The sequence below is a fragment of the Neovison vison genome, chromosome 7 (assembly GCF_020171115.1).
Source record: "Neovison vison isolate M4711 chromosome 7, ASM_NN_V1, whole genome shotgun sequence".
Taxonomy (NCBI): Eukaryota; Metazoa; Chordata; class Mammalia; order Carnivora; family Mustelidae; genus Neogale; species Neogale vison.
The window spans coordinates 152030414-152102502 of record NC_058097.1 but is presented as its reverse complement, the minus strand read 5'-3'; the positions used below and the strand labels follow the sequence as shown (position 1 = coordinate 152102502).

Genomic DNA, 72089 nt, shown 5'->3' with positions numbered 1-72089 from the left:
AAAAGGTTCAACCTCCTGTCCCTTCCTCCTTTCCCTGAAGGTCAGGATGGAAGTAAAAGTTCCAACTCTCTAATCCACGGTTGGTTCCTCTGACAACCCAAGGTTGTCTTGTTAACATAACAAAGCACTGGGTTTGCTACATAAACAATGAATTTTGGAACACTGAAAAAAAAATACTAGAAATTTTTAAAAAGAAGTTAACAAGGTACCAATACATTCACCAGAAAAACTAAAACAAACAAGAAGACACAGCAATCCCACCTATAGAGAAAAAATGTGAATTAACTTAACTACCTTACCCTGCTACTGAAGATGCAAATGGCTGTAACTGGAAAACTTCTTAGTCATGTCTACTAGCGCTTAAACCAAAAATTTATCTGTCAGGCTTGTAACCATGGGCAGTGCATGTATATGTTTCCTGAATGCCAAGAAAAATGATGCATGCAGCAGAATTATCAACAATAGAAAACAAAACCAGGAAAACCACCAAATAGCCAGTAACAACCAAATGGATAAATTAATTGAGGTGACGTATAGTCATGGGGTAGAACATCATACAGCAATGAAAATGAAAGACTATAATTAGACATAACTACATAGATGAATTGCACAAACCTAATGAAAAGTATAAAATAGCAATAAAAAGTTAAAAATCCAGATATAAAGATTACATTTAAATATAGCACTAACCCATTTATTTATGCTGCAGAAACAGGCAAAATTAACGTGTTTTGATAGAAGTCAGGACAGGGCTGCCTCTGAGGAGAGAGGAAGAAAGATTAAATGATCTGGAAAGGTGGCTTTGGTTGCTAGTAATGTTCTGTTTCTTTAACTAGGTTGTGGTCACACCAGTGGGTTCGAATGTGAAAATCGAAGCTGGACAGTTATGAGTGGTGCACTGCAATGTATGTTACACTTCCGCAAAATGTTTACTTAATAATAAAACCTTGCCATTCACTTTTCAACCTGGGCAAACATTTTAGAATCTTTAGACAAATCTATGTTTCAATTTTACCTCTGATACTATCTACATAAAATTTGACAGGAACCTTACCTTTTTGATTCTTGATCTCTTAGCATTGGAAGTGAAGATACTGCTGCTTACTTGCAGGCAGCTATGGGAATCGCTGAGAGAATTCAGCACGTCAGTGCTCAGTAAACGCAATTACTATACCCTCCCTTCACTTAAGAATGGGGGAGCAAGAGGGCGCCTGGGTGGCTCAGTGGGTTAAGCCGCTGCCTTCCTCAGGGTCCTGGGATCAAGTCCCGCATCGGGCTCTTTGCTCAGCAGGAAGCCTGCTTCCCTCTACGTCTCCCTCTGCCTGCCTCTCTGTCTACTTGTGATCTCTCTGTCAAATAAATAAATAAAATCTTAAAAAAAAAAAAAAAAAGAAGAATGGGGGAGCAAGAGAGGTTTATCAAGTTTTCAGGAATTCCTAATAAGGAATTCTAAATCCTGATTTTTTTCTTTTTTGAAAAATCAGAATGGGATGTCCCTAGAATTCTATCCTAGAACTGCTACCTTCAAGAGGAATTGGCTATCCTTCCTCTACATCAAAATCACGTAGAGCTCAAGCCCAAAAGTCCCAGCCTCCCAGTGGATGCTAATGTGCAGTGAGGAATGAAGATGACTGCATCTGCAAGTGTCAGCGCAGTTATTATCGAATTTAGATAAAGGATCATTTCTTCATTTGCAACCAAAGAAGAATATCTTTATTTCTAAAATGTTCACCTGAATTTGCTTTTACATTTAAAGTGTATGAATTAAGAATGTATTTTGAGGCGCCTGGGTGGCTCAGTGGGTTAAGCCGCTGCCTTCGGCTCGGGTCATGATCTCAGGGTCCTGGGATCGAGTCCCGCCTCGGGCTCTCTGCTCGGCAGGGAGCCTGCTTCCTCCTCCTCTCTCTCTCTCTGCCTGCCTCTCTGCCTACTTGTGATCTCTCTCTCTCTGTCAAATAAATAAATAAATAATCTTTAAAAAAATGTATTTCATAATCAACATATATAACCATTGTATGATTTTTCTTTTCATAAAACATATTAATAAATCAATGTGTTTCTTATAACTCATCACATTAAAATCAAGTACCAATGGCATTGAAATAAACACAAACAATAAGTAGAAAAATGGTATGATAACTTTTTCCATTTAAAAAATTTTTAAATATATCTCTAAGAATCATGAACTTTTGCTTTATCCCCCTCCTAGAAAAGAGGAGAGATTTATGGTTGCCAGATTATATGAGGTATGGGGAGGAGGGACTGGGGGAAGGTCGTCAAAAGCACAAACTTCCAATTATAAGATAAGGAACTACTAGGATGTCATACACGACATGATGATGATGACTATAGCTAACATTGCCATATGCTATGTAAGAAAGTTCTGAAAGAGTCAATCCTAAGAGTTCTCACCCAAAGGAGCATATGTGCTTCTTTTTATTGTATCTATATGAGATGATGGATGTTAACAAAACCCATTATAGTCATTTCACAATGTATGTAAGTCAAACCATCATGCTATATACCCTAAACTTGTGCAGTGACAGGTGTCAAGCATTTCTCCAACAACCCTGAAAAAATTAATAGTAACCTGAGCTTCAATTTGTGCTATAAGAAAGTGGTGAGAGAGATATGCCATGCTTAACCCTCTGCGTTCTCATTTGTTATCCAAAAAACAACAATGAGCATTTTAGCTTGCAGTTTCGTTCATGATCTTTGTGATTAAATCCCTCTGCTGTTCTCTATTGTTGTAGAATAAAGATGAAATGCGTGCTTTCCTAGGCTCCAGCCACAAGCCTTCTTTCAGTTCCTTCGCCTTCAGAGTCTTGACCAAGCACACCTTTTGCTTGCATCTCCTCTCTTCCTCTAACTCTCTCATTTATTTCCTGTTTACTTTCAGGTCCAAGACCAAGTACATTTAAGTATATTTAGGGTATCTGTTGGCCTCATTATTAAGCCTCATTGTCAGAACAGGGTAGCACAGAGTAAACATCGAACATAATTCTTTAAAATTAATTTGTTATTAAAACAGGCACAAGTGGAAGAATTAAGCTGTAAAATACAGCATACAGTAAGTGCTCAAAAAAATAAAAAATATAACAATAATAGTTCTTTGACCAATGCCAAAAAATTCTATTTATTGATGACTTGCTTTCATGCTTTCTTTTGGTCTTTGATTTTTTTTCCTTCCTTAATTTATGGAAAAATATTTACTATGTGCTTACTTCCTTCTGTTTACTGAGTCCTCCTTTTAATACAGAACAAAAGGAACAAGGTGCTAAATTAAGAATATTAGATAATGTGTGTAACAAATCTGTCCCTGTGCTGGCCTTTGTTTCACTCAGTTACACTGCTTCCTTTCCCCGTCAGTAGGCTTCGTCCCCAGGAGGGAAGATGTGGCTAATGTCCTAGCAAGAATGTTCCTGTGTCATGGCAGGGATGTCCATTATCACCACTGTTATTCAACATAGTACTAGAAGTCCTAGCCTCAGCAATCAGACAACAGAAAGAAATCAAAGGCATTCAAATCAGGAAAGAAGAAATCAAACTATCACTCTTTGCAGATGATATGATACTATATGTGGTAAACCCAAAGGACTCCACTCTAAATCTGCTAGAACTTGTACAGGAATTCAGTAAAGTTTCAGGATATAAAATCAATGCACAGAAATCAGTTGCATTTCTTTATACTAACAACAAGATAGAAGAAAGAGAATTTAAGGAGTCAACCCCATTTACAATTGCACCCAAAACTATAAGATACCTAGGAATAAACCTAACCAAAGAGGCAAAGAATCTGTACTCAGAAAACTATAAAGTACTCATGAAAGAAATTGAGGAAGACATAAAGAAATGGAAAAATGTTCCTTGCTCATGGATTGGAAGAGAAAATATTGTGAACATGTCTATGTTACCTAAAGCAATCTACACATTTAATGCAATCCTTATTAAAACCCAATCCATTTTTTTTTTCAAAGAAATGGAACAAATAATCCTAAAATTTGTATGGAACCAGAAAAGACCTCAAATAGCCAGAGGAATATTGAAAAAGAAAGCCAAACTTGGTGGCATCACAGTTCCAGACTTCAAACTCTATTACAAAGCTGTAATCATCAAAACAGTATGGAACTGGCACAAAACCAGACACATAGATCAGTAGAACAGAATAGAGAGCCCATAAATAGACCCTCAACTTTATAGTCAGTTAATCTTTAACAAAGTAGGAAAGAATGTCCAATGGTATAAAGACAGTCTCTTCAACAAATGCTGTTGGGAAAATTGGACAGCCACATGCAGAAAAATGACACTGGACCAATTCCTTACACCACACATGAAAATATACTCAAAATGGATGAAGGACCTTGATGTGAGAAATGAATCCATCAAAATCCTTGAGGAGAACACAGGCAGCAACCTCTTCGACCTCAGCCGCAGCTACTTCTTCCTAGGAACATCACCAAAGGCAAGGGAAACAAGGGCAAAAATGAACTACTGGGACTTCATCAAGATCAAAAGCTTTTGCACAGCAAAGGAAACAGTTAACAAAACCAAAAGACGACTGACAGAATGGGAGAAGATATTTGCAAACGACATATCAGATAAAGGGCTAGTATCCAAAATCTATAAAGAATTTGTCAAACTCACACCCAGAAAACAAATAATCCAATCAAGAAATGGGCAGAGGGGGCACCTGGTGGGTCAGTGGGTTAAAGCCTCTGCCTTCAGCTCAGGTCAGGATCCCAGGGTCCTGGGATCGAGCCCCGCATTGGGCTCTCTGCTCAGTGGGGAACCTGCTTCCTCCTCTCTCTCTCTCTCTGCCTGCCTCTCTGCCTACTTCTGTCAAATAAATAAATAAAAATCTTAAAAAAAAAAAAAGAAATGGGCAGAAGACATGAACAGAAGTTTCTGCAAAGAAGACATCCAGATGGCCAACAGACACATGAAAAATTGCTCCACTTCACTTGGCATCAGGGAAATACAAATCAAAACCACAATGAGATATCTCCTCACACCAGTCAGAATTGCTAAAATTAACAAGTCAGGAAATGACAGATGCTGATGAGGATGTGGAGAAAGGGGAACCCACCTACACTGTTGGTGGGAATGCAAGCTGGTGCAACCGCTCTGGAAAACAACATGAAGGTTCCTCAGAAAGTTGAAAATAGAGATACCCTATGACCCAGCAATTGCATTACTGGGTATTTACCCTAAAGATACAAATGTAGTGATCTGAAGGGGCATGTGCACCCAAATGTCTATAGCAGCAATGTCCATAATAGCTAAACTATGGAAAGAACCTAGATGTCCATCAACAGATGAGTGGATAAAGAAGAGGTGGTATATATACACAATGGAATACTATGCAGCCATCAAGAGAAATGAAATCTTGCCGTTTGCAATGATGTGGATGGAACTAGAGGGTATCATGCTTAGCGAAATAAGTCAATCAGAGAAAGACAACTGTCATATGATCTCCCTGATGTGAGGAAGTGGAGATGCAATGTGAGGGGTTTGGGGGAAATGAATAAATGAAACAAGATCGGGATCGGGAGGGAGACAAACCATAAGAGACTCTTAATCTCACAAACTAACCTGAGGGTTCGGGGTGGGGGGAGGGGAACAGGGAGAGGGTGGTGGGGTTATGGACATTAGGGAGGGTATGTGCTATGGTGAGTGCTGTGAAGTGTGTAAACCTGGCGATTCACAGACCTGTACCCCTGGGGCTAATAATACATTATATGTTAATTTAAAAATTTAAAAAAAAAAAAGAATGTTCCTGTAGTAAGGTTTTCCTCAAGTGCACGCATGGGCTGCCTGAGCAAATCACACATTTTTCTCTGTGATGGATTAGGAGGCCCCACTGGGGCCAGTGATCATGCTCTTGATAACTCAATCATCTGGGAACAGCCGGGCTCCTACCAGAAGAGGCTGAAATTCTCCCCCACCCAGGGTCTCAGAAACAGTTCAGGTGCTCTCACTTCTCTCCTCTCTGATAGGGTCCTCAGAAGACAAAGTAACATCCTCTCCTGAATAGAAGGTAAGGATCCACAAACCAAAAGAAAAGAAGCAGGAAGACAGAGAAGAGGGGAAAACTGGAGTAGAAAGGTGAAAGAGAAAGAGGGAGTACTATCTCTTTCCTTCCTCTCCAGACATGGTGGAATAGTGGGTAGGGAGGTGGAAAGGGGAGTGAGTGAGGGGGAAAACATCCTGCAGACCCTCTCTAGAAGTCCAAAATAAACATGAGTATCCAATCTTGTCCCTGAAACAGAATCATGAAAATTTCCCTGGCCTCATTCATGTTGAGATGCAGAGATGCACGGCAAGGACAGCAACTGCTAAGGGCCAACACTGACCTTGAGGAGAGTGCAAAATTGAGAGGGACATCAAAAATTCAGTAATGGTGATTCTAAAGTTTTCATGCAATATTCTTAAAATTCAAATTATTTTTAACCCATGATTAATAAAGTAAAAGTTTAAATAAAGACCAGAGCCACACCAAGGCATATTAGAGACTAAGGCAAAAGGGAAAATGTGCTCTAGATATTTTTATGGAAGCAAGCTCATCGATAATAGTTTGAATATGTACGTCTTTGCTTATCTCATTTTCAGCTGATAAAACTGTCATATTAGAAGTATTCTTCTGCATGAGTGAGGATTCTAAATGATCTTAACAGATTTTAGGTGAAATAATATTTTAAATTTAAAATAATAGTGTGGTATTTAACACAATTCTTTTTGATTTTTCAAGAATTTTATTTCTTTTTTTCTTTATTTTTTAATGAGAAAGACAAAGATAGTGAGAGAGAGCAGAGTAGGGAGGAGAGGGAAAAGCAGGCTCTCTGCTGAGCAAGGAGCCCTATGCAGGACTTGATCCCAGGACCCCAGGATCATGATCTGAGCTGAAGGCAGACACTTAACCAACTGAGCCACCCAGGCACCCCTCAATTTTTCAAGCATTTTAATGTTTCAGAAAAGATTAAGTACTAAAAAATACATACACACATGTACTTAGGGGTGCATATTTTTCATTTTGCCACAGATTCCACTGTGGCTTAGCACGGCTCTACTCTTTATTCAGAATTTGGTGTTCTTTTCATCATGGATTTTTGTGTTAATTTTGATTTCTTTAAATGTTGCACAAAATATCATTTATCTGATTGTTTAACTTTTTATAGCACCCTTCTTAAATCATGCCCAAGACAAATGTCTTATGTACCTCACCCCAGTTTCAGCCCTGATGCTCCTAGCATGTGCTAAGCATGGTAGCATAGAAAAAGTGACAGCTTTGTGTCAGACAGACTTGTCCTTTATGTGTATTCAATGAATTAACTTAGCCTGGCTGAACCTCTCTGTCTGCTTATCTGTAAAATGAAGATGATAGATAAGAGCAAACTCTAAAGTAGCTGTAAGGATTACATGATGTAGAATAATTAAAACAAGTATTAAGAGGCTTGACAGATAATAGCTTTGACTCAGTGAAACGTGTCATTGCAGGAACGTACTGAAGGCGAGTGCCACCTCATGCAGTCCAGCAAGTTGTCCATTGATAACCCCTTTCTTCCTTTCTGCAACATTTTATTAAATAATATTGGGCTTTCCTTAGTTGTGGTAACACAAGGACACCTAAGAAACACCTTTGACCTCTCAATTAGTTTATATAGTCTAGTGGCCAAAACATGAAACTAAACAAAATAACAATAATGAATAAGAAGTAGTATCACAGGGGCACCTGGGTGGCTCAGTCAGTTAGGCATCCAACTCCTGCCTTCTGCTCAGGTGATGATCTCAGGGTGGTGAGACTAGGACCCTCATGGGGCTCTTTCCTCAGCATGCTGGAGATTCTCTTCTTCTCCCTCTGCCCTTTCTCACTCATTCTCCCTCTCTCTCTCTCTCTCAAATAAATAAATAAATAAAATTAAAGAAAAATAAATAAGTAGTATCACAGAACTATACGGACAGTGAAGAAAATATCCAGATCATAGTGGAGACTCAAAGTATCCTTAGAGGAAGTGACTACTTGGACTAAAAAGCGTGTGAAACAAATAAGGATGGAATGAGCTGTCCAGGCCCCCAGATCATGGCACTCTGAGGACAAGAAAATATGACAGCGCCTGAGACACCAAGAAATTGTATGTGATCAGTAGAGCTAGAGTAAAGGGGCTGTGTTATGTGGGCAGAAGGAGGGAGGTTATTAATGAGAGTATAAAATAATATTTTTGTTAGATAAAGTAAAATGTGTAAATAGAAAAAAAAGAAAGGATAATCAACTGAATTGGGAAGCTGTCTTAGATTCCCTCTTAAGGAACATCCATTGTGTTCTGGAGAAAAACCTTCTTCCTTTAGACTCCTGATTTAAGACAATCATTATGAAACCTTATAGTCTTCTCTTACCTTTCCAGAGTAAATTTGGACTACCTCATAATAACCTTCACTCCCTTAATGCCATCTCATAAGTTTTCCTCCATTTGTCATGGTTTATATGTATGAGTTACTTCCAGTATTATGATCTACTATTTCTAGACTTGAAACAGATTCTGATTTCTTATACAAGCTCAGATCCTTAAGTCTTCCAAGGCAGATTACTAAAATCATAAGATTGCAAGAGGTTCAAGAAAACAGAACTGAAGCAAAGTTTAATGACTAGTCTTCCCTCCAAACAATATAATTTCCAAATACCCTCCATCTTCTCCCCAGACAAAATCCTCTAAGATACAAAATATATAAAGGGATGGTCAAACTGGAAAGAGGATAAGAAATATTTAACTAAGGAAAGATAGTTTTGTGTCCTACATTGTATCTTTTAGGAAAATTGACATCATCAAGTGATGAGTAGCTCATTGGGTTTAAGAGGATTGCAGCATTTCTGAGCTTCCTGTAAATACTATTGATTTTCTTTTCCTTAGTTAAATTTCCTCAAAAGCAACAATGAACTGAAACTAACAATGGAAGACAGAAAAATGATAAATTAGTAGAATTGTAATACTAATTATCTACATGCAACTGAGCTTCTGGTACTCTCTAGTACCAGGAGGTTTTATTATACCCATCTGTAGACACACTGATTTATCACTTCACATGATCCACTTTGGAGCTCAGCATAGCCTTCACACATGTGTGCTGTGCCCTTGTATTCCAAGAGCCAAGTTATCATATTAAATATATACACTGAATGCAAATGGTTACTCACGCCTGTACAAACACACAAGGTTATGCACATATACTCGTGTTCACATGCAAACCCAGTCCTTATACACATTAACATAGCTCTCAAATACACACTAACAAACATATTAACACACTTCCACATTATATAAAATATCTCTTGACTTGTAAATACCCTTGACTAACAAAAAATACATACATACAGATAAGCTCAGAACTGATTATTCTCAACAGTTCACATTCCTGCCCAGGCACTCAATTCCTCAGCCTTTCCCTTTGTATACACAGAGTGAGGGTAGTTAGGGGTTAATGCTTCCAGCTGTAGGCTCTAATATAGTCTCAGAGGAAACCAGAGATTGAGATAGGGTAGGCAGCCTAAGAGGAGGGGGAAAACTAATGCTTGGGGAAGGAAAAGGCTAGGCTTAAGCAGGTCTTTAAATAGGACCTAATCTACAGGCTCTCCTAAAAGCAGAATCACAGGAGCCAGTTAGAATTTCTCATGGTCAGAGACGAAGCAGGGCTCAAGGTGAATGGTTTCCAGCTCCCAGTCACCTCTGCCCTTCTCAGAGAACAGCAGGACTCACAGAAACTCCAGGAAGCTACAAAACAATGCAATAAACTGTATAGAATGACTTGACTTACTGGGGGCTCCACATCCAGAGATCCCTGATGGCTGGATTTCCTTCTGTGATGCAGAGAAGTTTCACAGCTCACACTCTGTCCTCCAGGGAAATTCTAGAGAAATACAAAGGTTGTCTCTACACATAATCCCTCCATGAAGGACACTGGATCTGAACCCTCCTCTGCTCCAGCATGATTGCTCTATCCCTTGGTTTTAGATAACCCAACGTGAGAAAACGGTAAATATACCTGAAATAATTCTTTAGCAAGATCTCAGCCCATTTTATCCGTTCCAATTTCAGGCTTAAACAACACAGTTAAACTGACAGACATAACAATCTCCACATAATGATTGGTGATTGAAGTAATTGGTGATTAGTGATAGAAGGCCAAAAAAGCCAGTGGTAACCAGCACTGGACTCAAGCTACGCTCTCACAGATGAAAGCTGAGCCACATCAGTGTGAGAACATTGTTCTTGGAAACATATTTTTTGCAACAAAACTATGCCTTGTCCTCACAAGTAGATTATACTTTGGAGAACAGAAAAATTGACTCTGACGTTCACTGTATGATCACCCTACCTACAAGGTTGAAAAAGATGATTTAATTTCTTCTTTCAGTACCTAGTACTCACACAAGAAGTCTAGGCCACAGACAGCAGGGATAGGACATGTTTAAAGTCAGGGAGAGGGGGAAGGAATGTCGGGCAAGAAGGGAAATTACTCTTTATTTCCTACTCTTGTGCTCGCTTCGGCAGCACATATACTAAAATCCTACTCTTGAGGGAATGCACATATACTCTATCCACCCAGGAACTAGTTAATAACCTGTGCCTCCCTCAGAAATATTACAGAAGACCTCACACACTTCACAAAATGATAGATGATTAACTCCCCGTCCTCTCCACATGTTTTGTAACCTTCACTCTGCACAGGGTGAGTGCATAAGTCTAAGTGGAAAAGAGTCAAGGGAATTGCTGAGAGTGAGGACACCAGATTCTATGGGGTTGTAGGTATAAAGAATAAAGAAAGGCGCCTGTCAAGAGCTCCCATTCCCTACTTCAGACTTGGGCCCTTAGTCGCCACCTGAGATAAATCACATCTCCAAAAGGAAAATGCCGAACAGGTGACTTCCCCATTAAGGCTCATGGGAAGAAACTTAATGAATGTTAAAAACAATACAGTGGAAATGCTTCTGGTGTTATATATACAGAAATAGCAATGTCTTCCACAATTGCTCAAAGAGATTATTGTGCACTTTGAGAAATTGTATGTTTAGCCGGCACCTTCACCAGTGTTCAGTGCAAGAATAAGGATGATCTAAGGATGTTTTCCAGGTGCCCATGAGCCTCAGTGACCATGTCCTCACAAATGGAGAGTGACATTCAGGAGGCAGAAGGGAGAGGGAAAGGAAGATTCTTGTTCAAAGAACACATATAAGTGGAAGAACAACCCAGGCAGGAAGGGATAAAACTAGAGCCTGGGACTCCAGATAATGTGTTTGTCTGAATTTTCACCTGGATAAAATTTTCTCCTGGATAGGAGTATTAGTTTTGAGCAAACCTACACCTATTATCAAGAGGTAAGTTAGTTAATTTTATAATGCAGAGCAAAATTTATAAAGTCTGAGCCCCATTTCTCTCATAATGTTATAAAGCTAGGGAAAATCAGGAAGAGGTTAGGTTTCTTTGGGATCTCAAGGAAACCCTTTATAGGAACCATTAGGTCTGGTGGAATGAAACATTTGTCAGTCCCAACAGCTGATTTGTTATGGGATATTTGAAAAGATACTCTTCTTGTCTCTGTGTTTCTGTTAAGGCAGAGACTCAAAGGCTCCGTCAACTGAGATGAAATAGTGAAAAGGTGCCTAGCAAGAACCAGGTAAGCATTTGTGTCATCAATCCTGGGTAGATGTTAGTCACCAGAGGGATCAAACAAGATCTCCATGTAAAACCAAGTAGAGGCAGAGGGGGACATTCAGGTCTTTCACTGTCCAGCACAGCAGACCCTAGTATGAGAACTCTGTATAACACTCTTGTAACCATGGAGCCAAAGTAGTGTTTAAAAGGTTCCTCCAGGGACTCCTGAGTAGCTTGGTCAATTATGCTGCTGCCTTTGGCTCAGGTCATGATATCTGGGTCTTGTGATAGAGCTACATTGGGCTCCATGCTCAGTGGGGAGCCTCCTTCTTCCTCTCCCACTGCAGCTCCCTCTTCTTGTTCTCTCTCTCTCTCACAATTTCTCTCAAATAAATAAATAAAATCTTTAAAATAAATTTAAAAAATGAAAGTTTTCTCCAAGGATTTTAAGATATGGCAAATTGGTTGAAAAGTCCATTGTTACTGAACAATTTATTTGTTATTTGATCCAGCAAATATTTATTAAACCCCTATTCTGTGTTAAGCACAGAGGTGTTAGGATGTTGCACTATTCAGGGCTCATCTCAGGAAAATCTATCATCAGGACAGGATTTAGAAAACCATAGCCTGCAGACAAAATCCAGCTTGCAGACTCTTTTTACCAGTAAAATTGTATTGTGATGGAGTCACACACATATTCCTGTACTGACTGGCTGCTCTCAGGCTACAGGGGCTAAACTGACTAGTTTATGTGCTGTACACAGACTGTACAGCACATAAAACCTAAAATATGTATAATCTGACCTTTCCAGAAATGAGTTTGCTGGCCTCTAAATCTAGGAGGACATACGCCATAGATAATAGAATTAATTACAGGTATACAATCGGCAGTCAACTGCCCAGATTCTCCGGGTAACTCCTAGACTCAAATCTAACTCAACATCACTATCAGCCTTTAAGCCAAAATGTTTTCCAATCTGTCTTTCTACTCTGAAAATTTGCCTAAGTGGCTTAAACAAAAGCTTGAAAGAACATATGGGAAAAGCTAAACAAGTCAGTTAATTCTGAAGAATAGAAGGGCAAGAAGGACTACTACCTACATTATTTGTCAGGACAGTTTCTCTTAGCAGACTCTACTTTCAAGGAAAATTTGATTCTTTGACAAAAATCACACTTGCAGTTAGTATGCTTCTTTGGTATTTTTTGGTTTTTTATTAAATTTCTTTTCAGCGTAACAGTAGTCATTGTTTTTGCACCACACCCAGTGCTCCATGCAATCCGTGCCCTTCCTAATACCCACCACCTTGTTCCCCCAACCTCCCTCCCCCTGCCCCTTCAAGACCCTCAGGTTGTTTTTCAGAGCCCATAGTCTCTCATGGTTCACCTTCCCTTCCAATTTCCCTCAACTCCCTTCTCCTCTCTATCTCCCCATGCCCTCCATGTTATTTGTTATGCTCCACAAATAAATGAAACTGTATGTTTTGATCCCATTTTGAATGACATAAACATGAATGAGGAATAAAGAGGAGCATCACTTTATGTTGCAAAAATTTTTTATTAAAGCAGCTGAAATTCTTCCAGTTTACCATTAAGCCCTACTGCCCTATGATTCGGTTGAAACTTTCAAAATATTTAAAATATTAATAATTACTTCTTGATTCCTATCAACTAGAGAGTAGATTACCTTCACAATGGAGAATAAGTTAACCATCCCGTGATGCTGGCCTCAGGGAACAACACTTTGCATCCTGTGTCCTTCATCCTACTTGGGATCCCAGGACTTGAGAATTACCAATTTTGGATTGCCTTCCCTCTCTGTGCCATGTATCTTGTGGCTGTAGTTGGCAATACCATTGTCCTTCATGTAATCCGAACTGACCACACTCTGCATGAGCCCATGTACCTGTTCCTAGCCATGCTGGCTGTCACTGACCTGGCCCTGTCCTCTTCCACCCAACCTAAAATGCTGGCTATACTCTGGTTTCATGCTCATGAGATTGAATACCATGCCTGCCTCATCCAGGTGTTCTTCATCCATGCCTTTTCTTCTGTGGAGTCTGGGTTGCTCATGGCTATGGCCTTGGACCGTTATGTGGCTATCTGCTTCCCACTGCACCACTCTACTGTCCTGACCCCAGCTGTGGTGGGTAAACTGGGGGCAGCTGTGATGATGAGAGGGTTGCTGTGGGTGAGTCCCTTCTGCTTCATGGTGTCCAGGATGCCCTTCTGCACCAACCATGTCATTCCCCAGTCATACTGTGAGCACATGGCTGTGCTAAAGCTGGTGTGTGCAGATACCAGAGTTAATCGTGCATATGGGCTCTTTGTGGCCTTCTCTGTGGCTGTCTTTGACATAATTGTTATCAGTATATCCTATGTGATGATTCTGAGAACTGTTCTGAGGTTGCCCTCTGAGGAGGCCCGACTCAAGGCTTTTGGCACGTGTGCTTCCCATATCTGTGTCATCTTGGCTCTTTATATCCCAGCCCTCTTTACCTTCCTCACCCACCGCTTTGGACATCATGTGCCCCGAGTGGTACATGTCATGTTCGCTAATCTCTACCTCCTTGTACCTCCCATGCTCAACCCCATCATCTATGGAGTTAGAACCAAGCAGATCAGAGACAGGGTTATTCAAGGATGTTGTGGGAAAGATCCCTGAGCCAAGAGTCACGACATCACAACCAACTCCACTGCCCCACTGATCTGGGATCATCGCATATTACCAAAATGTCATCTCTGTGAGACAAATGGATAAAGATTTGGCACATATATAAAATATAAAATTCCTCAGCCATCAAAAAGGATTAACAGCAACCACTTGCACTGACATGGATGGATCCGGAAGAGATTGTGCTACATGAAATAAATCAAGCAATGAAACACAATTATCATATGGTTTCACTCATATATGGAACATAAGGAATGGAGTGGAGGACCACAGGGCAAGAGAGGGAAAACTGAATGGGAAGAAATCAGAGGGAGACAAACCATGAAAGATTCTCCAGGAAATTAACTGAGGGATTAAAGGGGAGGTAGGTGGGAGAATGGGGTAACCAGGTGATGAGTTTTAAGGACAGTACCTGCTGGGATGAACACTGGGATTTATATGAGACTAATACAACGTTGAACATTACAACAAATTACAATGAACTATATGCTGGCTAACTGCATGTAATAATAAAAAAAAAGTCATCTCTGTGAACAAAAGGCCCAAAGGTTAGCAACCCTCTAGAACAAAAGGAACAATTTTCAAAATGCCCAGAACATGAGCCCTCTGAGAGATGATTGATCATAAATACCAAGTTGATTAATCTTCACAATAAAACAGAAAAAAATATGTCCACCATTCAAATCAGTGAAGATTTGTACAGAATGCAATCTTCCGCAGACCACCATGGTGAAAATGATTTTTTACCCTGCCAGGAGAAGTCTAAGTTCCTATGCTTTGTTAAAAGCAGATAGAACTTTTCACCAAAACAGTTATAAAGTACATGTATTTTTCCCATCTTTGAAAGTCTTATAAAATATAATTTATGGGAATAGATTCACTATTTATAAAAACAAAAACAAGAAAATACATATATTAATCTATATGAAGAATGATTAAATATCACGTATCATTTAAGTAATGTATTTGCAAAGACCGTGTAAAGATGTGGAAAATGATCAGATATAATATTGAAGAACAAAAAAAATTGCATTTGCCCATGGGGCTGAAGTCAATTCTAAACAGAAATGCATATGCATAAAAAAAAGATTTGGAATACCTCTAAATGCCAACAATAACAACTGAGAGTAGTGAGATTTATGCTATTTTCATTTTCTTTTTGCACTTTCACTTATTTGTAAAAATTACCCTTGATTGAGCTTGTCATTTTAATATGAGAAAAAAATAACTCAGACAAGAACAGAAGTGTACAGAAAAGGTTAATTCAGTGCCAAAGCCTAGGGGAATGGAGTAGGAAATCTAAGAAGATCAAAGACTCCAGAATACAGCAAGTTCCAGAAAATCTTGAAATTCTCCATGAAAATTGCTACCAGAATCGCGTTTTGAGGCTGGTAACAGGGAGCAGTTGATATGCTGAATGTTGTTCTCTCCTTCAAGAAATTGCCTATTCCCTGATGACAATGGATTGCAGAGTGAAGAAGTTTTGGCAAACAAATGGAAAAGGAGATTCTCTTCTGAACATAGCTATATTGTGTGGTTAAAGGTAGTGAGAAAGTCATTAGAAGTTTGAGTACTTGTTAATATTTAATTTCCTTTTCAAAAGTAAAATATCCCTGGCGATTCACAGACCTGTGCCCCTTGGCCTAATAATACATTATATGTCAATAAAAATATTAAAAATTAATTTTAAAAAAGTAAAATGTTAACTGTTTTAGAAAACCACATTTTTTTCTGACTTTTCCAACTTTATTTTAGTGTGCTTATACAAAAAGGTGCATATATTTAACATACTCATTTTGATGAGTTTGGGCATATGCCGATACATATGATAGCATCACCACAAACATGATAAAATCATCCATCAATTATTGCATTTGTATATTCATTCTCCTTCACCACTCTCCTCTCAATACTAATAGTGAGAAGGTTGTAGAAATCGGGCTTTAATGTTACTAAAACCAACATCAGAACATGGTGCTTGAAGAGGAATTGGGAACATGTTTGTGTCTCCCAGCAGAAACAGCTAAAGGAGCCTAAAAGTTTCCCCAGAAATGAATGGGTATTCTGAAGGAACATTTTCAGGATTCCCAAATATTAGAGACTTAAAGGGGCAGTGATCTGTTATCAGCAAATCAGTTAATGATTATAAGTCCCTTTTTCTTTTTTAAAATCAGCTTTGTTGCTGTTTAATTGGTGACAATAAAATGTAAATAGTTTCAGGGTGCCTGGGTGGCTCAGTGGGTTAAAGCCTCTGCCTTTGGCTCAGGTCATGATCCCAGGGCCCTGGAATCCAGTCCAGCTTCAGGCTCTCTGCTCAGCAGGGAGGCTGTTTCCTCCCTCTCTCTCTGCCTGACTTTCTGCCCACTTGTGATCTCTGTCTGCCAAATAAATAAATAAAATATTTTTTTAAAATGTAAGTATTTTCACACACACTCTGAAGAGTTCTGACACATGTGTGCCTCTGTAGCTACCAGCCTGATTAAGACATAGGACATTGCCTTCACTTCATAAAAGGTTCTCTTGTCTCCCTGGAGTCAATCATCCCCCTCTCCATCCCAACCAGGCAAACCTTGTTCTGACATCTTTCACTATAGACTAACTTTTGTCTCACTAGCACATTTATAAATGAAGGAATAAGTAATACATTGAGTCTGGTGTCTTTCACTCAGTATAGTTTTTCAGATTGAGCCCTGCTGTTGCATGTAAGGTAAGGATCTCTGGGTGGCTCAGCTGGTAAGGCAGCTGTCTGGGTCCTGGGTCCTGGGACCTGGGTCCTGGGTCCTGGGACCAAGCCCCACACTGGGCTCCCTTCTCAGCAGGGAGCCTGCTTCTCCCTCCCCCTCTGTCTACTGCTCTCCCTGCTTGTGCTCACTGCTCTTTCTATCTCTCTCTGACAAATAAATAAATCTTGAAAAAAGATAAGAAGGTCATTTCCTATTATTGTTGAGTAGTATATTCTATTCAATTTTCTCGACATACCCATTGAGGTATTATTACCATACCAAATGTTATCTTTTTCCTTTGCTTCAGTGCTTCTAACATTCTTCCAAACATATCCACTTCTTACCTATCTAGAGCTTTGCTTTAAATCTTCCCACATCCCCCAGTTGTTATTTTCTAGAACATTCTATGTTCCTCTCGACATCCTTTACATCTCAACTAATACCCCTCTTTTCAGCGAGGTGTTTCTTAACTTATGTAGATCAACCAGTTCTTGCTCCCTGTAATTTTCTTTCTTTCAAATATTTTATTTCCTCCCTCTTTAAACACAATGTGTAATTATTTAAATTACTTATTTTATCATCTGTTTCTCTATTTGGAATATGACTTCCATAAAAGTATAGCACAGGTGCTCACCGTTATATACCCCTACGAGGATTCCTACAAAAAACTACTTACAGAAATGAAAGATTAAATGTTTACAGTGAGCCTGGTACCATCACAAAAAACCCCTGCTGACCAAAAGATGGCATGAGCAGGTCCATTTCAGCCTCATTCCTCCCAAATGGGATGCCAGACTTTTCTATCCTAAAGCCTTATTTCATTATTCCCATTTGAACTCTGGAGGACGTTGTTTGTCAAAGAAGATAAATTTGATATATAAGAAAACAAACAAACAAACAAAACTCATCCCTCATTCACTCCTTTTTATTAACAAATACAAAATATTTGGACATTTTTTTAAAGATTTTTATTTATTTATTTGACAGAGAGAGATCACAAGTAGGCAGAGAGGCAGGCAGAGAGAGAGGAAGGGAAGCAGGCTCCCTGCTGAGCAGAAAGCCCCATGTGGGACTTGATCCCAGGACCCTGAGATTATGACCTGAGATGAAGGCAGCGACTTAACCCACTGAGCCACCCAGGTGCCTGACATTTTAAATATCTATTCAAGAAATATCTATTGGGCAACTATGTTGTTCCAAATATTCTCTAAGAGGATGGGAATAGCATAGAGAATAAGACAGACTGGCAATCAGAGAACCTAGTTAGAAACAAATGAACTCCTCAAACTCAACCCACACGAAACAGACAAACACATCAAAAAATGGGCAGAAGATATGAACAGACACTTCTCCAATCAAGACATACAAATGGCTATCAGACACATGAAAAAATGCTCATCATCATTAGCCCTCAGGGAGATTCAAATTAAAACCACATTGAGATATCACCTTACACCAGTTAGAATGGCCAAAATTAACAAAACAGGAAACAACATGTGTTGGAGAGGATGTGGAGAAAGGGGAACCCTCTTACACTGTTGGTGGGAATGCAAGTTGGTGCAGCCTCTTTGGAGAACAGTGTGGAGATTCCTCAAGAAATTAAAAATAGAGCTTCCCTACGACCCTGCAATTGCACTCCTGGGTATTTACCCCAAAGATACAGATGTTGTGAAAAGAAGGGCCATCTGTACCCCAATGTTTATAGCAGCAAGGCCACAGTCGCCAAACTATGGAAAGAACCAAGATGCCCTTCAACGGATGAATGGATAAGGAAGATGTGGTCCATATACACTATGGAGTATTATGCCTCCATCAGAAAGGATGAATACCCAACTTTTGTAGCAACATGGACGGGACTGGAAGAGATTATGCTGAGTGAAATCAGTCAAGCAGAGAGAGTCAGTTATCATATGGTTTCACTTATTTGTGGAGCATAACCAATAGCATGGAGGACAAGGGGCATTAGAGAGGAGTAGGGAATTTGGGTAAATTGGAAGGGGAGGTGAACCATGAGAGACTATGGACTCTGAAAAACAGTCTGAGGGGTTTGAAGTGGCGGGGGGGTGGGAGGTTGGGGTACCAGGTGGTGGGTATTATGGAGGGCACGGCTTGCATGGAGCACTGGGTGTGGTGAAAAAGTAATGAATACTGTTTTTCTGAAAATAAATTGGAAAATAAATAAATAAATAAATAAATAAAAAGAAACAAATGAGCAAAAGAAGTACTGGATACCTACAATCCCAGCTCCAAAAGGAAAACTGGTTCCTTAAGCTGAGCAGCTCAGTCATGATTAGAAGTATCCTTCAGTATTCTGAATCACTGAAAACAGATGATTGCTTTCATTACAGCCTGTGGGCAATGGCACCAGTAGGCTGTGGGTCTGGGACATCACATCTGTAAGTAACTGCAGCATGACTCTACTCATTTCCCAAAATTATCAAGGGACTACTTGGAGTGAGGAATTGGATTTCCCACTTGTGAGATAGGCTGTCATCACAAGGCCTCACTTCTCGTGGGGAGCATACACCTCTAGGTGACCTATTGACAAGGAGAGGCCAGGCAGAACTGAACAAAAACAGGTCAGCTTCTCCGGGGTTTTAAACATTACTCAGAGCCAAGCTATGGTGTCTGGGGTCAGTTCTAGAGTAGTTAGTTAAGCTTTAAAAGGATACCTAGAGGCCAGCAAAGGACAAATCATGGCCACTATGGGAAAAGTCAGAGGCCTGCCACCGCAGCACTCCACAACAAGTCAGATCAAACCAGGCAGGCCCAAGAAAAGAAGGCCAGAGACCCTGACAAACTAAGGGAAAAAAGGCACTAACCTCCTCCCCAAGAAATAAATATTCCACCCCCTAGTCAATAACTGTCAATAAAAGACAGAAACCAAAACCCTGAGTTGCACACCTGTCCCTTAAAATTCCCACTCTCACAGCTCCAGAGTGTGCTCTGTCTTTTATAAACTCTTCACTTAAACACCAAACAACCACTGTGTGTGGTCAGCCCTTGAATTCTATTCTTGCAATGAAACTAAGCCTCCTTCACTCCTCCAACTCCCTGACTCCCACCAGCTCTGCAGTGTCCTTGTGATGGGTTGGGCAGAGGCCTCCCCAGTCTACCATGCAACACACAGAGAAGGATGGGCAAGACTCTGATGAACTAGGTCTCTCTCCTTCTTTGTCTGTCTCTCTCCCTCCAAATGGGTATACTGAGACAAAATTCTGGTGTGTATAGGGAAAACTCCACACCAAAGAGCAATTCTTGGGACCCAATCTGGTATAACCTACAGTTCCCTTCAGGAGCTAGCATCAGATTCCACAATTTAAGGGTTCAATCCTACAAGAGTAGACCTCCCACCCCACTTCAGACACCTGTCACAAGAACAGGTCCTTGTCTCCTGCTCCTAAGCAACTGGCTATAAATCAGAGGTTCCCATGACCTACTCCTTGGGCTTGATTAATTTACTAGGGCAACTCACAGAACTCAGAGAAACATTTTACTTCTTACATTATCAGTTTATTATAAGGATATAAGGCAGTAACAGCCAGGTGGAAGAAATACCTAGGGCAAGGGATTGGGAAAGGCATGGAACTTCTATGGCCTCTCCATTATGCTATGCTCCACAGTCTCCATATGTTGTTCACCAACACAGAATCTCTGGGAACCTTGTCCTCCTGGGATTTTTATGGAGGCTCCATTACATATCCATGATTGATTGCTTAAGTCATTGGCCCCTGGCAACAGGTTCAACCTCCTACCACTCACTCCACTTGCTTCCTGGAGGTCTGGGTGAAACTAAAATTTCCAATTCTCTAATCCAAGGTTGGTTCTTCTGACAACCAGCCTCTGTCCTTGGGTGCAGACCTAAAATCATCTCATTAACATCACAAAAAACATCTAATGGCTGTCATCACCTAGAAAATTCCAAGAGTTTTAGGAACTCTGAGTCAGAAAAAGGGTCAAAAACCAAATACATATTTATTACTCAATATAAATCAAAACCTCACAAACTCATTCCTTTTCCACATTCTCTTCATTTTTCAAAGTTATCTTAATTAAATCTGTAAAGGTCAGAGTTTCAGATACACCAATAAGGATTATGAAAAAATAATTTCTTTCTTTAGATGCAATTGACTTTTCTGAGCAGAAAAGGATGAGGATCAACACAGCATTTATTGTTACTCCCTTCCATTTGGAATCTTAATGTTTGCAATGTTTATTCTTCATTCTATAAATCTGGGCCTGTGATTTATAAACACTACCATCAGGAGAAACTGGCTATAACTCAATGTTTTTTAACAGGTATATTTATCACATACAACATATGGGTTCTTATTAAGGTATATTTATCACATATGATATATGGGTTCTTATTAAGACAATTTCTGATCACTTGGCTCTGACAGTGCCCAGACTTCTCAAAAAGCGACTTGCTCAGTCCTTTCAGAGGGTAGGTCCCTTCCCCAACAGCAGTCACCTTCAGGAGCCACCACTAGGCTGGCTCCCACCTACTTCCTGCGACTTTCCAAGGCATTCTCAGTTCTGGATCTCTTTCCTGATCTCTATCAGCTATGCTGTTGCTGTTGTGAAAAACAACTCTTTTCTTTGATATGGCCTGCACATCATGTATTGCTAGCCTCCATGATAGAGGTCCTCTTACTTCCACCTCACCTAAGAGGTTTTCTCTTTTATTGGTTGCAAGCCCATAAAATGAACTACTGTAACTGCTTCTACTATGCTGGTCTGCATAGTCATATTTTCGTGCTAGCCATATTTTCTTTCTGTTGGTCAGAGGCAGCCATGTGCATTTACCTATTAGATGTGCCAATCTGCTTTCCACCCCACCATGTTCATTTTGTTCCAATCATTGATAGCTAAGCTGGGAAAAACTATGATACCACAAAGCATACTGTGCAAGAGCCTTCATTTCTTCATGATGTCCTGGTTGCCCTTCTGCCTCAGCCACATCATCCCCTAAGACCTACTGTGAGCATGTGGCTTTACTAAAACTGGTAAATGCTGACACCATACCATACTTATGGACTCTTATGGCCTCTGTGGTTGGATTGGAGATCAGTTGTTACTATTCTGTGTGTTATGATACTGAAGGCCATGCTGTAGCTTCCCTGGGGAGAAGCCCTGCCCAAAGTAGTTGGCACACATGCCTCTCACATTTGTGTCATTCTGTCCCTGGAATCTCAGTGCTCTGCTTCTTCTCCCATTGCTTTCACACCATATACCCAGAATGGCTTCACTCTCATTGCTCAGTACCCCTACTGGTGCCTTCCATTTCAAAACCATTCCATGTTATCAGTTGAATGGTGAACCCCACGCCCCAGATAAAGATATGTTAGAGTACCTCAGAATGTGATTTCATTTGCAGATACTGTTTTTACAGAGATAGTCCACTTTAAATGAGGTCATTCTGGTGAGCCCTAATCCAAAATGACTAGTAAAGGAATATAAAACATGGAAATCTGAACACAGAGATATGCATACACACAGAGAACAGATGAACACTAAGGCAGAGATTTAAATGAGGGCTCTAGAGTGAGAGAAGAAAGAACATTTCCTAAATTTTGTGAGGCCCAAAACCTTAAAAGGGTACTGCAAAACAAGAAAAAATGAAATCAAATCTCTCATTAACATAGGAGCCAAATTAACAAATAAAATATTATTTAAAATAATCCACCAAGAATATAGAATAATCATTTAATGTATTTCACCCATTAATAGAATAGAAACAACTGTGAATCTTAGTAAATTTGAATAAAAGTGATGAATTCCAATAGATATTCATGTTAACTGGGTAAACTGGACAGAAACTTCCTCAGCAAAAACCATGATTCATGTTAAAATGATGAAAATATTCTCTCTGAGTTTGGGTACAGGATGATGATGCCCACTGTTGCTATTTTACTTAACCTAGCATCAAAGTAATTAGTATAAGAAGGCAAGAAAAGTAAAGGACTGTAGCATTGTGAAGGAATCAAAACAAAACGAATTATTTACAGATGACATGATTGTGCATTTACATAATCAGACAGAACAAACAGGCATAGCATTAGATAAAATAACTGATGTCCATACGTGATTATTAGTGATTAGTCATATTAAGCAATATAATAATATAAGGACAATATTAAAATACCAAGTGAATTTCTTTTTTCAAAAGTTTACATTTTTATTTATTTGAGAGAGAGAGAGAGAGAGAGAGCACACAAGTGTGAACATGAGGGGAAGTACAGAAGGAGAAGCAGAAGCCCAGTTTGGGCTCCCTCCCAGGACCCTGGGATCATGACCCGAGCCAAAGGCAGGTGTTGAACTGAATGAGCTACCCAGGTGCCACATCAATTGTATTTCTATGTATTAACCATTCATTAGAAAATGAAGTTCTCACATGATATCATGTAATAAAGTAACATCAAAAGTCATACAACTTGGAATACATCAAAAAACTTTGTGAGAAGTATCACTAGGAAAATAAACCCAGCTGGAAGAATTACAAAGACATACAAATACAGGGATTTATCACTTTCAGGAATTATACGGTTCTATGTTTTAAATAGAAAGGTTCTTCCAAAAATGGTCAACAGATCTTATTCAATCTCAATCAACTCCTAGGAGATTTTCCTGTGGAAGTTATGCTCACATTTACATGGAAACATGACAGATCTGGAATGCCAAGACACTATTACAGAAGAAGAAAACCAAAGAACGTATGCTACCAGGCATAGGACACAACAGCAAACCTCAAATCAAGCATAGTCATTTGACAAGTACTCAAAGGGATTCCATGGTGATGGCAAAAGAATGCTTACTTCAGTAACTGCTGATGATCTATGGACAGCCATATGGAAATGAGTCATGAGAACGAAAGAACACCACTGGACAGAAAATAAAAGACTTGGGAAGGTCAGACTTTGGTCAACAACCACAGAAACAAGGAACTTTCTGTTGTGGGAGTAAGTTACAGGTAGCACCTATCTCTTTGCTTTGCCCACCCTTCTAATGGTGTCATTTGTATTGTTTGCAAGTATTTCTTACAGAAAATTAAGCTTTCCATTACAGAAACAAAGTTTGGAAAGGCATTTCCTAAAAGGAGGTATCCCAACAAGATATAATATATCAGAGCTTCTACCTGATTACTCCCAAAGAAGAGGCAAATTAATGGGGGATTGGGTGAGCCTGGTGGTATTATTAAGGAGGGCATGTTTGTCATGGACCACTGGGTGTGGTGCATAAACAATGACTCTTGGAACACTGAAAAAGTAAAATAAAATTTAACTTAAAAAAAAAGAAAGAAAAGGAAAGAAAGAAAAAAGAAAAGAAAAAAAACGTGCTGGTCTCTATTTCATATCATTGCCTGGGCTGCAATCCTATGTGATAAATCATTGAGCAGTACACTCACATGCTCAGTCTGCTGAATATATGTTATTCTCTTTACGTTAGACTTATTTCCAATTCACAAGACATTATTTGCTTCCTATGATGTATCCAGATGTGTTCTGGGTACTTTATATAATGCATAAACTGTAAAAAGCTTAATCTGTTTCCTCAATAACCTAAAACCTCCAGGAAGAGTCATGACATAGCATAAGTAAATGTCACCCTATATGTTAGTGCTTTAGTGCTCATAAGGAAACCCAAGACAGCAGAGCAGTGAATAGCATTGAAACAGATTCTTTAGACCTTATACAGAAATCATCTATTGCTGCATTACAAATTACCACAAATGTCCCATCTTCAAAGAACTCAAAATCTTTATCTCGCAGTTTCAGTAAGGCAGGAGTCTGGGTACAGCTTAGCTGAGTTTCAAGACCATAATCAATGTATGGTCAGGGCCAAGGTCTCACATGAGGCTCAACTGGGAAATAGATACATTTAAGATCACCAGGCTGTCAGTAGGATTCAATTAGTTCCTTGGGGCTTGTTAGACTAAGGACCCCAGTTTCCTGCTGGCTATCAGCTGGAGGAAGCCACACTTAGTTCCTAGTTGGCTGTTGGCTACAGATGACCCTCAGTTCTTTGCCCTATGGCAAAGCAACATGTTGACATTTCATTAGAGCCAATCCTAAGTAATATAGGAATCAAAGTAATATCCTATCACCTCTGCCATTATACCATTGGTTAAAAGCATGTCACAGGCCCTACTCATATTCAAGAGCAAAGGATTGCACAAGGGTTCAAAGAAGCAGGGATTATCAAGGACTATTTATTATTTTATAATCAGACCATCACAGAAAGATTTGGATGGAAACCTAGTTATGTTATAAGCTCTTTGAAGGCAACAGTGGTAAACTTTAAATTATTTTATACCGACTTATAAAATGTGGTGTAATGATTTGCTCATAGCTCATTTTTTGTTGTTGAAGAATCAGCCAGACACTTGATAGGGGTTCCAGGTAGAGTTATAATACTTAAATTGAACCTCTTACATTTTCTGGCATTAGGAGTCTCATCCAGGGGGCACCTGGGCTGCTCAGTTCATTAAGCATCTGCCTTCAGCTCAGGTCATGATCCATGGTCCTGGGATTGAGCCCTACCTCAGGCTCCTTCCTCAGTGAGGAATCTGCTTCTCCCTGTCTCTCTGCCTGTCACTCCCCCTGCTTGTGCTCTCTCTCTGTCACATAAATAAATAAAATCTTAAAAAAACAAAAAGAGTCTCAGCCAGGAACCACAGGAAAAATAGAAAAAGAGAAATTTAAGAAAAATAGCCAAATGGGTAAGAAATCATTTGTTTTATTGATATCTAGGTAAACACAAGACTGTCTTCACCAATGTGAGACTTCTCAATAAAGGAGAAACATAATTTTCAAATCTGGGTCTTCTTTTTTCCCATAAATCTAGAATTGCTAGGTCTGAAAAGCAACCTTCCTCTGTTATGCAACCGTCCACATTGACAACAATGACCAAAATTCCCCAAGAATCTTAGGTCTTTGAACTTACTAGTTCAAGAGAATAGCAATTATGAGAGCAAGAACACATATACACAAGCACTCATCATTCACCCACAGTGACCTGGCCACCAGCTAAATGGGGCCCAATTAACAACTAAGGAGCTGACCCATTTCTTGGGGAAAAGCTAGTGAGTGGCTGGACAGAGATGGACTGAGGAATGGATATATCATCCTCCCCATGTGTCAGTGTGATAATGTAGGACTAGGGGCCTGGAAGCTGGAGTGCATAATTTCTCTCTTCATTGTCACTATAATTATTATATCAGTGAATATTGGTTACTATCTTGCCAGTGTACTGATAAAACATAGCCCATAACATGCATCTCTCTATTCTACAATGCCCAGAACATGTGTAAACTTTGCATTTATATGGATAATTAAGGTTCTTTGCTTTGCATTTAATGCCTATGGATCACTAGTCATTTGGGTTAGTATCTAAAATCCTTCTGTGATTATATAGCATTGTCCTGTATTTAGAGATGGAGAAAGAGAGATTTCAGTTTTCCTCTGAATATGGCCCCAGGGAGATGCACATTTTAACAATGGCCCCACAGCTCAATTTCACTTTGCTATAAAGTCCATGGCTCCAGAACTGTAACTTATTCTCTCTCCAGTGGTAAAGACAAGGAAGGCTCCTCTTTCCACATAGACCTGGTAAGAAGGTAGAGAAAGGTGTTCATTGTGTTGACTTTATGCTTTGCTACCTGTTCACAAATATTCATATGAACTTCCAGAAAATATGGTAACATTAGGATTCACCTTGTCTTCAGGGATCCACATAACACACAGATATCTGACCCTGACTAGATTATAGAAAATATTGTAATAGTTTTTCTCAGATTTAATGAGAACCTGAGAACTGGAGTTTAAAAAGGTACTATAGAAAACCACCCTAAAGGGAATGATGATATATATGCTAATTACAGGTATGTACTCTCGGGTGATAAACATACCTAGTATTTTTAAAAGCTTGATTAAAATCATTAATACTACAATAACTAATATTGCTATTATTTAAGTCTTCCTAGATTGATTTTACCAATTTAACAATTTAAATGTTTTGCTTTCAAGATTATTTTTAACTTTTTAATTAAGCAACTTAATAACATTTATAACATTTCTGTGTATATTTGGCTGCCTCTTTTATTCCTTATAATGTTTACTGAGAACCTCTATCATGCTCTCAAACCAGCATCCATCACTTCATACTCCTTGAACAGCAGTAAATTTCCCACTCTTAATTCATAAGGAAGAGAAGAAAGAAAGAAAGAAAGAAAGAAAGAAAGGAAGGAAGAAAGAGAGAGAGAGGGAGGGGGAAGGGAGGAAGGGAAGGGAGGAAGGGAAGGGAGGAAGGGAAGGGAGGAAATGAAGTGAAGAGGAAAGGAAAGAGAAAGAGAGAGAGAAGGAGGGAGGGGGAGAGAGGGAGGAAGGAAGAAAGAAAGAAAGGAAGGGAGGAGGAAAGAAGGGTGGGAGGGAGGGAGGGAGAAAGGAAGGAAAAAGGATGGAAGGAAGGAATTAAAAGAGGGAGGGAGGGCAGATAATCAGGAGAAAGGGAGAGAAAAGGAAAGGAAGAAAGGGCGAGAGGGAGGAAGAAAGAAAGAAAGGAAATTATGACATATGATATGACATGGATGACTTTGGGGATATTACACCAAGTGAAGTAAGCTAGTCACAAAAGGACAAATACTGCGTGATTCCACTTATGTGGCATATTAGGAGTAGTCAGAACTCTATAAAGAGATAACTGAGGAATGAGGAGTGAATGTTTAATGGTGTACAGTTTCAGTTTTTCAAGATGAAAAGAATTATGAAGATGTGGGGGGGATGGTTGCTCAACATTATGAATGTGTTTAATACCACTGAACTAGACACAGAAAAGTGCTTACAATGGTACACTTTATATTAGGTGTATTTTACCACAATTTTTAAAAAGGAAAAAAGGAACACTAAGTACGTACTGCTTTATAATTTTCTCACTTAAGCTTCCACCAATCTACCCATTTGCCAGTTACCCTCAAGGGTCAGTGGAATGATGATCCTCCTTTTTTGATAGCTAATTACCATCATATTCATATTCATCATATTCATATTCAAATACTATCTATATTCAATCACCTACTACTTTCTGTATCAATTAATCACTAGTGTTCTATATTTTCAATCTCTCACTATCTTCTCTAACTTTACATTTCTCTAAGTCTGTCCAATCTTGTAAAAATCCTCCATCCACCTATGGTCTTCTTAGTGATGGCCTATTTCTCTCCTTGCCTTCACAGATGAGTTTCCAGAAATGATATGCATTGTGCCTCTACCACTTCTTTGTCCTTTCATCCTGAAGACACTGTAGGAGGTTCTCAGCTTTCATTGCTGGACTTCAGATGTTTTTTCTAGGGCCACCATGCTCTTGGCTGCATTTGAAATTTTTTTTTAAATTGAGAATATTTTTTATTGAGACATAATATATACACCATAAAATTAACCCTAACCCTTAAAAATATACAACTCACTTTTTATAGTTTTAATATATTTACAAAGTTGTGCAGCACCACGATCTAATTACAAAATGTTTCTATCACTCTGGATAAGAAGTTTGTTTAACAATCACTCCGCTTTCCCCTCTATCTCTAGACCCTGGCAACCACTACTCTTTCTTTTTTTTTTTTCTTTTGAAATACCTTTATTGAGGTGTAATTGACATAAAATAAATTACACATTTAAAGTGTATAACTTAACAACCTTTGACATATGTACATACCTGTGAAACTACCACCATAGTCATTATAATGAAAATAAAGATTTCTTTATGTCCTTTTATAAACCCTCCCTCTCTGAACCTTGCTCGAAACTTTCCCTTGGGTAGACCAGGATCTTCTTTCTGTAACTTTAGATTATTTTACATTCTCTAGACTTTCTTTTTAATTTAAATTCAATTAATTAACATATAATGTACTATTTGTTTCAAGGGTACAGATCTGTGATTCAGCAGCCTTATATAATACACAGTGTTCATTACAACACATACTTCCCCAATGTCCATCAGCCAGTTACCCCATCCTCCACCCCTCCAGCAACGCTCAGTTTCTTTCCTAAGATTAAAAGCTTCTTATGGTTTGTCTCCCTCTCTGGTTTTGTCTTATTTCATTTTTTCCTCTCTTCCTCATTGATCCTCTGCCTTGTTCCTCAAATTCCACATATCAGTGAGACAATATAACTGTCTTTCTCTGCTTGACTTATTTTGCTTAGCATAATACCCTCCAGTTCCATCCACATCATTGCAAATGGCAAGATTTCATTTTTTGATGACTGCATAATATTCAATTGTAAATATATACCACATCTTCTTTATCCATTCATCTGTCAATGGACATCTTGGCTCTTTCAATAGTTTGGCTATTGTGGAAACTGATGCTATAAACATGGAGGTACAGTTGCCCCTTCAGATCACTACATTTGTATCTTCAGGATAAATACCCAGTAGTGCCATTGCTGGGTCATAGGGTAGCTCTACTTTCAACTTTTTGAGGAATGTCCATACTGTTTTCCAGAGTGACTGCACCAGCTTGCCTTCCCACCAACAATGTAGGAAGATTCCCCTTTCTCCACATACTCATCAACATCTGTTGTTTCTAACTTGCAAATTTTAGCCATTCTGACTGGTATGAGGTGGTATCTCATTGTGGTTTTTATTTGTATTTCTCCTACTAATGTTGAGTACATTTTCATGTGTCTGTTGGCCATTTGGATGTCTTCATTGCAGAAATGCCTGTTCATGTCTTCTGCCCATTTCTTGATTGAATTATTTATTCTTTGGGTGTTGAGTTTGATAAGTTCTTTATAGATTTTAGATACTAGCCCTTTAACTGATTTGTCATTTGCAAATATCTTCTCTCATTCTGTAGGTTGTCTCTTGGTTTTGTTGACTATTTCCTTTGCTGTGCAAAAGCTTTTTATTTTGATGGAGTCCCAATTGTTCATTTTTACTTTTGCTCCCCCTGCCTTTGGAGACATGTCTAGCAAGAAGTTGCTGCAACTGAGGTCAAAGAGGTTGCTGCCTGTGTTCTCCTCAAGGATTTTGATGGATTCCTGTTTCACACTGAGGTCTTTCATCCATTTTGAGTCTATTTTTGTGTGTGGTGTAAGGAAATGGTCCAGTTTCATTCTTCTGCATGTGGCTGTCCAATTTCCCCAACGACAATTGTTGAAGGGACTGTCTTTTTCCCATTGGATAGTCTTTCCTGCTTTGTTGAAGATTAGTTGGCCATAGAGTTAAGAGTCCACTTCTAGGTTCTCTCTTCTGTTAAGTTGATCTAAGTGTCTGTTTTTTGTGTCAGTACCATACTGTTTTGATGATTATAGCTTTGTAATAGAGCTTGAAGTCTGGAATTGTGATGCCACCAGCATCTCCCTCAATTTCTTTCATGACTATTCTACAGTTTTCTGAGTACAGACCCTTTCCCTCCTTGGTTAGATTTATTCCAAGGTATCTTTGGTTTGGTGTACAATTGTAAATGGGATCTACCCCTTAATTTCTCTTTCTTCTATCTGTTGGTGTATAGAAATGCAACTGATTTCTGTGCATTAATTTTATATCCAGCCACTTTACTGAATTCCTGCATGAGTTCTAGCAGTTTTGGGGTGGAGTCTTTGGGTTTTCCACATAGAGTATAACCTAACCACTTAAGCAATTCCATACTGTTGTTCATGTAATACCCAATCATAACACCATCTCTCCTGGCTTTAACATTTCCTGTAAAGCTGTCTAGCCTCATCTTGCTTTAGCATATATAATCCTTTCCAATAACTTCTGTGGAGTTTGTCTTCATTGGTTTTCTCTTGTAAATGTACTCTCTGAGGGTGGTTCACCCAAACTGTTTGATTAAATTGGCATGTATTCAGTGATAACTCTGAAATGTTCTGGAGATTTTTGCCTGGAAATTCGCACCTTTGTGGACACTGAAGATCCATGGAAATCTTTAGGTGGGTTTCCCATAGTCATTTTATATATAACATATTCAAAATTGAATGCACTGATTTTTATTATTTATTATATATTAATAATCTATTCATAAAATCTTATGATCTAATGGCACTTAAAATTCTATCAATATAGGAAATAATTATCATCAAAATGTATAAGATTATTTAGACATATTTTCCTTGAATTTAAGAGTAAAAATATTTATATATATTGAGTATTATATACATATAATTTATAATTAAAATAGTTTAGAGTTTTCTCAATGATAAAGTACTAATCCATGACCTAGACAGCTCTCCTAACCAAAAGAAAATTTATCTATATATTTTTGTTATTTCTATAGGATGTGATAATTGTGAGGACAAATGCTACAAATCCAGAAAAACATGGAGATCTTAAGCAACCTGACATCTAAATTTCCAACCTTCTTGCTGACTGGCATTCCTGGTCTAGAGTCTGTCCATGTGTGGATCTCTATCCCTTTTTGTTGTCTCTATGCCATTGCCCTCTCTGGGAACAGCATGATCCTATTTGTCATCATTACCCAGCAGAGTCTCCATGAGCCCATGTACTATTTCCTCTCCATGCTTTCAGCTGCTGACTTGGGCTTGACTGTTTCTACAATGTCAACAACATTAGGTATCCTCTGGTTTGATACAGTTGAAATAAATCTAAATACCTGCATTATTCAGATGTTTTTTCTACATGGATTTACCTTCATAGAATCTGGGGTACTGGTGGCTATGGCCTTTGACCGCTATGCGGCCATCTGTGATCCTCTGAGATATGCTACCATTCTCACTAACTCTAGAATCATTCAGATGGGCCTGTTAATGATAATACGCACTGTAGTATTAATAGTACCACTACTCTTGCTTCTTAAGCCCCTCAATTTCTGTAAAGCTAATGTCCTTTCCCACTCCTACTGCTACCACCCAGATGTGATTAAATTAGCATGTTCAGATACTCGGGCCAATAGCATCTGTGGATTAATTGATCTCATCCTGACTACAGGAGTAGATACACCATGCATTGTCCTGTCTTATATCTTGATCATTTACTCTGTTTTCAGTATTGCCTCCCCTAAAGAACGACATAAGGTTTTTAACACCTGTGTCTCCCACATTGGAGCAGTGGCTGTTTTCTATATCCCCATGATGAGCCTGTCCTTGGTGCATCGTTATGGTCCATCAGCCCCCAAAGTTGTCCATTCGATGATGGCAAATATCTATCTGCTTTTGCCTCCAGTGCTCAACCCAATCATCTATAGTGTGAAAACAAAACAGATTCGCAAGGCTATATACGCAGTCTTCTCCTTACAAAATAAACAGAGATAACTGCTTAAGAAAAACCTAAAAAAGTGGCTTTCACTGTAAAAGGCAACACTGGTAGGTTACTGTCTATCAGATATATTTTTTGTCATTTTATTCCTTTATTCAACACATATTTGGAGATCATTTTTGTGTCTTCAGTCATAAACTATGCTACACCCCAAGAATTTTATAGTCAAATAAGGGAAACATGGAAACATTAATAATGAAAATACTCAAAGAAATTAACTTAATACCTTATATTATGTGTTCTACTAACAACTTTTAAGTCATATTCCATTTATTCTTCAAACAGCTCAGTGAAATATATAATAATATTAGTTACATTTTAGAGATGAAGAAACTGAGGCCTAAAGACATGTAAGCCATCAACCAGACAACTAACATGGCTCAGGGTTGAGATTTGAATCTAGACTCTCTGCATGTTAGATGTCACAGTATTCACTAGTGTCTTAATACTCTGCCAAAAGCATCTAGGAAAAATATTACAAGATCAAAAGTAACAACTGAGTCTTCTAGTTCATGCATTATACCTTTAGAAAAGTTGTGTTGTTTTTCCTAGAGTATACTTTAGCTTGTTTTCTTCACTCACAGTTAATAGTCCAAAAGGTAGGAATAGATATGTCATGCCATGTAAGCCATAGATCGGTATCTAGTACTGGACAGTTAGTAACCCAGCTTCAAGGATTAAGGGCATTTGCTAATTCATTATAGGAAATGGGAACTTTAGAGAACTGGATAAAGTCTGAAGCAGGGTTTCTTAACCTTTTTAAAAGCATAATTATCCCTATGGAATCTAATGAAATCTATGAACCCTTCTCCACAGAAAAACCACATATAAGCACATTAATATTTTCCATAAAAGTTCAGAGGCTTCACAAGTGACACAAAGGAGCTACTATAGCTATATTAACCAAACAAAGAATGAAAGGCAAATAATTCATGATGCTCAGCCTATAAGTGGTTATATGCAGCCATACCTAAGATATGGTTCTTACAAAAAGAATTTTTCGGTAAACATACCAATTTAGGGGACAGGCAGAAACTTAAAACTCAGTTGTATAAAATGGTAGAAAAATGCAGAGGAAAGTGGAGGTGGAAACCTGATGTGTGTCACATCAATTTAATTGAAGTTGGAAAAGTAACAAATAGGAGGGATGTTTTATATATCTCACAAACACTGGAGGCAGCAATGTGCTGGAGCCAGCACACATCAGCTTGCAAGCGGCCATATTGTGCAATTCATCTCAACTCTTGTGTTCAACAATGTCATATTTGCGGTTTCAAATCATCATTTATACCTAGGAACTGACAAATACTACAAATGAGGACTTTTTATTTTTCAGAGATTCAGTTTACCAGCATACCAGTGACTGGGAGCCAACTTTATGCTTGGCTTTGTAAGAAGCAATAAAAATTAAAAGTTGGAAGAAACATATTCCCTGCACTCAAGAAGCTTAAAGTCTAGTGTGTGAAGCAGTAACATAGACAAAAAAAATTATAAAGTAATTAAAGTAATGTACTAAATCTTGTGAAAGTTGATAATGCAAAATGATACCTGTTGTGTTGCCATCTAAGTTGAAAATGTTTCCAAAGGTTAATAGAGAAAAGTGTATTTTGGAAGCAAGTCTGTCAAACAATGTGAGAAGTACTCTGTCACCATTTTACTCTTCGTGAAAGAATACTCTCCTGAGTTTTAAATTCACAGGTCTGATCTGGATATAGCACTGAAGAATATAAAAACCTAAAACTTTACTTCCTTTTTTCTTCACTTTTCTCTATCCATCAGATTCTTTTAAGTGAATTTAGATGGTAAGGTTTGTATTAGTTGCTTAAAGAACATCTTTTGCTTGAACAATACTATTGTATAAAGGAATTGATTTGTAGATTTGGTTTAGAAATTTGGGTGTGTTTCTTTCAGGAAACAAAAGGGGACTTTTGTTTTGGTAATTCTACATGCCTGTTAGCTGCATAGAGCTTCAGAGAGAGAGAACACTTGAGAATATTAAAGTTGAGGGACTTATATATTGAGAGGCTCAAAGGGCTATAATATTACAAAGCTTACTCCTAATAGCCTACCCAAGAAAAGACTATCGAGACCTAGCTGAAATTAAGCAAGAGAACATGGTAATGGCAAAAGGGAATTTTTTTTTTAATGTATTTTGAAGACTTTATATGCTGCAAGCAAAATCTTGGATAACCTCACTTAGTTTGAGTTGTACTGTTGATTTACAAAATGTCTAGGATATTACCTATACATGATACTTAGTATAATTCATTAATGGGAATTCCATGGCTTAGTGTATAGAGTGGGCTTGGGGTAAATTTATTAAATTAACATTCTAATAAAGTTCAGTACTTCAAGAGGGAACCATTAAGAAGATTCTCATAGTATGAGGGGTCTTGGTGGCACAGTTGGGTGAGCATCCAACTCTTGGTTTCAGCTCAGGGTCATGAGATCAAGCCCCACCTCAGGCTCAGCACCTACACTGCTTGGGCTTTTTTTTTTTTCTTCCCCTCTTTCTCTCTGTATCTCCCCTCCCCCACTCAAATAAATAAAAAAATCTCTTTTTAAAAAGGTACTCATAAGAGAGTCTTGAAGATCTGCCTATTGGTTACATGTAGAAATAAAAGAAAATGTAAAGACAGGAAAAAATACAGTTCTATGCATGTGAAGGCATTTGAATATTTCCATTATGTTTTTCCATACACTGTATATGTCCTGATTCTTTCTTTCATGTACAGCTGTTGTGTTTCTTGCCAATTTTTCTCTCTTCAATTGATCCATCCAATAAGCTTTCATCTGATCAATTATGGAAAAAATGGATTCAAAATGTTTCCTTCAGAAGGATGGATCAAGTTCTGTCAACCTTAATGCTTGCTTATCTACTTCATTATCCATGTGTTCCAAGTAGATCTGTGTTCTTACCATTTGTTGAATGCAACAGATTAATTTCAAATTGAATCATGCTTCTTCCCACCCTAAAGTACCACATTCCTTCCACATTTTCTTTTAATACACATTGTATTCATGATTCTGCTTCTTTTATGAAAAATTTTTAACCAATAAAATAAAGTGGCTGAGGGAAGTGAGCACACTGGGGTGAATAGATTATACAAGTTCAGAAGACCTACCCTAGATTGTGTTCCAGGAGAAGCCTAGAGGACACAGCATCCACTGAGTACATTAGGAATCAGCTGCAAAAATGATATCGGCATCACTGAGAAGAGGTTCTTCTCTGCTGACCAGGGATAATATGAGATGCAGTCACTGAGCCAGGCTTATTAATAACCCTGTATATAATAAGGTCTGAACAAAACAGAGTCTAGGTAATCACCAAAAAACCAGAGGGTAGCAGTTATTATAAGAACTGACAAGGTCCAAAAGCAAGCAAGAGAGCTTAAAGTGCAAGCAGCTGGGGCGCGTGGATGGCTCAGTGGGTTAAGCCTCTGACTTCAGCTCAGGTCATGATCTCAGGGTTCTGGGATCAAGACACACATCATCAGGCTCTCTGCTCAGCAGGGAGCCTGCTTCCTCCTCTCCCTCTGCCTGCCTCTCTGCCTACTTGTGATCTCTCTCTCTCTCTGTCAAATAAATAAATAAATAAAATCTTTTTAAAAAAAGTGCAAGCAGTTGTGGAGATGTTTAATAGAGCATGACATCTCTGGGGCAAAACAGACAAATAGCCAATGAGGGGCTAGGTAACATTATAAAAAGGAGACAAGAATGGATAAAAAGGAGATGAGAAGAACTGTCATATTTTGAGGTAAGATTGACCTTGAGTTGAGGAGAAAGATAAAAAAAATCTTCTGGTAGAAGAATCATCTGAGGCTATTAGGCAGTTCTAAACAGAATTAGTCAAGGTCATTGGGTATCCCCAAGTCAACGTCATCTGTTAGAGGAATTCTGTATCTTCTAGGAATGGGCCTGCCTTAGTTTCCCTGCCATATTCAGTTACTGGCTGAAAACAGCTCATGGAAATGTAACCTCTGTGGAATGTGATGATGGATTAAGAGCTCCAAACTGGGACCAAGAGATAATGAGAGAGTGAAGGGCACATTTAATAATAAGCATATCTATCAAATTAAGAGGAAAGTATGTAGGCAGTACAAGGAGGAGCCAAACAACCTAACCTTGTGACAGAGAAGCCAGAGCAGCTCTGGGATGCTCAGGAGAAGCTCAACAGCCTGCCATGTCTTCAGGTTCATGGGCTTCCCTTAAGGTTTCAAACACTCAAGAAATGGAGTATCAAGGTGAAGGATATGAAAATTTTGGTATTGTTTTTGTAGCTTTTCTATAATATAAATTATTTTGAAAAACAGTGTTAAGAATTCTCATGAGAGAGGACTGGGTACCTCAGTCAGTTAAGCATCTTACTCTTGATTTCAACTCAGATCATGATCTCACGGTCCTAAGATCAAGCCCCACATCAGGCCCTGTGCTGGGCACAGAGGTGCTTAAAATTCTCTCTCTATCCCTCTGCCTCTTACTCACCCCTAATTTGTGTGCACTCTCTCTCTAAAAAATAAAAATATAGGGGTGTCTGGGTGGCTCAGTCATTAAATGTCTGCCTTCAGCTCAGGTCATGATCCCAGGGTCATGGGATCAAGTCCCATATTGGGCTCTCTGCTCAGCATGAAGCCCACTTCTCCCTCTCCCACTCCCCCTGCTTGTGTTCCATCTCTCACTGTCTCTCTCTCTCTCTATGTCAAATAAATTAAATCTTTAAAAATAAAAAATATAAAGATAAAAAATTCTCATGAGAAAAATATCTGATTGACCCTTCTTGGGCCAGCATCTAAGTTTCTGGTATTGCTCAATCAAGTTCATGTGTACAAGACTAGTATATTGAGCTCACTTCTATGTTTGAGTCTATCAGGAAAGGGGAAATATTTTACCAAAGAACCACCCAACACCACTCATGTATCCGCTCCTTATCCAAAAGAGTGTATTAAGAACATTTGATTAATGACAAATATCTTTAACACAATGGCCAGTATCCTAATAAATAAATGATTGACTAAATAGAAGAATATTTTCAATTTGAAAATTTCCCTTTAGCAAAACTCATCAAGGCAAAAGTACAAGGAATACAAAATCACTGATTAGATAAATAACAAGACAGTTATGTAAATTTATAAAATGTAAACACATATATTAGCATGTCATATCTTTCCTGCAGGCGAGCAGAAACAGATTCAGGTATTTTGAAGAAGTGATTAAAAAATAATCAAGATTAAAAATCTACTTTGTTAGACACAGAAACAGTAAAATGTTCCTCATGTCTACATTAAGATTCTCCATGAAATTTTCATGTTTACTATATTAAAGAATTACTTATTCTGACAATTACTATTTCATGAATTCAATATAATGCTAATTGCTTTGCTACTAATAACAAATAATGCTATACACCATTAAGTCTTAAGAAAACATAATTCTTAGTCTGAGACAGTTTATGAGAATTGAAAAAAATGTGCAAAAACTACAAAATGTCCATAGCAACTTAACTCTGTATTTTTGTACTCATTGCTCTATGTTATATTAAGTAAATAGAAAAGTCCATTATAAAAAACTAATTTCTCCAAAATTATAATTTCTTCATTAGTCATTCAGCAAATATTTATCAAGAACTACTAGGTCTAAAAATAGATGACATGAGCATATACTATCATGAAACATTTATAACCATATCTTCCTATCAAAATAATCCATAAATCCCACCAGTACCTCAAATTCAGCAACTCCAAAGACAAATTTATTGTGTTTCTTTTACAATCTGTTCCTTCTATGGATGGATGGAATCATCTTTGATAGTGAAGAGCGTAAAGTGATTAAGAGTTTTACTTTGAAAAAACAGCACCAGCCTCCTCCAACCCCTGACAACTTGTCTTTCCACACTGAAACTGGTAACATATAACACAATGCAACTTCTCTGATGCTGCACTTACTATAACTTTCTCATTTCCGACTCCACTATTCTGTACCTTCAGAGTCTGCCTGTACTATAGGCACACTCTACCAGGTATCCCTACCTTCAATCTCTCTTGCATTCTAATTTACCTCCTATGCAAAAATCAGATTGATCTTATAATAGAATCACACCATTGCTTAAAATAATCTGCAATAGCTTCTCTTGTTGTTCAAGTTGTACCTAAATTCCACCAGCCAAGAAAACATTATGTTCTAACCCTGGGTAGCAGGGCAGTAGACCTCAAAGTGAGATTTGCTCTATCATAGCTATTCACAGAAATCTTTGTTTTCATAATTTTTTGTACATTTTTCAAAAAGTGGAAAAGCAGGGAAAAAAACTCATCAAAGATGGCAGGCAAATGGCTGAAGCATTTGAGAGAAGCAAGTAGTAGAGTTTTAAGAGTAAGTCTCACTTTGAGATCCTGATTTCAATTCGTTTGGATAAATACCCAGAAATGAAATTGCTGGATCATATGCTAGTTCTTTTTTAAAATTTTTTGAGAAATCGCCATACTGTTTTCTACAATGTACCAATTTAAATTCCCACCAATGGTGTACCAGTGTTCCCTTTTCTCCACAAACTGACCAACATTAGTTATCTTTTGGTTTTTGCTGCTGTTTTTTTTTCCATAAAGTAGGCATCCTAATAAGTGTGAAGTGATATCTCATTGTGATTTAGATTTCCATTTCCTTGATGATTATTAATGTTGAGCATCTTTTCACATACCTGTTAACCTATATATAATAATACAGTATTGTATACTTAAAATTTGCTAAGAGAGGAGGTATTATGATACCTTTAACACTTACACACACATAATAATACTAAAGAGGGTGAGAGAAAACGTTGGAGGTGACACATATTTATATGGCCTTTATGATGATGATGGTTTCATGGTTGTATGCTTACTCCCAAATCCATCAAATTATAAACATTAAATATATTTAGCTTTTTATATGTCAATCAAACCTCAATAAAATGGTTCAAAAAAATTTCCATGAAAGTTCTACTGAATAAACTTGCTAAATTTCACAGTAATATATATTCCCTCTGTAAAACATATTGACTGATGCTAGCAGCCAGTTGAACACTCAGCTCTTTCTCCAATTAGCAAGTCTTCATTTCCCCTTAACAAGTGCCCTGTGGGCTACTTGTTTTTCCTTCACTATCATAGTTATTATAATGGAAATTTTATACAGTGTATTAAACATACAGTTCACAGGGGCGCCTGGGTGGCTCAGTGGATTAAAGCCTCTGCCTTCGGCTCAGGTCATGATCCTGGGGTCCTAGGACCAAGCCCCGCATCAGGCTCTCTCTCAGCAGGGAGACTGCCTCCCCACCCCGCCCCCCTCCAGCCTGCTTCTCTGCCTACTTGTGATTTCTGTCTGTCAAATAAATAAATAAAATCTTTAGGAAAAAAAATACAGGTTAATATATAATTGCAGGATAATACAAAATTGCAATTTGCGAACTACATTGAAAGATCCTAACTCCACATAAAACAATGATGAATAAATTATACACACAAGTGTCAGGTTAAAATAAAATGTTCGATGTAGGTTAAAATTACTTTTATGACTCCTATATTTAACCAACTTTATTAGCTAATTAGCCTAATCATCAACTAAACTAGAGTTTAATAAAATGGCTTCTATTTTGCTTATTTATGATTCCTTTTTCTAGACTGTGAAATAGATCTGAAAGAGTAAGGGATAAATTAATTTGATAAACACTATTGACCACTGATTTTGTGTCAAGTACTTTGTTTATCAGTATATGTCAGGTAAATTGAAAATATTTGTTTTAGCCTGAACAACTAAGACCAAATAAGATAGTATACCTGAAATTACTTGGAAAACAGACATTAATTAACATAATCCCTGAAGAAGAGCCAATCTCCTTCTTTTCCTCAAATGGAGTTGCTTCCATCTGATGGGCTATGCTGACAAATCTTCCTTCTACTAAAAGAGTAATCTTCATGGAACCCCTTGGCTTTGTCATTTTATTTTACTGTTTGATTCTGAATTGTAGCAATCAGTTTAACAAATATTTGCTCGTTTTAACAAATATTTCATTCATATGTTCTGAGTACTTGGCACTATGTTACTACCTGAGATACTTTCAAAGTATTTATTTCATTTAGTTGTGCACAAAAATCTATATAATAGATTATTTACAAGAAACACATAGAATAAATAATGAATAATGTTTTTCTGAAAATAAATAAATTGAAAAAAAAAGAAACACATAGAATAAAAATCAAGAATATTGAAATAAGTCAAGCAGAGAGAGTCAATTATCATATGGTTTCACTTATTTGTGGAGCATAACAAATAGCATGGAGGACAAGGGGCGTCAGAGAGGAGTAGGGAATTTGGGTAAATTGGAAGGAGAGGTGAACCATGAGAGACTATGGACTCTGAGAAACAATCTGAGGGGTTTGAAGTGGCGGGGGGTGGGGGAGGTTGGGGTACCAGGTGGTGGGTATTAGAGAGGGCACGGCTTGCATGGAGCACTGGGTGTGGTGAAAAAATAATGAATAATGTTTTTCTGAAAACAAATAAATTGGAAAAAAAAAGTTAAAGTAAAAAGACTTAAAAATCAGATTTGGAGACAAACACAGCATTAGATTAAAAATGCAGTATTTATTCTTTAAAAGCTTGAAATATAAACATTATAATTAGAGTGTTTTTATGTTAATTTGTCTAATTGTCTTAGTAAAATGTCTTTTTTGTGTGTTAGAGTGAAAATAAAGGGTGGTTATATTAAATCACAAAAAAAAAGAAAAGAATATTGGATCCTCATCTTAAATGTTGTATCCATGTTCAAAGTAATGATTCAATTTCTTTTTTTTTAAGATTTTATTCATTCATTTGACAGAGAGAGATATCACAAGTAGGTGGAGAGGCAGGCAGAGAGAGAGGAGGAAGCAGGCTCCCTGCTGAGCAGACAACCTGATTAGGGGCTCGATTCCAGGACCCTGGGATCATGACCTGAGCTGAAGGCAGAGGCTTTAACCCACTGAGCCACCCAGGCACCCCTCAATTTCATTTTTAATTAAAACACATAAACACAGAGTTACCATGTCAACATTTTTTTTTAATTCTCCACCTTGACATTTCCTGGCGCCAGAGAGGTAAAGCATAATAGAATGGCACTGAAATTCCCCAAGGGTGTATTTATCCCAAATGGGTAAATGACTACACCATCACCGTTCTTTATAAAAATTTTCCATAAATAGAGGTAAGTAGGTGACCTTCATATAGTCCACTCTAAATAAGTTCTCTTCCCTGTCTATAGGCCAATCAAGCAGCTGCTCAGATCAGAACCAGTCCTTGATTGTGTCTATAATAAAATGCATCCGATGATAAAATTCTAATCCATCATGAGTAATTTAGCTTAGATAAACACAAGGAAGAATTTCTTGAAAGTGAAGTTAAAGACAATAATTCACTTAGTCTCTGGCATTACTCCTTCAACATCTTATTTGTATCCTCTCTATTCTCCACATCTTGAAAGGTAAGATTCTCCCTACCTACTCTCCCCATCTCCAGTCTCTGATCTCCAAACCCTCAGAGCCACTGATTATACTTAGTCTCCACTGTATGGATCATTTCCAAGAACCTGATCCATAATCAGAAATTCCAAATTCTGTAAAGACACTGTGTTCTCATTTGTTTAGCTAATCATAGAAAAATTGTGCTTCTTCTATGTCTATATTTCCTGACACATATAATGACCAAAACCCCAAATCACTGGTACATCCTCTCTATTATTTTACTTATATTTCTAATTGGGTTTACACTTACTGCAGCACTCTTACTCCATTCAGTTTCTTAAGACTGCAGCAATCTGACTTGTTTCTTTTTAATTTTTTCTGAACACCAGGAGCAATGTGGTACAGTGAAATGAGCATACCTAGAGAGTCAGACAGACCTGGCTTCACACACTGGTCCTCTTATGTCAGTCTAAGGGAACCTTCACTCTGTACCAAAGCCTTCTCACCAAAAAGTGAGAATGTTAGTCATAGCCTATTAATGGTGCTATTCAGTTAAAGCAATAACAGGTAGAGATATGTGGCAAAGACCCTGGCTCAATATTAATTCTTCTTCTCACCAAGAATACTAGGGCAATCCTTTCACTGGTCTTCTGATCTTTCACCTAGTGCATATTTCAGCCCAGGCCCCAGACATGGAAATGGAAGTGCCTCCCAGGTCAGCATGTTCAGAGCGTGCAGCAACTGTTTCCCCTCCATGAGGTGGTTAACTTTGTAACATACCACGGATGTTCCTAAATTCAGAAAGATATAATAAAGGACTCTCTCAAATTGTTCTCTGTGAATGGATAAATAAAGTAATTAATTGAACCCATGACATTTCCAATCATGGGAATAGCATTTTGCCTTTCTAGAAAGATTGTGTTGTTATTCATCATTTTGACAGACCATCATGTGATGGTAACTGATTTTCCTCAGCAGCAGGATATAATTCTAGACCTTTCTTTATATGAAATGCCTAGTAATCTAGAAAATAAGACTTTCAATTCTCCTTCCTGAAAGAATAGAGTTGTTTTACTTTCTTGATTACTCAAGTGCTGTCGTATATTTTGACTTAGTTGATCTCCATATTCCTTAGTTAGGAGTTAATCACCCTCCAGATATCTTTGATGTAGGCTATCAGTTTTAGCATTAGTACTTCTTTGGTCTGTTCCTTCTATCCTTTAGCTTTTTGGAAAATGTAATAGAAAGTTAGGAGAAACTGTCTCAGGTAATACTAGCTAGAGTTACTTTAAAAATGGAAGCCTATTTAAATCTTAGAACATTCTGAGAGAAATATGCTATATGAATTATGAACAGTTGCAGTACAAACAGAAATTAATGATCAACAAATGGGATGTGGAAGTACATTCAAATTTCTGGATCAGGCAACCTGATACATCAAGTCACCACAGATCTCCAGAGTTACTATCAAAATGAGGAAAACAGAACATACAAGTTGTGGGGGCTCCGAGGACTAATTCAGAAGCAATCATGTTGTGCTCGAGTTGACGCTGAGATATTTAAGCAGAAAAATCAGGATTAAATACGTGGATCTAATATATAGGGGATTTAGCCTAGGATAAAGGAAAGTATGCTAAATTAAGAAAATAAATGAATAAAAACATTGTTTATAGGATGCCTATGGAATTAAAATGGAGAAATAGACATTTTGTTCATTGAAATAATCAAACTAGTTTTTATCTATATCTATAAGTAAGTTATGAAATCAATTAGATCATAAAATTATATTTAAATAAGCATAATAGAATTTATAGAATTTAATAGAAATTATCAGGAATGGCTTCCAAAGGAACAACGGATATCCTAGTCCTTTTTTTTTTTTTAAGATATATTTATTTATTTTAGAAAGAAAGAGAGAGCATGAATGTGGGGGGTAGAGGGAGAGAGAAACTCCATGCTGAGCCCAGAGCTGGATGCAGGGCTTGATCACATGACCCTGAGATCATGACCTGAGCTGAAACCAAGAGTTGGACATCTAACCAACTGAGCCACCCAGGAACTCCACCATGGGTTAATTTAAATTATAACATGCAACGGATTAACTTAAATTATAGCCTCTGATAATATGCTTAAGAACTTACAATTTGCTAAAATTAAGTCTCATTAGTTTATTTACATATCATACAATACATATGTAGTCTGACATAAAATTGTTTTGACTCTGAACCATAGAAACATTAAATAAGTGGGAGATTTGCAAACATAGATATCTCTAACACATTTGCCTTATTAATTGATAGGGTATTATATTATTATTGAACTAGAATTATATCATTATTATTATCACTGAAAATTGCAGTGTAGTTGTTAATAACACAGGTTCTAAAGTCTTTTCTCTGATTGCCAACATCAATTCTTTCATATTTTATGACCTTCAGCTATTAATCCAAACTTCTGAACTTCACCTTCTGCATCTATAACAAATAAAAATACTTCTCCTTAGGTTTGTCCAAGGTTCAAATGAAGTAAGCTATGTAAAACACTTAGATAATTGTATGGAACATCTTCTTATTATTCATATAATATATATCCAAATAATTCTATAAGAAATCAAAAGACAGATTAAAGACCAGGGCATACATGCTATAAAAGAAGATTATCATTTCTCTCATTGACATGGGCAGGTTCCATAATGGTAAACAAGGCAGTATTTTAGTTTACAAATTAAGAAGAGTACCAAGCTTCAGATCCCTGGCACTGAAGCATCTTCACTCATTTCCCTCTAGAAAACATATGTCATGAGACAGTATGAACTGGCATTATCTATGGTGGATTCTTAGGATACCCTGAAAAAAGATGCTTCTCTGCTAAGCTAAAGTAAATTTTCACTTACAATATGAGTTTAATAATTCTAAAATTGCAAGGCAAAATTATTTCCTGGGGCTTATTCCTACTCATCATTAGAGTATTTTAAGGAGGGCAAATAAAATAGAAATTAGCAAAAACATATTGAATATCTTCTATGAGGAAAGAATTATACTAAGCAAAGTTTAGCTGAAAATAAACTCTTATTCTCATGAGACCATATTAATAAGTATAAACTTATAGTCTAGCTGAAGGATAAAAAAAAGTAACAAAAATATTGATGAGTCCAAATTAGTAAGCGATAAACAACAAGACAATTTACCTGAGTATGAAATTAAATTGAACTTAATTAAATATCTTATTTCAATGATGAATCCCACAGACATAATATTGAATGAAAGGAGCCAGATGCAAGGAGAACATACTGCATGATTCTATTTATATCAAGATCAAGAACAGAAAAAAGTCATTATGGTAACAGAAGTCAGAATAATGGTTACAATAGGAGAGGCTATTGCTGAGGATGAGGCATTGGGAAGCCTTCTGGGTTGCTAGTAATGTTCTACCAGTTATCCTGAAAGTAGTTTTATGAGTGCATAGAGATGCATTAAGCTGTACTCATTAAGCTGTACTCTAAAGTTTTGAGCAATTTACTAAATGTGTATTAAACTTTAAACATAATTTTAAAATTCTAAATTTAGAAAATCAAGATTTGACAAGAGAATTCAGTTCCTGCAGATCATAATGCAAATTTTCCATAATTCTACTTTCCCTACTTTCCTCTTGACTGGGGTTCCTGGACTTGAATGGGCCCATGCCTGGATCTCAATCCCCTTCTGTTGCCTCTATTTAACTGCTCTTTCTGGGAATACCCTGATCCTGTTCGTGGTCTTCACTGAGCCAAGCCTCCATGAGCCCATGTACTATTTCCTTTCCATGCTGTCCACCACTGACATTGGCTTATGCATCTCTACACTGGTGACAGTACTAGGAATATTCTGGCTCAATGCCCGGGAGATCAGCTTTAATGCCTGCTTATCACAAATGTTCTTCATTCACCTCTTCACTTTCATGGAATCTTCAGTGCTCCTGGCTATGACTTTTGATCGTTTTGTGGCCATTTCCAACCCATTGAGATATGCCACCATTCTAACTCATGCAAGGATTGCACAGATTGGTTTGGCAGTCATTACCAGGGGAACTGTCATTCTGACACCACTGGTCTTGCTTCTCAAGCGTCTATCGTTCTGCCGAAGCCATGTGCTCCGTCATTCCTATTGCTTCCACCCTGACGTAATGAAGCTCTCGTGTTCAGACACAAAGATCAACAGTGCATTTGGACTAACTGCAATCATCTCTACTGCTGGAGTGGACTCTATTTTTATCCTGCTTTCCTATGTCCTGATCATTCGCTCAGTTCTCAACATTGCATCCCCAGAGGAGAGAAAAAAGGCTTTCAGCACCTGCATTTCTCATATCACGGCTGTGGCCATATTCTACATCCCTTTAATCAGCCTGTCTTTTGTTCACAGGTTTGGAAAACATTCTCCACCATATGTGCCCACACTGATTGCTAATATTTACTTGCTCATTCCCCCTGTGATGAATCCCATCATCTATAGTGTGAAAACAAAGCAGATTCAAAGAGCTGTGCTCAAACTTGTGTGTTCTAAGCGAACTCATATTTAACAATTACTGACCCATGAAGACCTATTTCAAAGTCAGTAAAATCTGATCATAAATTGGAGTTATAATCCATGCAGTTTTAAAGTTGGGTGGAACTATGTGTCATATAATTCAAATGTCTCCACAATGCTGTTAGTCTTATCTAGGGCAATCTTACCTTTTCTACCACCAAAATACTAAGTCAGATTCTCAGTGTCTCTCGGTTACCCTATTCCTATAGATGGCTAACTCACTTCCTATCTCTCTACTCTTTCTATCAAAACTACACATCATTCACTTTGAATTAATTTTCCAAATATCCAGCACAAATAAAATTTAATAAGAAATCAATAAGCATCTTTTCCATGTTTATTTCTCATATACCATTCCTATCTCTAACAAAGTCCCTTCCACCCCTCTCCCTTCCAGCAACCCTCAGTTTGTATCTCAAGAAACATCTGAACAATTTAAGTGCCATTTAATTCATTTTGTATGTGTAAGACATTTTCTTACAAATTACCCCCCCTTTTTTTTTACTTATATTATCCAGCACTTGATCAAAATTCTGGCTTTCCAAACTACATAGGCAAAGGACTATTTTAGATCTTGAGATCACAGTCTCTGGAATTTATCCCAGTTTGCATATGGCCCAATTTGACTAAGAGTAATTAAAGCCATTTTTTTCATGAATGGTTTCACAAAACCAACTGCTATACATAATTTAAAATTAAAATTTCCCAGGTGCCAAAGATAAGTTCATTGATTGTGACAAATGCACCACTTTGATCAGAGATATTGATGATAGAGAAGGCTGTGCATAAGCTGGGGTGAGGGATATACAGGAACTGTGTAATTTTCACTGAATTTTGTTGCTATGAACCTAAAACTGCTCTTGAAAACCCCAAATTTATGAAAGTGCAGATTCCTGAGCCCCATCCCCAAATATTTTATTTTACTAGTTCTAGGATGAGGCCTATGAATCTGAATTTATAACAAGATCCCAGGGTATGTCTAATATCCAGCCAGTTTGAGAAGCCACTGAACTAAACACGGTATAACTTGTATCTCTCTGCTGTTTGTTTATTATCATCAACATAACATGTATTTACTTTGATCTCTGTGGGAGAATGGTGGGGGTAGAGAATAATCTTTAAATCTTTCTCTCTGTGGAAAACCTGGATCTAAAATACCAGAGTATATCAAGTGATTTCAGAGGTCTCCTTCCCAAAGCAGGTGTGAAAACTATATTCATACAGTTTCCATGTTTTTTCAATATTTATATTTTCCTGGCATATATTTCAATATTATTCATAGCAAGTTAAAAACAAAACCACTTTAGCAATTGCACATGGGACAGCAAGCAGATTTAGGCATGCAGAGTGTTTTTGAAGCACAAAGACAAAACAAGAAAATACAGTTGACCAGAAATATCCCTTAGGAATAGATTTTTCTAAGGGGCGAATGATTCTCCTGAGAATGGGTTTCTCATAGATACCCTCCACTCAGAGGAGAATGATACCGCAGATCCTTGTCTCTTCCTCATCGTCTTCACTTGATGTAAGTACAGGGGCATCAGAAAGACAGTGGATATGCACTAATGTTAGATTTATGTGGGCTCATCTTGCAACAAGAAATTTGGCTTTATTAGAGAAAGTATTTCTAAGATGCAACCATGCAAACATAAGATGCTGTGGAACTGCCTTAGATTTAAGAACTTACTACTGTAAGTATCCTAGTATTGTAGAGTTGTCAACAAACCTTAGAAATAAAAAATAGAGATTCTTTCCAATGTACTGAATCTCAATTCTGAAAAAGCTCATAAACAGTAAAGTTCTGAAAATAAAAACATCCAATGCATGTATTCAATTTAAAATCTAGCTAGGATTCCTTAGATAAGATAAAATACCTAAAGTGTATTATCTATGGTACTAGAAATGGGGAGTCTGAATAGCCCCAAAACTGAATCTGAGTCATAAATGTAGAATTCTGCCATAAAAAGAACAATATAGGGGTGTCTGCGTGGCTCAGTGGGTTAAAGCCTCTGCCTTCAGCTCAGGTCATGATCCCAGGATTCTGGGATCAAACCCTACCTCTGGCTCTCTGCTCAGCAGGGAGCCTGCTTCCTCCTCTCTCTCTGCCTGCCTCTCTGCCTACTTGTGATCTCTGCCTGTCAAATAAATAAATAAAATCTTTTAAAAAATTATTTTTAAAAGAACAATATAATTTCTTTAAGCAAAAACATGAAATATGAGATATCTAGGGTCAAATGCCCAAATCCCAATGCTGAATTTCAGAGATAAATAATTCATCCAAAAATAGAGAATTGTTATTGGTAAGGCATAAGATTTTAGTTCTTTTTGTTATAGTGGGGATGATGCTGGCCCATTAAGAATAAGAGACTATAATATTCTTTTTTTATTATTATGTTCAGTTAGCCAGCATATAGCACGTCATAAGTTTTTGATGTAGTGTTACTATAATATTCTTAGAGATCAAGACGCTCAAGCCAAACTGATAATTAAGAGATTCATTTGAAGTCAATTAACTTAGGTTAAATATGTCAGCAGTAGCTATGAAAATGTGCAGCCCTAATAGAAGTATCAACAGCTCAAATCCCTGACTCCAGGAGACATTATTTAACATACACAATTAATTTTACCAGTGGTCTTAATTTAGCATGTAAGGAAATAATACCTTTCCATCTCTTCTCAACTGGCAAGGAAATAAGTTTTAAATAAACCAACAAAAATCAGGAGGTGAAAAATAAATCTATCAAATATCAAGTGTTTGAAACCCTAATACATATGCATTTATATGAGTATGTGTAGCCAAAGAACAATGATAATGCATGACTGTTGTAGAAAAAAAAATCACATGAATACTTGACATTTTAGTAATTCACATACATATGCAGCATAAAAGTTTATTTTTTTAAAGATTTTATTTATTTATTTATTTGAGAGAGAGAGAGCATGAACAGAGGGGAGGGGCAGAAGAAGAGAGAGCAGACTCTCCACTGATCAGGGAGGCTGATGAAGGACTGGATCCCAGGATCCTGGGATCATGACCTGAGCCAAAGGCAGATGATTAACTGAATGACTGAGCCACCCAGATGCCCAAAAGTTTATTTTTTTAAAGTTATGCTACAAATTTCACCACATCAAGAGGTATTGATATGCAGCACAGCAGAGTTTTAATCAATTTTAAATTTACATAAATGGAATTCAAATCCTAGCTTTCCCATTGTATGAAAATATTGCAGTTTGTTTATCTCTCTAATTTTTACCTTTCTGGGATAAAAAATTGGATTCTTATACACAACATGATTTTCAAAATAATTAAGATATTCCACCTAAAACACAAAATTCATGTAAAGCTTGACACATTGTGGGAGTTCATAAATGATAGCTCCTTTCCAAGAAGCTATATTATTATCTCCAATTTACCAATGAGGAAGATAGATAGATGATAGATAGATAGATAGATAGATGATAGATAGATAGATGATAGATAGATAGATAGATAGAGATTTATTATTGATTCACACAATTATGGAGAATGAGAAGTCCCACAGGCTGTCATCTATAAGCTGAAGATCCAGGAAAGTCACAGTTATAGTACCAATCCAAGTATGAAGGCCTGAAAACTAGGAGCACTGATGGTGTAAGTCCATGCCCAAGGGCAGAAGACTCATGTCCCAGCTCAGCAGTCAGGCAGAGTGAGAGAGAACTCTTCATTCCTCTGCTTGGTTCTATGCAGGCCCTCAATTAACTGAATGGGGCCCACCCACAGTGGGGAGGGTAATCTGCTTTGCTCAGATTACTACTGACTCAAATGCTAATCCCTTCACAAACATATCCAGAAATAACATTTGATGTGGCTCAGTCAAGTTGACACATAACTGTCACACATACACACACCTAAATCCATTTCATGCCAACTCTACTTAGAATCCAGATCTCAATCTAGACAGCATTATTTACTGGAAACCATTCCTTATCCCTCACAATGAGCTTGCTGTTTTCTTTATGTGCTCTCATAGCAGTCTAGATTTATTCTTTACATTATGTAATTCCATGTTACTTGTCTGTGTCTCTTGTTAACTAAAAATTTTCAGGGTCATAGACATCATTGTGCTTAACGTTTAATTTCCTGCTTCTGATCCACAGTAGATGTGCAGTACATATTTTCCTAATGAATGAGTGTATTTTCAGTATTTATGTTTAAAGTGACAGTTTTGACATGTAGTACTGGAAGCTCAACTCCTCCACTGTTTCTGGATCATTCCCTGTGTTAAAGCACTTCTTAGTGTTTTATAAGTTCCCTCCTTCTGGCTCTAGGTTTGCCTTCTCTTTGACACATAGATCAAATGTAGCTCTTCTCAAATGTAGTTAACATTTGAACCATTTGACACAACCATGTGTTTGTTCGTAATTTTCTCTTCTCCTTGTTGATTCTAAACTTTATCATTTCCATCTTTTCTTTTTTTTTTCTTTATAAATCCATCGCTTCAATTCAGCTTGGTGAGAATAAGATTAATAAAATTTAGCAGTTGCTTTTATCACAAGAAGACCATGTAATAAAATTAATGTAATTCTATGAAAGAAATTAAAATATCTCTCAGCTACATTCCAATTTAAAAATTCTAGGATTCTACATTACTCGAAAATGTTATAAATTAAAGCCAATGTCCTATGTTGTTTTAGAAGAGACTTTGAAAACTAAAATAGTATATTTTCTTGAACTCTACTGCTGTTACTGTCCTGTCAATGGACACTGGTTTTATTTTTTTTAATTTTTTTAATTTTCAGCATAACAGTATTCATTATTTTTGCACCATAACCAGTGCTCCATGCAATCCGTGCCCTCTATAATACCCACCACCTGGTACCCCGACCTCCCACCCTCTGCCCCTTCAAAACCCTCAGATTGTTTTTCAGAGTCCATAGTCTCTCATGGTTCACCTACCCTTCCAATTTCCCCCAACTCCCTTCTTCTCTCTAACTCCCCATGTCCTCCATGCTATTTGTTATGCTCCACAAATAAGTGAAACCATATGATAATTGACTCTCTCTGTTTGACTGATTTCACTCAGCATAATCTCTTCCAGTCCCGTCCATGTTGCTACAAAAGTTGGGTATTCGTCCTTTCTGAGGGAGGCATAATACTCCATAGTGTATATAAACCACATCTTGCTTATCTATTCGTCCACTGAAGGGCATCTTGGTTCTTTCCACAGTTTGGCAACTGTGGCCGTTGCTGCTATAAACATTGGGGTACAGATGGCCCTTCTTTTCACGACATCTGTATCTTTGGGGTAAATACCCAGTAGTGCAATGGCAGGGTCCTAAGAAAGTTCTATTTTTAATTTCTTGAGGAATCTCCACACTGTTCTCCAAAGAGGCTGCACCAACTTGCATTCCCACCAACAGTGTAAGAGGGTTCCCCTTTCTCCACATCCCCTCCAACACATGCTGTTTCCTGTCTTGCTAATTTTGGCCATTCTAACTGGTGTAAGGTGATATCTCAATGTGGTTTTAATTTGAATCTCCCTGAGGGCTAGTGATGATGAACATTTTTTTCATGTGTCTGATAGCCATTTGTATGTCTTCATTGGAGAAGTGTCTGTTCATATCTTCTGCCCATTTTTTGATATGATTATCTGTTTTTTACGTGTTGAGTTTGAGGAGTTTATTATAGATCCTGGATATCAACCTTTTGTCTGTACTGTCATTTGCAAATATCTTCTCTCATTCCGTGGGTTGCCTCTTTGTTTTGTTGACTGTTTCCTTTGCTGTGCAGAAGCTTTTGATTTTGATGAAGTCCCAAAAGTTTATTTTTGCTTTTGTTTCCTTTGCCTTTGGAGACATATCTTGAAAGAAGTTGCTGTGGCTGATATCGAAGAGATTACTGCCTATGTTCCCCTCTAGGATTCTGATGGATTCCTGTCTCACATTGAGGTCTTTTATCCATTTTGAGTTTATCTTTGTGTACGGTGTAAGAGAATGGCCAAGTTTCATTCTTCTACATATAGATGCCCAGTTTTCCCAGCACCATTTCTTGAAGAGACTGTCTTTTTTCTACTGTATATTTTTTCCTGTTTTGTCGAAGATTATTTGCCCATAGAGTTGAGGGTCCATATCTGGGCTCTCTACTCTGTTCCACTGGTCTATGTGTCTGTTTTTATGCCAGTACCATGCTGTCTTGGTGATCACAGCTTTGTAGTAAAGCTTGAAATCCGGTAACGTGATTCCCCCAGTTTTATTTTTGTTTTTCAACATTTCCTTAGTTATTTGGGGTCTCTTCTGATTCCATACAAATTTTTGGATTATTTGCTCCAGCTCTTTGAAGAATACTGGTGGAGTTTTGATTGGAATGGCATTAAAAGTATAGATTGCTCTAGGCAGTATAGACATTTTAACAATGCTTATTCTTCCAATCCAAGAACATGGAATGGTCTTCCATCTTCTTGTGTCTTCTTCAATTCTTCTCAAGTGCACTGGGTCACAAATTAGGTCTCAACCAATACCAAAAGACTGAGATTATTCCCTGCATATTCTCAGATCACAATACTTTGAAACTGGAGCTCAATCACAAGGAAAAGTCCAGAAGGAACTCAAACACTTGGAAGCTAAGAACACCTTGCTTAAGAATGCTTGGATCAACCAGGAGATCAAAGAAGAACTGAAACAATTCATGGAAACCAATGCAAATGAAGACACTTCAGTCCAAAACCTATGGGATACAGCCAAGGTGGTCCTAAGGGGGAAATACATAGCCATCCAAGCCTCTCTCAAAAAAATTGAAAAATCCAGAACACAGCAGCTGTCTCTACACCTCAAAGAACTGGAGAATCAACAACAAATCAAACCAACTCCACACATAAGAAGGGAAATCATCAAGATTAGAGCTGAGATCAATGAGGTAGAAACCAGAGATACAGGAGAACGTATCAATGAAACTGGGAGCTGGTTTTTTGAAAAAATCAATAAGATCGATAAACTATTGGCCACACTAATCCAAAAGAAAAGGGAGAAAGCCCAAATTCATAAGATTATGAATGAAAAGGGAGAGATCACAATGAACACCAAGGAAGTCGAAACAATCATCAGAAGTTATTATCAACAGTTATATGCCAATAAGCTTAGCAACCTAGATGAAATGGATGCATTCCTGGAAAACTATAAACTCCCAAAATTGAACCAGGAAGAAATCGACAACCTGAATAGACTGATATCTAGTAACGAGATTGAAGCAGTGATCAAAAACCTTTCAAAAACCAAGAGCTCAGGACCTGATGGATTCCCTGGTGAATTCTACCAAACTTTCAAAGAAGAAATAACACCTATTCTCCTGAAGCTGTTTCAAAAAATTGAAGCAGAAGGAAAACTTCCAGACTCTTTCTATGAAGCCAGCATTACCCTGATCCCCAAACCAGGCAAGGACCCTACCAAAAAGGACCAATATCATTGTTCTATTGGATTTTGGATATCAGACCAATATCATTGATGAATATGGACGTGAAGATTCTCAACAAGATGCTAGCAAACAGGATCCAACAGCACATTAAAAAGATTATCCCCCATGACCAGGAGGGATTCATCCCTGGGCTACAAGGATGGTTCAACATTTGCAAATCAATCAATGTGATAGAACAAATTAATATGAGAAGAGAGAAGTACCATATGGTCCTCTCAATTGATGCAGAAAAAGCATTTGACAAAATCCAACATCCGTTCCTGATTAAAATGCTTCAAAGTATAGGGATAGAGGGAACATTCCTGAACTTCATCAAATCTATCTATGAAAGACCCACAGCAAATATCATCCTCAATGGGAAAAAGCTTGCAGCCTTCCCTTTGAGATCAGGAACACGAGAAGGATGCCCACTCTCACCACTCTTGTTCAGCATAGTATTAGAAGTCCTAGCAACAGCAATCAGACAACAAAGAGAAATAAAAGGTATCCAAATTGGCAATAAAGAAGTCAAACTCTCTCTCTTCACAGATGACATGATTCTTTATATGGAAAACCCTAGAACTCATACAGCAATCCAGCAATGTGGCAGGATACAAAGTCAATGTACAGAAATCAGTGGCTTTCTTATACACTAACAATGAAAATACAGAAAGGGAAATTAGAGAATCGATTCCATTTACTGTAGCACCAAGAACCATAAGATACCTGGGAATAAACCTAACCAAAGAGGTAAAGGATCTGTATTCAAGGAACTACAGAACACTCAGGGACACTGGTTTTAAATACTAACTTTCTTGAGTATTTATTTTATTTAAATTAAATCTACTTAAATTTGTATTGATGATTCTAGACATAAGGGCATTTTTTCCTAATAATTCCACTATCCTTCTATATATAAAAAAAACCTTAAAACTCATCTTTGAGAATTACCTGATACATAAGGATTTTTATTTTTATTTTTGCATATTTATTTTTGAATGATGCCAGAAAACTGAGAAATTGATTTCATTCCACTTAATACACTTTTCAGTCAAATAATTATGGAATTAATCATCTTATAATCTGCATAGTAACTATTCCATAATGACTACAGTACACAATTGAAATTTCTCCATGAGGCCCTATCCATAATCTCTCAAATACTTAAAGATATTAAGTAGTGCCCACAAGCTTGTTTCTATAATTTTTTTAAACTACAACTACACAGAATAAGAAAAAAAATAGTGAAGATTATCTAATTTAGTCATTCTTAATATCAACTTTAACTGACAAGACCAAGGACATGTGCCTTTTGTGAATGAACCCAAACTGAGCAGCCTCAGATAAAAGGTATGTTAGCATCTCAGTAGCCTGTGAGAGCAGGAATAAAGCTGGGACTAGATAGAAATAGTAGCTAGAGATTTAAAAATCAGTAGTCCACAATACAACAGGTAGTCACAAGAGGTATCACAAATTAATATTTGGAACTGGAGTGTTTCAATAACTAAGAGGTAAAATTGTGTATGTATAATACAAATGTAGGAGTATATTCTCCAAATCAAGTGGTTGGAGGCATAGTGGCTCCAAATTCTATGAAAGACCAATGGGATTCCAGCCAATGGCTACTTTCCAGTCTTTGAGAAGCCAAAGAGTAGACAGTTTAGGGTATTCAGAGCACTACCATATTAGCTTAGTGAACATCCCAGCAAGACTTTCCAGTATATTATGGGGACTAGATCATAAAAGAGTTAAGACAACATAGGGAAAGAAGAAAGGAAGGAGAAGAAAAGTTACCCATGACCTCATCTACCTAATAATAAGTCTCATTTCAGATAATACCTAACAGTGGAGCTGAAAGCTCACATGTGTATTTACTTTGATGGCAATGATTGCAGCAACACTAGCCTGCAGATGGAAGTATCTAATATCTGGCCTCTGTACACACAGTTCACTCTTAGCCTAGAAGTTTAATACAGTTGTCTCTGAAAGGCACTAACTGCTGAAAACAATGCTAAGGAAAATCTTCTGTAACAATTATGTGTCAACACTACAGTGATAACAGATAAGAAAATTAAAAATCAATACCAGAAATGTAACCCCAGACTAGAAACAACCTTAGCAAAAAGGATAAGATCTACTGACCAAGAAATAATGAATAGGCTATTTTGACCTGATGTCTCAAATTATTTCCTGAAAAGATTACATGTCTTTAACGTGTATGATAAAGTTCCATGATAATGCACTAGTATCAACACAAATACTCAAAAATATGTATATTCTTTATTAAATAATAAATCTTACTTTTAAAAATTACTATTACTTTGAGATATCCATTAAATTCTTGACGTGTTCAGATTATATTGTTACAATTCTCTATGTAGGAAGTACAGGGAGGAGGGGAAAGAAAATGCATTGGATTAAAGTGGAAGATGACAAAAAATACTGCTGAGGTTAAAAAAAAAACCTATTCTCTTTTGTGAATTAGGAAATATGAATCATGGAGGGAAGTTCAATAGAGGGAAGAAAGAAAGAAAGAAAGAAAGGAAGAAAAAATGATTTTAACTGAGAAGCAAAAAGAAAGGATAAAGTCTTAAGAATAATCTCTAATTTCCATTTCTCCCTCTAGGATATTTTATTTTAAAAGAATTATTCCTCCAAAGTAATCATGTCGTCTTTTCCTAACATCACTTCCACTTCTCTGACATTTTTTCTGACGGGAGTTCCAGGACTTGAAGCTGCCCACACCTGGATCTCCATCCCCTTCTGCTGTCTTTACATGACTGCCCTCTCTGGGAATGGTATAACTCTGTTTGTCATCATCACTGAGTCAAGTCTCCATGAACCTATGTACTATTTCCTCTCTATGCTCTCAACCACTGACTTGGGCTTGTGTATTTCAACACTGGTCACTACACTGGGCATATTCTGGTTCAGTGCAAGACAGATTAGTTTCCATGCCTGTGTTGCCCAGACATTTTTCATTCAACTCTTTACTGTTGTGGAGTCTTCAGTGCTCTTGGCAATGGCCTTTGACCGCTACATTGCCATTTGCAACCCACTAAGATATGCTGCCATCCTGACTGATTCCAGAATTGTCAAAGTGTGGTTTGCCATCCTTATGAGGGGGATAGTGATCCTAATGCCTCTGGTCCTGCTTCTTAAACGTTTATCCTTCTGCCAAAACTACGTGCTTCATCATTCTTATTGTTTCCATCCTGATATAATCCAGCTGTCATGTTCTGACAATAAGATCAACAGTGTTTTAGGACTTACTGCCCTAATAGTTACTGCAGGAGTGGACTCCATCTTTATTCTTCTCTCCTACACTCTGATTATTAAGACCATCCTAAGCATTGCTTCCCCAGAAGAGAGGCATAAAGCCTTCAGCACTTGTATCTCCCACATAGGTGCTGTTGCCATCTTCTACATTCCTCTAATTAGCTTGTGCTTTGTCCATAGGTTTGGGAAAAAGGCACCTCCTTACGTACACACTCTTATGGCCAATGTGTACTTGCTTATTCCACCAGTGATGAATCCCATTATTTATAGTGTGAAGACCACGCAGATCCGTAGGGCCATTAAAAAAGTCCTTTTTGCCAAAGAATCTGAGCTCTGACTCTAATATCTCTCTAGTAATATCTACTCCATAATAATCACTTCCAAGACCTAACATTTAATCAACATACATTCATCTATCAGTGGCCTAAAACCAAAAAAACTAGGTAGCTGGGTAGGAGATGCAGTTTGACAGAATTTTTTTATTTTCAATAGAACTATTACTAAGCTACTCTTTAGAAATAAGCAATAAAATATAGTAATATAATGGGTACCATATATCATGATATAAAATTTGGAAAGCATGAATGACAATGGCTAAAATGAACACTTTGCCCATTAGACCAAGCCTCCAAAGTCATGCTTAAAACAGTAACTCATATCTTTCTGTCTCATTTTGTTTTCTTAAAGTATACATAATAATTATTAAGTTTTGTTTAATCATCAATTAAACCCTAATTAAGCTATTATTCTTCCCACATCTTGATCACCATTGGTTCATTCTTTCATTTTTATCTACTATTGTTAGACACTGCACAATATGATAGGGTGGCAGAGACAAACAAGAAGATATTGTCATAATAGTGAACTATGTAGGTAAGAAAGCAACCAATCAAAATCTGATATACTATGTGATATGTTACAACATATGGATATAAGCAAAAGGATTAATAGAATTTGTAAGAACAACATTTAGTCTAACCTGAGATGATCAGAAAACTATCACAACATGTTGTTTAAACTGTAAAGTTAAGAACTGGAGAGGTCAACTTTCAGAATGGTGTCATGAGAGATTTGTGGACACTCTCCCTTAGGGAAACAAGAATAAACGGTAAAAATTTATATAGACATAGGCACAAACATTTAAATTCTCTGAAAATTTCCCTAAGTTCATACAGCAAAAGCAAAACCACTATTTAAGAAAATCTATTAAATTACTGTAAGAACAGTAGGAGTCTGGGGCACCTGGCTGGCTTAATTTATTGTCCAACTCTTGACCTCAGCTCAGTTCTGAACTGGTACTGGGTGTGGAGCCTACTTTTTTAAAAAATTAATTAATTTTTTTTAAAAAAGAATAATGGAAGTCTGTGGCACTTGAATCAGAGCAAACATTCACCCCTCTCTTCCTCCACAGTGCAGTTTATTGACAGCTACTCCAGATAGGTGTAGCCAAGAACATGGGGCTTTGTTCCCTAGCCCCCTCCCCACCATCATCCCCCACAAGCTCTTAGCATAAGGCTATGAGATCTTCCAGAAAGGGAAAATCACCATATTCTTCATTCTTCCTACTGTAGCTCATGTGTGGAAGCTAAATTCCAGGTGAGTACAATCAAGAGGTCAGTGGCTGTTTTCATGCACCCAGCATTACTCATATGGCAGAAGCTCTATTCCAGGCATGGCAGTCAGAGAACACTGGGGCTTCAAATCAGCCTTTCCTTACCTCTATCATAAGGAACAAGACTCAAGATAATAGAGGCAAGCTGAAAAGGCATATGCTATTCCACCATTCTAGGCAGGTAAATCAGGAGATTAACTCCAAGAGAAGTGGGTTCTAAGGGAATTATATTATAAATCAATAATAAAAATTTGAAAGTTCACAAATATTAGCAAATTAAACAATATACTCCTAATCAATGGGTAAAAAAAGAAATCACAAAAGTGGGGTGCATGGGTGCCTCAGTCATTAAGTGACTGCCTTAGGCTCAGGGCATGACCCCAGAGTCCTGGGATTAAGCCTCACATCTGGCTCCCTGCTTGGCAGGAAGCCTGCTTCTTCCACCCCCATCCCCCCAGCTTGTGTTCCCTCTCTCACTGTGTCTCTCTCTGTCAAATAAATAAAATCTTAAAAAAAAAAAAGAAATCACAGAAGGAATTAGTAAATACATTAAGATGAATGAAAATAAAGGCACAATATACCAAAATTATGAGGTGAAGCTAAAGAATGCTTAGAGGAAAATTTATAGCCATAATGCCTATATTGAAAAAGAAAATATCTCAAATAAATTACCTAAGCATCCAATTTAAATAAAAGCAAACTGGTCTTAAATCAAGCAAAAGAAATAATAATAATAATGATTGGACTACTAAAAATTAATTAGAGTATTAAAAAACATATACATTTTTTAAAAGTCTAGGAGGCACAAAGAACCCACTTCAAAATCAACAAAAATAGGTCAACACTTCAACATATTGTAGTGAAGACTGCAAATTACAAAGAATAGAAGAAGAAATGAAGAGTTTCCAGAACAAACAAAACTAAAGAAATTCATGAACACTAAACCATCCCTGCAAGAAAGGAATCCTTTGAATGGAGAGAGAGCCCAAAAGTAACAAAGATCATCCTTTCTGATGGAGGCAAAATACTCCATAGTGTATATGGACCACATCTTCCTTATCCATTCATCCGTTGAAGGGCATCTTGGTTCTTTCCATAGTTTGGTGACTGTGGCCATTGGACGGGACTGGAAGAGATTATGCTGAGTGAAATAAGTCAAGCAGAGAGAATCAATTATCATATGGTTTCACTTATTTGTGGAGCATAACAAATAACATGGAGGACAAGGGGCATTAGAGAGGAGTAGGGAATTTGGGTAAATTGGAAGGGGAGGTGAACCATGAGAGACTATGGACTCTGAAAAACAATCTGAGGGGTTTGAAGTGGCGGCGGGGTAGGAGGTTGGGGTACCAGGTGGTGGGTATTATAGAGGGCACGGCTTGCATGGAGCACTGGGTGTGGTGAAAAATAATGAATAATGTTTTTCTGAAAATAAATAAATCAAAAAAAAATTTTAATAAATAAATAAATAAATAAAGTAACAAAGATCAGAGAGGAACAGTTACTTTATGGGTAATACGATGGCACAAAATTCATATCTTTCAATAATTACTCTGAATGTAAGTGGACTCAATGGTCTAATCAAAAGACAGAAGGTATCAGAATGGATTTTTAAAAAAGACCCATAGATATGATGTCTACAAGAAGCTTATTTTAGACTCAAAGACAAATCAGATTGAAAGTAGTGGTGGAAAACCACTCATCATGCTTATGGACCTTAAAAAAAAAAAAAGCTGGAGTAGCCATCCTTATCAGACAACTAGATTTTAAACCAAAGACTGTATTAAGAGCTGAAGAAGGACACTAAGGACACTATATCATAAAAAGGGGGTTATACAACAAGATCTATCTATTATAAATATTTATAGCCTTAACTTGGGAACAGCCAAATATATAAACCACTTAATAAAAAAAATTAAGGAGACTCATTGATAATAATAAAATAATAGTAGAGGAATTTAACATCCCACTTACAGCAACAGACAGATCATCCAAGCAGAACATCAACAAGGTAACGAGGGCTTTGAATGACGTGCTGGAGCACAGGGACTGTACAGATATATTCAAAGCATCTCATCCTAAAGCAGTAGAATACACATTCTTCGCAAGTGCATAAGGAACACTCTGCAGAATAGATCACATACTGGGTCACAAATCAGGTCCCAATCAGAATAAAAATACTGAGATCATACCATGCATATTTTCAGACCACAATGCTACGAAACTTGAAGTCAACCTCAAGAAAAAATTTGGAGAGACCATGAATACATGTAAGCTAAAGAATATCCTATGAAAGAATGAATGGATTAATCAGGAAATTAAAGAGTTAAAAAATATATGGAAGCAAATGAATATGAAAACACAACAGTTCAGAACCTTCGGGATGTGCCAAAGACAGTCCGAAGAGGTAAGTATAAAGCAATAACGGCCTTTCTGTAGAAAGAAGGAAAGCCTCAAAACATAACCTAAACTTACACCTAAAGGAGCTGGGGAAAGAATAGCAAATAAAGCTAAACCCAGCTAGAGAAGAGAAATAATAAAGATTAGAGCTTAAAGCAATGACATAGGAATCAAAAAAACAAGAGAATAGATCAATGAACTTTGGAGCTGGTTCTTTGAAAGAATTAATAAGATTGATAAACTCTAAGCCAAACTTACCAAAAAGAAAAGAGAAATAACCCAAATAAAATTATGAATGAAATAGGAGCCAACACTGCAGAAATATAATTATAAGAGAATAACATGAGCAAATTTTATGTCAACAAATTAGACAATCTCGAAGAAATGGATGCATTCCTAGAAACATAGAAACTACCAAAACTGAAACAGGAAGAAATAGAAAACCTTAACAGATTCATAACCAGCAAGGAAATTGAAGCAGTCATCAAAAATCTCCCAAAAAACAAGATTCCAGGGTCAGACAGCTTCCCAGGGGAAATCTGCCAAATTTAAAAAGAGTTTAGACCTATTCTTCTGAAAATGTTCCAAAAAATAGAAATGGAAGGAAAACTTCCAAACTCCTTTTATAAGGCCATCATTACCTTGATCCCAAAACCAGAAAAAGACCCCCCCCGCAAGAAGGAGAATTACAGACCAAAATGCCTGATGAATATAGATGCAAAACGTCTCACCAAGATACTAGCTAGGAGGATCCAACAATACATTAAAAGGATTATTCACCTTGACGAAGTGGGATTTATTCCTGGGATATAGGCATGATTCAAAATACATAAAATCAGGGGCACCTGGCTGGCTCAGGTGGTTAAGTGTCTGCCTTCAGCTCAGGTCATGATCTCAGGGTCCTGGGACCGATCCCACATTGGACTCCCTGCTCAGCAGGGAGTCTGGTTCTCCCTCCCCCTCCAAACCTCCTCCTGTTCCTGCTCACTCGCTCACTCTCTTTCTCTCTCTGTGTCAAATAAATAAATAAAATCTAAAAAAACAAAAAACAAAAAAAACATAAAACCAAACAATGTGTTACACCACATCAATAAAATACAGCACAATAACCATATGGTCTTCTCAATATATGTAGAAAAAGCATTTTACAAAATACAGCTTCCTTTCTTGATTAAAAGCCTTCCACCATTGAGGAATATAAGGAGACTACCCCAACATCATAAAAGCCATATATAGGAGATCCACAAAAAATATCATCTTCAATGGGGAAAAATTGAGTTTTTCCCCTAAGGTCAGAAACACAGCAGGCATGTCCACTCTCACCACTGTTGTTCAACAAAGTACTAGAAATCCCTAGCCTCAGCAATCAGACAATAGAAAGAAATAAAAGGTATCCAAATCAGCAAAGAAGTCAAACTCTCACTCTTCATGATACTCTTGACATGATACTCCATGTAGAAGACCTATAGAAACATCCACCAAAAAATTGCTAGAACTGATGCAGGATTCAGCAAAGTCACAGGATATAAAATCAATGCACAGGAGTCAGCTCTGGAAGACAGTAGGTACGGTCCTCAAATATTTAAAACTAGAACCACCCAACAATTGCACTATCATATATTTATCCAAAGGTTACAAAAATAGTAATTCAAAGGGGCACATGCATCCCAATGTTTATAGCAGCAATGTCCACAACAGCCAAAATATGAAAGAAGTCCAAATATATACACAATGGAATATTACTCAACCATCAGAAAGAATGAAATCTGGCCATTTGCAACTATGTGGATGGAGCTAGAGGGTATAAAGCTAAGCAAAATAAGTCAGTCAGAGAAAAACAAATGCCGTAAGATTTCATTCATATGTGCAATTTAAGAAACAGAGGAACATAAGAGAAGGCAAAATAAAAAATAAAAACAGAGAGGGAGGGAAACCATAAGAGACTCTCAACTATAGGGAACAAACTGGAGGTTGCTGGAGGGGAGGTGGTGAGGAGGGGTGGTAACTGGGTGGTAGGCATTAAGGAGAGCTCTTGATGTAATGAGCACTGGGTGTTATCTACAACCAATGAATCACTTAATTCTACCCCTGAAACTAATAATACACTACATGTTAATAGCATGGAGGACAAGGGGCGTTAGAGAGGAGTAGGGAATTTGGGTAAATTGGAAGGGGAGGTGAACCATGTTAACTAAACTGAATTTAAATTTTTTTAAAAAAACAAAATGGATGAATCTTAAAAACATTGTGCTAATTGTAAACAGCCAATAACAAAAGACTAAATAGTATATGATTCAATTTACATAAAAGATCTCAAATCTACAGAGACAGAAGTGGATGGATGGTTGCATTGGGCTGAATGGGATGGAAGGTATGAAGAGAAGACTGCAAGTAGGATGTTCCATTTGTAGACTATAAAAGTGATCTAAAATTTACTGTAATGATAATTGCAAAACTCAGTGAATATACTAAAAAAATCATTAAATATTTACATATTAAGTGAGAAAATTGTACTATATATGAATTATATCACAATAAACTCATTATATTTAAAAGAAGGAAAAAGACTGGAGGAAGGTGAAGAGAGCACACATGTCCAAACTATTCTCATTCTAGGAAAAGGAGAAAATATATTTGGAATAAAGATTAAATTAATAGTAATACTGGTATGTAAGTATATTCAGTGATCTGTAAATTTCAGGAATCTATGAAAGATAGAACATTAAAATAACACTGAGTGATGAAACTGCAGTTCTAAATACATGCAGAAGAATACATGAAGGAGGCTAATTTAAGTGATGCTCCAAGTTCTATTGAAATGTTCATTTTACTTCTGTCCTACCGGCCATATCCGGGCCTACTTTGTGGCATATTTTGGGCCACAGAGTAATTTGCTTAAGGGTGAAAATAATAAATATGAATAGTTCTGCTACCAAGGCAGGTCTATACTTTAATGCTCTGGCAACATCCAGGAGAAATAGAGAATCCATGTGCCCAGATGAAGAGATAGTCATGTATTGTCCCTCCCTTTCCACGATAGGATATGTCATCCCTTCCTCTTGAAACTGGATATGGTAAGTCTATAGTATGTAAACAATAGCCATGAAAGTATGAACATAATGTATTCAATATATGGAAGACTACACAGTGAAATATCTCTAAAGACAACATTTCAGGTGGCTATGAATTGACAGAAAATAGTCCTACGTATGTGCACCCACACCTGCACACTCACACCTGTGCTAACACACAACACACAGTAGATTAAGTAACAGAATATTAAGTCTAGAATATTTTTGGAAGTGTCCCCATATCAGGCTATACATGAGCATATCTTACAGTACTTTCCATTATGCCCCAGAAACATGAATGTGGTGGGAGGGGAGGGAAGAGCAAAGTTGCTGACAACTGTCTGAATATGTTAGGGGAAGTTCAGACCACAGCCTCATTTCTTCACTAGCCATAGTCCTTAGGCCCATGAGTACTTAGAGATTTCATCTTCATTCAGAAGGAATATACACCAATAAGCTAACCCTTTAACAGAAAATACATAATGTCTGGGAATTCTCTTGGTGGTCAAGGAAAGCTCAGCATCAGCTAGGCCACACCTAATGTACAGAAAGAGATGGGGAGAGAAGCACAATCAGTGTGCATGCCTCAGAAGGCAAAGTGGCCTGGTAAGCATTATGCATCCTTCTCATGCTTGAAAGCAAGACACAGTAACTTCCTATTTGTGGTGACAGAGATGTCCTAGCATGTTCCAGAACCCTGGTCCACTAATAGCTATAACCAATGTGGCAGGATTCTGCCTCTTTGCAGGTTTGCCAGCCACCCTCTGGAGTGTATGTCACGTCCAACCCACTTGATTAGTTCGGTTTCATCACTGCATCAATTTAATGGACATTGTGATGCTCTGTGGGCTGCCCTATCAGCCTCTTCAAACTATTATGAAAGAGGTCTGGAAAGATAATATAGCTCTGGGCCAAGACTATAAATGTCAATAGTGGATAGTGGAGATAGTGGATCTATCCAAGATAGTGGATCCTATCACCTTCCCTCAAAAGAACACTGATTTTGATAGTCACCCATAGACAAGAGTAACTTTGTGTGTGTCTAGGAGTCCAATGGAGAAGTCCCACCATACCACTGGCACAAAAAATCTGGAAATAGATGCACTGGAAAAGATAAGAACAGTTTCACCTTACCTGCATTACACTACCCCATGATGGCACAACTCAGTGCCAAGAGAGATCACCTCTTCCACAGAGGAAAGTAAGAGGATAGTGAGGGAGTGCCTAGTTTTCCCATCTGTGTAGGATGTTACCAAAGGCCCATGTCTTTCTCAACCCACCCAGAATAGTGAGGTGGTCTGCCTGACTTAGGGACAGGGAGAGGCTGGGAGCATTGCAGCTAGGGTTTGGAACTCACAGAAGGGATGCAAATACAGATACTATTAGCCACTTTGTATTCCACTGGTAAAACTTCTCACAAGTTAGTGGGGATGCTTCACCTCAGACCCCTTATCTGACCCATGGGCACTCTCAGTACTGCATACCCCTCACTATACATCCTCTGTGACTAACTCCCTATATGCACCCCTATGGATAGGCTGTGCAAGCTTTTTGCAGATAGCCAGTGAGCACATGAAGAATGCTGGATGGACTTTGCGGGATTGGGAGAAAGCACATGAGTTGAACTAGAAGCACCATTCTAAAAAAAGTGATGAGAGGCTAGCAGCACCCAGCCTGTCTCTGCAGGATCAAGAGAAGGGAAACAATCTTGGGGCCCTTGGCTAGCTCAGTTGGTAGAGCATACCACTCTTGGTCTCAGGATTGTAGATTCTAACCCCACATTGGATGTGGAGGCTAATTAAAATTTTTTTTAAAGGCAAAAACACAAATATTGAAAAATAAAAGTGAGAGGGAAAGAGAGAAGGCATACAATCTTAACAGTAATTCCCCTCCACACAAGGAAACAAAATATGTCCTCAGTAGCATCTGGGCAAAAGATCTGAGTTGCCTCAGAATCCCTAACAAAGCTGACAGGTAATTTTCTTAAGACTCATTTTGTGACCTAACAAGATTGAGCCCAGAAAATATTCCCTACATGTTGAGAAGATGTATTCTGACTCTATTGGAAAAAAATGTTTCACATTTGTCAGGTAGGAACATTTGGTGTAACAAACAGTTCAAGTCCAATGTTTCCTGGAAATTGTCAACTAGGTGCATTCCAGAAGATTATATGCAGAAATATGTGGTGAATTATGGAAGCACTTGCCTATAACTACTAGATACTTTTATTATGATCAGCAGTCCAGATTAGAGCAACTAAGAGAGCCCTTGTCATGACTATATCAAAAACTCTGTTACATGTATATTACCCCACCATGCTACCTATGGAAATACTGTATCTCAGCTCTAAAATAACTATTTTCTACTCTGCTTTGATAAGAAAACTTGGAACCAGGAAGCACGACTATCATTTGCCAGGTGGTTTCCTACTATTTTCTGTTCATTAGAATATGTTAAAAAGAAACTGGAAGCTACTGGAAGGATGAGTATCCCAGCATGCTTGCTTGCTATTCCCGTCAATGCCACACAACAATGCCAAAATCACTGGTTCCATTTTCTAGTTTTATATTTTCCCATACTCCCAGCAAAAAAATCTCATCATGCTCCCTTGGAAGAATCAGAACCAGACACCAGTTGGATGCTTTTCAAGAATCTAACTCTCAGGTCCATGAGAGAGCCTCCTGTGCTCCTAAGGCATGAGCTCCAGCTATACAGTGCCCCTTCACAGCAGTTTGGGTCTTGGATCCTATGTGATCCATCCTCTCAGCTCCTGATATCCTACAACCAGCAGGATAACACCTTCTCGTCTGAGTGTCAGCTCTAGGAAGACCTTCCACCAAGCTTCTAGGTTCTCAAACTTCAAGCTCCCCTCTTTGTTCCCACAGACATACAGGAAGAAGCGACCTCCTGCAGTTATTACCTCTGCTATTTCTGTAGTCTTTTTGTGCCCTCTGTCCACCTAAACTTGTTTATCAAGTTCCTTGGATTAAACACTACCAGTGTTAACCACTGGTATGATTTCTCTCTTCCTATCTAGAGCATATTAACACACCAACTTCAATATTCCTTGAAGAGAAAGTCCAATAAAGCATCACAAATCAAACTAGATTAAAATATTCTGCCTTTGTTTCCTGGTACTCATGAGATTATATTTGTCAAAACCAAAAACACTTACTGATCATGAAACATGACATTAGTACTTCTGAAAAAAATCATACAGATTGTGCTGAATTAATAAGGGCTATTTTTCTTTGGAGACATGTCTAGCAAGAAGTTGCTGCAGCTGAGGTCAAAGAGGTTGATGCCTGTGTTCTCCTCTAAGATTTTGATGTATTCCTATCTCACATTTAGGTCTTTCATCTATTTTGAGTTTATCTTCATGTGTGGTATAAGAAAATGATCTATTTTCATTCATCTACATGTGGCTGTCCAATTTTCCCAATATCATTTGTTGAAGAGAATATCCTTTATTCCATTGAATTTTCTTTCCTGCTTTGTTAAAGAATAGTTGCTATAGGGGTGCCTGGGTGGCTCAGGGAGTTAAAGCCTCTGCCTTTGGCTCAGGTCATGATCTCAGGGTTCTGGGATCGATTCCTGCATTGGGCTCCCTGCTCAGTGGGAAGCCTGCTTCCCTTCCTCTCTCTCTGCCTGCCTTTCTGCCTACTTACGATCTCTGTCTGTCAAATAAATAAAATCTTTTTTTTTAAAGATTTTATTTATTTATTTGACAGAGAGAAATCACAAGTAGGCAGAGAGGCAGGCAGAGAGAGGAGGAAGCAGGCTCCCTGCTGAGCAGAGAGCCCGATGCGGGGCTCGATCCCAGGACCCTGAGATCATGACCTGAGCCGAAGGCAGCGGCTTAACCCACTGAGCCACCCAGGTGCCCCATAAATAAAATCTTAAAAAAAAAAAAAAAAAGATTAGTTGACTATAGAGTTGAAGGTCCATTTCTGGGTTCTCTATTCTGTTCCATTTATCTATGTCTGTTTATGTGACAGTACCATACTGTCTTGATGATTACAGCTTTGTAATAGAGGTCGAAGTCTGGCACTCTGATGCCCCACTTTTGGTTTTCTTTTTCAGTATTCCTTTGGCTATTTGGGATTTTTTCTGGTGTCATATAAATTTTAGGATTGCTTGTTTCAGCTCATGAAAAATGCTGGTAGTATTTTGATAGAGATTGAAATGAATGCGTAGATTGCTTTGGGTAGCATAGCCATTTTAATAATATTCATTCTTTCAATCCATGAGCATGGAATGTTTTTCCATCTCTATGTGCCCCCCTCAATTTCTTTCATAAGTGTTCTATAATTTTTAGAGTATATATCCTTTACCTCATTGGATTGGTTATTCCTAGGTATTTTATGTTTTTTGGTACAACTGTAAATGGGATTGATCCCTTAATTTCTCTTTCTTCTGTCTCATTGTTAGTATATAGAATGCAACTGATTTCTGTACATTGATTTTATATCCTGCTGCATTGCTGAATGGCTGTATGAGTTCTAGTAATTTTAGGGTGGAGTCTTTTGGGTTTTCCACATAAAGGATCATGTCATCTCAAAGAATGAGATTTTGACTTCTTCTTTGCAAATTTTAATGCCTTTTATTTCTTTTTGTTGTCTAATTGATGAGCCCAGGACTTCTACTACTATGTTGAACAACAGTGGTGAGAGTGGGCTTCCCTGTTGTGTTCCTGACCTTAGGGGAAAAGCTCCCAGTTTTTTTGCCACTGAGAATGATATTCTCTGTGGGCCTTTCATAGATGGATTATTGGCTACTGAAGTATGTTCCCTCTATCCCCATGCTGTGGAAAATTTTAGTCAAGAAAAAGGCAAGGAGGGGTGCCTGGGTGGCTCAGTGGGTTAAAGCCTCAGGTCGTGATCCCAGGACCCTGGGATCGGGCCTCATATCGAAATCTCTGCTCGGCAAGAAGCCTACTTCCTCCTCTTTCTCTGCCTGCCTCTCTGTCTACTTGTGATTTCTGCCAAATAAATAAATAAAAACTTAAAAAAAAAAGGCAAGGAAAACAAGGATAAAAATGAACTATTGGGACTTCATCAAGTTAAAAAGCTTTTAACAACAAGGGAAACAGACAATAAAACCAAAAGACAACTGACAGGATGAGAGAAGATATTTGCAAATGACAAATCAAATAAAGGGCTAGCATCCAAGGTCTATAAAAAACTTCTCGAACTCAACGCCAAAACACAAACAATCCTGTCAAGAAATGGACAGAAGACATGAACAGACATTTCTCCAAAGAAGACATACAAATGGCCAATGAAACATGAAAAAATGCTCAGTATTTCTTGGCATCAGGGAAATACAAATCAAAACCACAATGAGATAGCACTTTGCACCAGTCAGAATGGCTAAAATTAACAAGTCAGATGAGGATGCAACCCTCTTCCACTCTTTTGGGAACAGAAGCTGGTACAGCCACTCTGGAAAACAGTAATGGAGGTTCCTCAGAAAGTTAAAAATAGAGCTACCCTATGACCCATCAACTGCACTACTAGGTATTTACCCCAAAGATACAAATGTAATGATCTGAAGGGGCACCTTCACCCCAATGTTTATAGCAGCAATGTCCACAATAGTCAAACTATAGAATGAGCCAAGATGTCCACTGACAGATGAATGGATAAAGAAGATGTGGCATATATACACAATTGAATATTACTCAGCCATGAGAAAGATGAAATCTTACCATTTACATCGACATGGATGGAACTGAATGGTATTATGCTGAGCAAAAAAACTCACTCAGAGAAAGACAATTATCATATGGTTTCACTTATATGAGGACTATAAGAACCAACACATAGGATCATAGGGGAAGAGAGGGAAAATGAAATGCTAAGTCATCAGAGCAGGAGACCATCCATGAGGGACCCTTAACTATGGGGAAAAAACCGATGGTTGCTGGAGGGGAGGTAGGTGGGCAGTGGGGTAACTGGATAATGGGGCATTAAGGAGGCGCATGGTGTGATAAGCATTGGATATTATGCATAACCGATGAATTACTGAACTCTACATATGAAACCAATGATGTACTATATGTTTGCTAACTGAATTTAAATTTAAAAAAAGAAGAGTTATTTTTCATAGGCTGCTTATGCTATAAATATAATTGTCCCTGAAGAGTTGGAAGAAAGTAAAAACACTTGACCAAAAAATTTCAGGTTACTGGCAAAGCAGTAAAACTTGTGTTAAAGGTAACACTAGCTATTATATAAAAAGTTATGGAGGTCTGAGGCAGAGAAAAAGTAAAAATATTTGGAACAATTCCATAACCATAAGTAATGCCAATTTCATGTGCCAGATTTAGAGATAAAATTCAGTAATGGGCTATTGTCAACACACTTTTTATTTTTATTTTTACTTTTATTCCTGCCTTCTTTTTTAAAACAAATAAAATAACACCTCATTTGAAATCCAAACTGGGTCATTTTGGTTATCTAAGTAATTGAAGATCTTTTATCTCAAATGAATAAATGTTAATATCACTGTGGTTGTCAGAGGAAGTAATAATAGATAAATGTAGCCTTAATTTTTCTTTTAGTTCATGGTCTTCTTACTTAAAGCTAAAGTGATCTTTTGAGAAGCTTTTATCCCAAACATAAGTCTCAGCATTTTAACTTCTATAAATGGCATTTTACTCACCTATACAATAACAAAAAATAGAAAAAAGTGAAAAACCCATCTATTCTTTTGTTGCACTGGGCTGGAGAACTTAAAGCACAGCCCTGCGTATCTGTTTGGTCTTCACGCTGTAGATGATGGGGTTTAGCACAGGGGGGATTAGCAGGTAGGCATTGGCAATCAGAGTATGTACATAAGGTGGAGCCTGTTTCCCAAATCTGTGTACAAAGGACAGACTAATCAATGGAATATAGAATACAGCAACAGCCCCAATATGTGAGACACATGTGCTAAAGGCTTTCTTTCTCTCCTCTGGAGATGCAATACTGAGGACAGTCTTAATGATTAAAAAATAAGAAAAAATAATGAAGATGGAGTCCACTCCAGCAGTGGTTATCAGGGCTGTCAACCCAACTGCACTATTGATCCTGGTGTCTGTGCACGAGAGCTTCATCATGTCAGGGTGGAAGCAATAGGAGTGGTGGAGCACGTGGCTGTGGCAGAAGGACAATCGTTTAAGAAGCAACACCAAAGGAGTCTGTATTAGTGTCCCCCTGGTGATGATTGCTACTCCAATCTGTACTATTTTAAGGTCAGTTAAGATAGAGGCGTATCTAAGAGGACTAGAGATGGCCACAAAACGATCAAAGGCCATGGCCAACAGCACTGAGGATTCCATAACCGTGAAAAGTTGAATGAAGAACATCTGTGATAAGCAGGCATTAAAGCTGATCTCCCTGGCATCGAACCAGAAGATACCCAACATGGTGACCAGGGTGGATATGGACAGGCCAAGGTCAGTGGTGGACAGCATAGAGAGGAAATAATACATGGGTTCATGGAGACTGGGCTGGGTGACAATGGCAAAGAGGATCAGGCTGTTTCCTGAGAGAGCAGTTATGTGGAGAAAGCAGAAGGGAATGGAGATCCACGTATGGAAGGCTTCCAGCCCGGGAACACCAGTTAGCAGGAAAATGATGGAAGAGGATGTGGTATTCTGTAAAGTTGTCATGTTGAACTCAAACTGCAGAATCTTAAGCTGAATATCCTGCAATGATAAACTGTATTTCTTTATAATGAATTTGATTTGAAAGTAATTATTTCACCTAGTAAACATTTATAAAAGACAACATCTGCATTATAGAAAGAGCTTATGAAGATTGTTTAAAAAATAAGGAAGAAAACTAAGACCACATCTAATAAAGAAGCAGAAAACAGGAAATGAACAATTACATGAGGATACAGAATTTGTCTATAAACAAATCTAGCAATGACCTTCTTACTTAAATTCATTGTCCATTAAACAGATTGCACCCAT

At 37.8% G+C, this 72089-nt stretch overlaps 5 protein-coding genes across 5 annotated transcripts; 4 read left to right on the top strand and 1 right to left on the bottom strand.

Annotated features, from left to right (window-relative positions):
• Nucleotides 1-13350: 13350 nt before the first annotated feature.
• On the top strand, nt 13351-14304 carry LOC122914110 (olfactory receptor 52R1-like). Its single transcript, XM_044260746.1, has one exon. The coding sequence runs from the start codon at nt 13360-13362 to the stop codon at nt 14302-14304; it is 945 nt and encodes a 314-aa protein (XP_044116681.1). The 5' UTR covers nt 13351-13359.
• A 17032-nt stretch (nt 14305-31336) lies between these two features.
• LOC122913506 (olfactory receptor 51F1-like) lies at nt 31337-32308 on the top strand. The gene has a single exon (XM_044260212.1). It carries the CDS (start codon nt 31337-31339, stop codon nt 32306-32308), a length of 972 nt encoding a protein of 323 aa, XP_044116147.1.
• A 13077-nt stretch (nt 32309-45385) lies between these two features.
• LOC122913505 (olfactory receptor 51F2-like) lies at nt 45386-46330 on the top strand. Its single transcript, XM_044260211.1, has one exon. It carries the CDS (start codon nt 45386-45388, stop codon nt 46328-46330), a length of 945 nt encoding a protein of 314 aa, XP_044116146.1.
• Nucleotides 46331-56429: 10099 nt separating this feature from the next.
• On the top strand, nt 56430-57380 carry LOC122914109 (olfactory receptor 51F2-like). Its single transcript, XM_044260745.1, has one exon. The coding sequence runs from the start codon at nt 56430-56432 to the stop codon at nt 57378-57380; it is 951 nt and encodes a 316-aa protein (XP_044116680.1).
• A 13482-nt stretch (nt 57381-70862) lies between these two features.
• LOC122914108 (olfactory receptor 51F2-like) lies at nt 70863-71783 on the bottom strand. Its single transcript, XM_044260744.1, has one exon. The coding sequence runs from the start codon at nt 71781-71783 to the stop codon at nt 70863-70865; it is 921 nt and encodes a 306-aa protein (XP_044116679.1).
• Nucleotides 71784-72089: the final 306 nt, after the last annotated feature.

What these genes read in the sequence shown, in the direction of transcription:
- LOC122914109 (XM_044260745.1), top strand. Translation starts at nt 56,430, where the DNA reads ATGTCGTCTTTTCCTAACATCACTTCCACTTCTCTGACATTTTTTCTG.
- LOC122914108 (XM_044260744.1), bottom strand. Translation starts at nt 71,783, where the DNA reads ATGACAACTTTACAGAATACCACATCCTCTTCCATCATTTTCCTGCTA.
- LOC122913506 (XM_044260212.1), top strand. Translation starts at nt 31,337, where the DNA reads ATGCTACAAATCCAGAAAAACATGGAGATCTTAAGCAACCTGACATCT.
- LOC122913505 (XM_044260211.1), top strand. Translation starts at nt 45,386, where the DNA reads ATGCAAATTTTCCATAATTCTACTTTCCCTACTTTCCTCTTGACTGGG.
- LOC122914110 (XM_044260746.1), top strand. Translation starts at nt 13,360, where the DNA reads ATGCTGGCCTCAGGGAACAACACTTTGCATCCTGTGTCCTTCATCCTA.